This window comes from Erinaceus europaeus, chromosome 10 (genome assembly GCF_950295315.1).
Source record: "Erinaceus europaeus chromosome 10, mEriEur2.1, whole genome shotgun sequence".
NCBI lineage: Eukaryota > Metazoa > Chordata > Mammalia > Eulipotyphla > Erinaceidae > Erinaceus > Erinaceus europaeus.
The window spans coordinates 56,079,329-56,150,860 of NC_080171.1; the positions used below are offsets into that span (position 1 = coordinate 56,079,329).

At 41.1% G+C, this 71,532-nt stretch overlaps 7 protein-coding genes across 7 annotated transcripts; all 7 read left to right on the plus strand.

Moving 5' to 3' along the window:
* The first annotated feature begins 1,851 nt into the window (after window positions 1-1,851).
* LOC132540740 (interferon omega-1-like) lies at window positions 1,852-2,433 on the plus strand. Its single transcript, XM_060198941.1, has one exon. It carries the CDS (start codon window positions 1,852-1,854, stop codon window positions 2,431-2,433), a length of 582 nt encoding a protein of 193 aa, XP_060054924.1.
* A 10,530-nt stretch (window positions 2,434-12,963) lies between these two features.
* On the plus strand, window positions 12,964-13,545 carry LOC132540741 (interferon omega-1-like). The gene has a single exon (XM_060198942.1). The coding sequence runs from the start codon at window positions 12,964-12,966 to the stop codon at window positions 13,543-13,545; it is 582 nt and encodes a 193-aa protein (XP_060054925.1).
* Window positions 13,546-24,055: 10,510 nt separating this feature from the next.
* On the plus strand, window positions 24,056-24,637 carry LOC132540742 (interferon omega-1-like). Its single transcript, XM_060198943.1, has one exon. The coding sequence runs from the start codon at window positions 24,056-24,058 to the stop codon at window positions 24,635-24,637; it is 582 nt and encodes a 193-aa protein (XP_060054926.1).
* Window positions 24,638-35,145: 10,508 nt separating this feature from the next.
* LOC132540743 (interferon omega-1-like) lies at window positions 35,146-35,727 on the plus strand. Its single transcript, XM_060198946.1, has one exon. The coding sequence runs from the start codon at window positions 35,146-35,148 to the stop codon at window positions 35,725-35,727; it is 582 nt and encodes a 193-aa protein (XP_060054929.1).
* A 10,525-nt stretch (window positions 35,728-46,252) lies between these two features.
* LOC132540744 (interferon omega-1-like) lies at window positions 46,253-46,834 on the plus strand. The gene has a single exon (XM_060198947.1). It carries the CDS (start codon window positions 46,253-46,255, stop codon window positions 46,832-46,834), a length of 582 nt encoding a protein of 193 aa, XP_060054930.1.
* A 10,504-nt stretch (window positions 46,835-57,338) lies between these two features.
* On the plus strand, window positions 57,339-57,920 carry LOC132540745 (interferon omega-1-like). Its single transcript, XM_060198948.1, has one exon. The coding sequence runs from the start codon at window positions 57,339-57,341 to the stop codon at window positions 57,918-57,920; it is 582 nt and encodes a 193-aa protein (XP_060054931.1).
* A 10,522-nt stretch (window positions 57,921-68,442) lies between these two features.
* Window positions 68,443-69,024, plus strand: LOC132540746 (interferon omega-1-like). Its single transcript, XM_060198949.1, has one exon. It carries the CDS (start codon window positions 68,443-68,445, stop codon window positions 69,022-69,024), a length of 582 nt encoding a protein of 193 aa, XP_060054932.1.
* The last annotated feature ends 2,508 nt before the right edge of the window (window positions 69,025-71,532 follow it).

Below are 71,532 nucleotides of genomic sequence, written 5' to 3' on the forward strand. Positions count from 1 at the left end.
CCCCGGTTCCATGGCTGCCTGTTCTTAGCAACATCGCCCCGCCAGATATTTGTCAGGATGCAGCATCATCTAAGATCATTTCCCACATCTACGGTCGACTAGACCGGCCAATATTCGCGGATATCTTCGCCCACCCTGTCCAACGCTTGACGTCTCGTCACCCAATCTGGTCCCCTATGCCTACACTGAACTTCTCTGTTCCAGTCTCTTGGAAACAGAGTTGGCAGTCAGCTGAGGTAAAGAACAAACATCTCATCACAGACCCCTGCAAGCGTCAACCTGGCTTTGACCTAGCACGTTATGATTGGGCCATACTCAATCGCTATTGAACAGGCCATGGCCGGTGCGCTGCTATGTTCCATAGCTGGGGAGCCAGAGACGACCCGAACTGCCCCTGCGGCTACAGACAGACTATGACCCACATAGTCAACGACTGCCACCTCTCCAGATTCAAAGGAGATCTCGAAAATTTACATCAGGCTCAACCTGACGCTGTTGACTGGCTACGGAAGAAGGGCAAATGCTAGAAGAAGAAGCTGGACTCCTGTCCTGGTTCATGTCTCCAATATTTCTTCCTGTTGGTTTAACCATTTTATATATTATGTTATGAATTCCCTCTCTCAGTACTTTTCCAATTACTGATCACACTTGCCTGGATTGACTTGTGGCTAAGTAAGGTAATTAAAGGGTTCTCTGTGGTGGAAGTGAACAGTTGTTCCAATATTATTTTAATCCCTGGTTTGGAGCTCAGTAGCTTACAAGCCTCTTTTGTGCTTTTTCTTCCCTGTAGGCTATGGGAGCCTGAGGGCTTTTAGACTCTAAGTAGGCATCTTAGCTTAATCACTGACTCCTGGCCAAGAGAAAAAGCAGGGTGTGTCAGAGATAATCCAGAGGTTATGCAGAGGGACTGTCACAGCCCCAGCACTATGCCACCGAGGGATAGGTCTTTTCCTAAGTTTCCTGGTTAGATCTGTGTCCCCTGGTGTCCCTAACTGCCGCTGCTCCGGATTCAGAGGGCAGTAGCAATGGAGACTCAGAGCTGCACTTGGTGAGTCTCAGGGGAGTCCTCTCCTCCCTTCAGCAGTCCCCTTGTTGGTGGAACAAAATGGAGGTGGTGTCTCTGATAAACTGCCAGACTGTTACAGGCCACTTCATCTCTCCCTAGGCTCCTCTCTTTCCACCAGCCACACGTGTTTGCACTCACTGATGACTTGGTGGGATCCTGAAGTCCTTCTAGTCCTTTCTTGTTTCAGTCCCAGGTGGTCACCTTCGGTATTCCTACTTGATGCTGACGCGGAGAGGAGAGGAGAGGAGAGGAGAGCAGAGGAGAGGGGAGGAGGGGAGAGGAGAGGAGAGGAGAGGAGAGGAGAGGAGAGGAGAGGAGAGGAGAGAAACAGATCTCCGGAGTTCTGATATCCTTAACCAAATGTAGAAGACCATAGGACTGAGGGGCCTGCCAACCAATTTAAAAAAAAAACACAAAAAAACGGGTCAAAATGGAGCTCAGATTATGGTGTAAACTATGTCCTTAGTAAGACATCAAACGGAAACGATAAAAAGTGTTGGAAAAAGACATTTTCTGGCTGGCAACCTGAAGCTCCTGGGAAAATAAACTGTATTATGAATGTAAGACTACTTTAGATGGAGGATGTCTTCTTAGTCAATATGCGGGACACGTGAATGTAAACAAAAACAGGGAAGTCGACGAATAGAAAGATGCTTTGAGAAGTGAACATCCATGTTCCCTCCCTATTTAAGGCCAGGCTTGGGAGCTTGTCTTCAGAGCACCTAGGATCCCAGGTTCACCCAGTCGCTCATCTCTGCCAGACCAGCAGCACCCTCCTTTTGCCAATGGCCCTCCTGCTGTGTCTCCTGATGACCCTGGTGGTGCTCATCTGTTGCCCCAGTGGCTCTCTGGGCTGTGAGCTACCCCAGAGCCATGTCCTGGACAGCATGCAAAACATGAGGCTTCTGGGCCAAATGAGGAGACTCTCCCCTCTTTCCTGCCTGAAGGACAGGAGAGACTTCAGATTCCCCTGGCAGCAGGTGGATGGCAGCCAGTTGCAGAAGGTCCGGGTCATGTCTGTGCAACATGAGATGGTGCAGCAGGCCTTCCACCTCCTCCTGTCAGAGCGCGCCTCTGCTGCCTGGGACAAGACCCTCCTGGACCACGTGCGCACAGGGCTGCACCAGCAGCTGGAACACCTGGACTCCTGCTTGGTACAGCTGGGGACACAGGAGGACTCTGCCCAGAGCTATGGGAGCGCTTCCCTGCAGATGAAGAGGTACTTCCAGAGAATTCGTCTCTACCTGAAAGAGAAGAAGGACAGTGCGTGTGCCTGGGAGGTCGTCAGAGTGGAAATCATGAGATCCCTCACTCTGTCCACAACCTTGCTAGCAAGAGTCAAGGAAGAAGAGTTGGGGTCGCCATGAAGTGAATCTCATGCACTAGCTGCCATTTTGGATACGTGTCTCTGGCCATTCCAAACATTCTTGTTTCTGCTAGAGTCACAGGGTTTACTGAATTTAATTAGCAAATAGTTTCTCTGTGGTAGTAAGCAAGGATATGTTCCTAAGAGATGACTGCCATGATGATTTATTTATTCCTTTATTCCTTTATTAAATTTCCTTTCCTTGAATATTTCTATCAGATATATATTTGGAAACTATATATGCAATTACATGTTCAATATTATGGCATACTCTATGGAAATTTACAAAATGTGGTTATCTTTCTCTCTGTATTATTAAATTTGCACCTGGTTTGACTAAATTCTTGCCAAGAAGACTTTTTGTATGTGCCTGTTGTAAATTGCACCCTCGTTCTTCTTTCTTAAGCAATGTGAGCAAATGGATGGCGATGTTGCTTTATTCATTTATTCCATATAGATTATAAGTATAGTCTGAGAGTATAGATGACAATTTGTAGGACAGATACTTTGTATCAGTAATGTGCCAGGTACGATTTCCAGCACCACCATTAATAGCTACAATTGAGAGGTACTCTGGCATAAGGGCAAAAAAAAAAAAAAAAGAAAAAAAAAGTCAAATCTCTTCCTCAGTGTCAAATGTTGTAGTTATCGAGTCATACAAGTGAAGAAAGGAAATCCATTTTCTGCTGTGTTGAAACTCAGTCTTAGACAAAAAAGGAGGTACAAACACAGTCAGTACAAATGTGTATCTAATCCAGCTGTTTGAAACCCTACAAAATGAAGAACAGAAAAATGATGTTCTTAAGTCTTTTCTAAGCCACTGGGAAGTATTTCAGGGTAGAAGTCTTATTAGATTGTGGGTACACGGTTTTAATTTATAATGTATAAAAATGCCATAGGAGCCACCTTGAAGTGAATCTCACCTATCAGTCTTGCACACCGCAGTGGTCATTTCAAATGCCTCTTAATTCAATTGTAGCACAGAATTTAGTGAATGAACACCTAATATATCATCACTAATATTCATCAAGAATGTGTTAAAGGATGCAATTCTATAATAATACTCAGTCTTTTGACAATAGCTGTCCTGATGTTATGTATTTTACTGAATGATATAATACAAATATTTTCTATGAGATATTTTTTTCACATTAAAATTCAGAAATATTTTTACCTTGCTTTAAAAGCAATTATATTGCTTTCAAGGAGAACTTGAATTTTAAGGATTTGTTACAACTAAATCCTTATTTTTCCCATGGAAATCTTGGTGAGAATCCTATTTGTCTTGTTTAGTGGGACATGTTCATCACTTGGTCACTCACCTCTGTGGAAGTGACAGGAGTTTTGGAGTGTGGAAAATGGTCAGTCCTTCCATCAGAGGTTCAAGTCATTTGTATTCAGTCAGCAAAGAATGGTGAGTCCAAATACTGAAGAGAATGTAGTGAGGACTGCTGAAACATAGAACTGATTGAACCAGGCACTCCATCCCCTGTACTAGTCTTACATTATGACACTGTTTCACTCTGTCTCAAGCATCTTTACTTCCTCCACCTTACTGTCCTGTCACACAGATGCTTCTGGTCTCCTGGTTTCTAGGTCCAACGAGTTTCTATTAGGAATGGAAAGTCAGACAGAGAGGAAACTTAAATGGCAGTTGCAAGTTTCTTTGTAATATTTATTTATTTATTCCCTTTTGTTGCCCTTCTTTTTTTCTATTGTTGTAGTTATTATTGATATCGTTGTTGTTGGATAGAACAGAGAGAAAGGAAAGAGGAGGAGAAGACAGAGAGGGGGAGAGAAAGACAGATACCTGTAGACCTGCATGACTGCTTGTCAAGTGAGCCCCCTGAGGGTGGGGAGCCTGGGGCTTGAAGCAGGATCTTTCTGCTGGTCCTTGTGCTTTGAGCCACCTGCGCTTAACCTGCTGCACTGCTACTGGACTCTCCACTGCAAGTTTCTTAAAACCACTATAGGCATTGTAGATAAGACTGTTCTGAGAAACATTTCTGGGACCCAAGAGCATGCGCTGTTACAATGATGACATGGGGGAGTCTGGCGATAGTGCAGCTGCTTAAGCACTCATGGCACAAAGCTCTATGAAGGTCGAAATGATACCGGTTCGAGAACCCCTGGATATCCGTTCCAGGGGAGACACTACACAGGCAGTAAAGCAGGTCTACAGGTGTCTCTCTTTCCTTCCCCATTTCTGTCTTCCCGTCCTCTCTCCATTTCTCTCTTTCCTAACAACGAAATCATCAATAACAAGAGAAAGTATAATGAATAACAAGTGCAACAAAGAGGAAAATAAATCAATATTGAATAATGATGAAATAGACTTTGAAAGGAAAAGGAAACAGTGGGACTCACTTTCCTACAGTAAACACCTTGACATGTGGGTCTTATGCCCACTGCTGGTCAGCTGTGAAAAGGACTGAGAGCAAAAGTAAGTTCTAGTCAAATCTTGCTGATTTCTAGAACCTCTGACAGAGCCTAGAGGGTCTCCACCCCCACCCCTTTTTGTCTGTGACAAAAATGGATGCAGTACTTTACACAACACTCTTCTTTAGCTTACACTATTACAAAAAAAAAAAAAAAAAAAACCCAACAATTTTATGACTTCAAGCAAGGTAACACTCTGTGGGTAACAGGCAGCTACTTAGAGAAAAGGATTAAAATGCATTTTTTGCTCCATCCTATTCCTAATCATATCCTAACCTTTGATTACCTATCTTACAGGGCAGATGTGAAATAACTGCATATGGATGAGCATTGGTGTTTTCTTTAATGCATATTTCACAGAATGTGGTGTTCAGCCTCATTTGTAAACAAGTGTCTAGCTTCACAATACATTGCAAATATCAGATCCTGTCTTAGTATAACTGAGAAATATGCTCATAATCATAGTAAATGGTGATACTGTCAGGCTATCAAGTAGGCGAATAGCTCAGATCTACTTTGAGGAGTGTTAGAGCCCCATACCTATGGACTTCTAATTTTTGACCAAGGGGTCAAACTGGTCAACAGAGAAAGAAGTATCTCTTCAACAAATGGTGTTGGGAAAACTGAGTGGAAACATGTAGAAGGATGAAACTGAACCACTGTATCTCACCACTCATAAAAGTAAACTTCTGGGAGTTGGGTGGTAGTGCAGCGGGCTAAGCGTACATGGTTCAAAATCAAGGACAGGCATAAGGATCCCGGTTCCAGCCCATGGCTCCCCAGCGGCAGGGGAGTCGCTTCACAGGCAGTGAAGCAGGACTGCAGGTGCCTCTTGGTCTCTTCATATTTGGTTGTCTCTATCCAATAAGTAAAGATAATAAAAAGAGAACTAAAGAGAAAAAACCCTACAGATAATGGCTGTAAGAATGGAAGGGATCCAAAGGTTAAATATGGTTAAAATGTCATTTCTTTTCAGAATAACTGGTACCCTGATAATAGTCACACCAAAACTCTCAGTCAGGGACTATTTTTTTGATTTGACAAAATGATTCTAAACTTTTTTTTTTTTTTTTAAGAATAACGCCCACCTTGTAAATAGTCAACAAATACAGAAAAGGAAGAATAAAATGAATGATGTTTAATATTTAGTTCCAGAACTCATTCAAAAACTACAGTAGCCAAGGGCAATAGTGTTTGGGTTATGCATAAAGACCTTTACATCTAAACAACAAAGGAGGTTTGAGTTCAATTCTCAGCACTGCACAATTACCATGACTCTGCAAACACACACACACACACACACACACACACACCACACACACACACACACACACACACACACACACACACACCACACACACAGACACACACCCTCCCATAGAGAATAAAACTACAGTAATCAAGAAAACATGTTATGAGTGAAAAAGTAGAATCACAGATAAAAGACATGGTATTGAGAGCTCAAAAATAGAGTACAGGCAACACAGTGAAAAATTTATTCTTAACAAAGTGTCCTGCGGGGCCAGGTGTTGGAGCATTATATAAAGCAGATTAACTGGGGAAAAAAACAAACCCTTGTTCCACATCTGCAAGGGAGATGGCTTAACTAGCAATGAAGCAGTGTTGTGTCTGTCTCTTTCTCTCTCCCCATTTCTATCTTCCATTCCCTCTCAATTTCTCTGTTTTTATCAAATAAATAAAATATTTTAACAAATTATAATAAAACATCATGCAGGATTATGAGTATACCCATTTAATGAAAATAACAAAAACAAAAAAACCCTAGAAGAAGAGAGTTTTATAGTTGTCACAAATTTAACTGAAAATACTTCATAGATTTAGATGGACAATTATAAAAGTTTCTTACGGTGCTCTCCTGCGGTGTTGGGGCTTGAATCAGGGCCCCATGAATGAAAGGCAAGCGAGCCTCCTTTCTCACATCTATCAAAGAGAATGGAAATATATCTAGAGTGTAGAGTTGCAGTAATACATTTTAAAGCCGTGAAATCTTCCCCAAGATGGTATGTAATATGTATGGCAAGGGCTAAATATGGAAACTGTTCTGTTAAAAGAATACATCAGGGGCTGGATGGTGGCGCACCTGGTTGAGCGCACATTACAATGAGCAAGAAGCCAGAATGGAGTTTCCGCTCCCTACTTGTAGGGGTAAAGCTTTGGTAGTGGTGAAGCAGTGCTGCAGGTGTCTCTCCCTTTCTATCCCTGGCTCTCTTGCTCTCTGTCACCTCCTTTCCTCTTGACTTCTCGTGGTTCCTATCTAATAAACTAATAAAGATATAAAATCTTTTTCAAAGAAGAAAACCTCAGAATCGAATAGTGGGCATGGGAGACTGCATAAGGGTTATCAAAAAATATTCTCATGCCTGAGACTCAGAATTTTTAGGTCCGACTACTAGCACCATCTTAAATCAGAGCTGAACAATTATCTGGTAAAAACAAACATTTAGAAATAACAAAGTAAACTCTAGATAATTATTTTCAATCTTCTCTTATTAGTAATTGAATGTTCCATTAAAAATAAGTTACTACCTTAAAAATAGAATCTTGGAAAAAGCAATCTCCCTGGAAAAGATATAAAAAACAATAATGTAGTTAAGTACATACACATTGTAAACAACAGAAGAGAGGGTCACTTAACTGCTCGTGGTTAGTAGACATATCTGCAAGAGAGATGACATAATTAGGCAAAAACTGAAAATATACACTATTTATTTACAGAGTTTGATACTGACACACCTCTTCTTCCTTTCTGTATTTCTAGATGCATTGCTTTACTCTCATATCACAAAATCTCTTCATCCAGTGGTGAAATCCCCAGCACATTTCCATTCACTTCTTCTACCTATTCAGACAACTGATTCCTGCGTCCTTGTGCATTCTGTCAATTTTCTCTTAGGAACACAAAATCATTAACTGGAAGCAAGTTGAGTGAAACTTCTTCCTTCCTTCCTTCCTTCCTTCCTTCCTTCCTTCCTTCCTTCCTTCCTTCCTTCCTTCCTTCCTTCCTTCCTTCCTTCCTCCTTTTTTAGAAACTCCACTATTAGGACCACCTCCCTCCCCAAATTTTTCTCTAGAGAAGGGAAAGACCTAGTTGCAGTGGCTGAATGATCCCTGGAGTAAAAGGAGACTGACTGGAAAGCAGAACTGAATCTGGGGCTATAAAAGAATCTACAGAGGAGGAGTGCCCCCTACTGGTTACAAGGATCAAGATCTCCATCCACTAAGGACCAGTTTTCTGCCTTGAAACAAAAAAAACCTTTGTTTTATTAGTTTACAGTGTTGTTTTGGGACACGTTTGCTGTTAAGGAACTCAACACAAGATAAGACTATTGTTATTGTAGTATTCCCAGATGTTATCTACCTTTCCTTTGTCTTTCACCGTGAAATTCTCCATATGTCAAGAAATGGGTCCTGGTATTATAATTTTAATGGTTCATGGAGTGCATTTTTATAAAGAAGTTTGTTGTTGTTGTTGTTGTTTTTCAGTGGATAGGACTGAAGACATAGCATCACTGTCAGTACTGCAACAGACTTTCTTGCTTGAGGCATCTTAGATCTGAGATCAATCCCCCGCACCATAAGTCAGCTGTTCATGCTCTGATAAACCAGAAACAACAATACCTCCAAAACAAAAGTTTTTCATGAAAATTTTATCAGTTTACAGTTATTGTTTTCTTATGTGGGAAATGTTGACATTTTATTTAACCTGTGACCATCTCTACTATTAACTGTGACCATCTCTACTATTAACCTGTGATCATCTCTACTATTAACTCACCTTTCTGGTTGTTACAGTCTGTATTATTTTCCTTTTTTAAATATGGAATCACTTCTTTGTCTTTTAAATCTTTACTCCTCATCTGACTCTTCAGGAGACATTCTTGAAGACTTTATCATGGGGGGAGGGGTAAACAGAGCATTGTGTTTACATGAGAAGGTTTTCATGTCTGAGGCTCCAAGATTCCAGGTACAATCCCCAACTAAAGATATGTAGCCAAACTTTATTTGTAGAGAAAATAATATTTTCATCAATTTCATTATATTTTTGCAGTGCTGGATCCACATTCACATATGCCCATTGCTTCGAGGACAAGTATTTTTTTCACTTTTCAAATCTCGTGTTCAGTGAGAGACAGAGAGGAAGAAATATCATGTTTACACCAGTCCTGGAATTTCCACTAGTACTGTGGAAATTTCTCCTTCATGGTGCTGGGATTCCAAGCAAGGGCTTTGTGCATGGCAAAATGCCTGTCCTTGTGGTGAATTCTCTCCAAGCCCTTACTGTTGACTTTAATGATGCATTTCTCTCACTGTAATATAGCATATGGTTTTGAACCAAAGGATGAGACTGGACAAATAAAAGCAATGGTATAAGGCTATATTTGGATTTGGAAACCACAAAAAGCAAAACTTAGTAAGAAGAGTGCTAACTGAATAAACAACAGAAGTGTACTGATTTCTCTTATATAACATCTATTGGGAGATGTTATTGTTAAGCATCAAAAGAAATAAATAATACTAAATGTAAAATAATGGAAATATCAATCCTGAACTGGAAAAATAAAAATTATTTGGTTTTATGTCACATGATCACAATTGGTTTCTCCCTCTGTCTACTAAGATAAAATACATGTTTGCTGTTAGAAGCTAGAGGTTGGTGGTATTTACCTGAGGACCCGGGTCAGGACAGGTGTCACCACACAATGTTGAACAAGAATTCCCCACACAAACACTCTGGAGGCAAGTGAAGGTTGTTTGGATTGGTTGGCAATAAGTCCTTCTATAGTAGAGGACTCCTAAAGGTCTCAAGATTTGGTGAGCTTGCTTGGAGGGAGTGAGCACAGGAGAGTTGGGCTTGAGCACACTTTCATGTCTATGGAACAGCATTACTAGACTTCATCTCTCCATTGTGAGTGAAGGTGGTGGTGTTGGAAAACCCTTTTTTTTTTTTCTATTAGTTTTGGCACCCATCCATACTTCAGAGGAGAACAAGGAATCCTGATGAGGATTTTGTCAAAGTCTGAGAAGATTTCTAAATCTCCAGAGAGGAAAATACAAACAATTAAATAAAAAATAGGAAGGAGACAGCAAGAGCAAGACAAGACAGGTTGTATGTTTCTTATCCTGTGGTGCTAGTGAAAAGAAGTATACAAATATCCATGAATATGATCTGGTAGAATAAGAATCTTCGGAGATGCTCAACCACTAATAATCATCAGCCTCTGCTATGAGTCGTATATTAAATAAAGTCAATCCTTGGTTCTAGAGAATTTAATTGCCTCTGGAGTTCTGATATCCTTTCTTCATCCTTGTTCCTTTCCATTGCAAATATGATGTGTCTTGGTGTCTTTCAGTCTGGGTTAATTCTGTTTGGAACCCTCTGGGCTTCTTGAATCTTTCTGTCTTTGATGTTGTCTAGACTAGAGAAGTTTTCAGCTATTATGGCCTGAAGACTCTTTCTTCCTCTCCCTCTCCTTTTCCTCTGGTAAGCCAAAAATGCGTATATTGATTCTTCTGAAGTCATCCCATAGGTCTCTGTTGTTGTTTTCAGTATCTCATAATCTCTTTCTGAGGTCCCTCACTTTTTTTTTAGTTGTGTCAGTTCTCGATCTTACTAATTCTGTCTTCAGCCTCACTGATTCCATTTTCTCTCCCCTCTACTTTTTTCTGGACTTCACCTATTTTGTTACCCTGTTTTAATTATTGTTTTCTCTTGTTCAGCTAATTGTGTTCTTAGCTCAGCTATTTCAGCATTCAGTTCTCTAGGAACTTTCGGGTTATAAATGTTTTCTTCCAGAGTCTCTTTTGCTGTGCCTGTATTTCTGATGACAATCCTTCCAAACTCTTTACTCACTCCTGTGATCATTTCCTTAGCTAGTGATTGGATATTGACCTCATTCTGTTGTGCTTCAACCTGTGGGGTGTTTTTAGCTGGACTCCTTGATCGCACTCTGTCATTTCATGAACATCTCAAAAAAAACTGCAGCAAAGGTGGGCGCGAGGAATAACATCATTGCAAGACTGGCCAGCTCCTCATGGGGCGCGAGCGCTTCCTCACTACGATCATCATCTCTGGCATTATGCTATTCCACTGCAGAATACTGTGTCCCAGTATGGTTCCGTAGCCCCCATGTCCACTTGATCGATTCAAAATTATATTCCTCCATGAGGATAATTTCTGGAACCATCCGTTCCACCCCGGTTCCATGGCTGCCTGTTCTTAGCAACATCGCCCCGCCAGATATTTGTCAGGATGCAGCATCATCTAAGATCATTTCCCACATCTACAGTCGACTAGACCGCCCAATATTCGCGGATATCTTCGTCCACCCTGTCCAACGCTTGACGTCTCGTCACCCAATCTGGTCCCCTATGCCTACACTGAACTTCTCTGTTGCAGTCTCTTGGAAACAGAGTTGGCAGTCAGCTGAGGTAAAGAACAAACATCTCATCACAGACCCCTGCAAGCGTCAACCTGGCTTTGACCTAGCACGTTATGATTGGGCCCTACTCAATCGCTATTGAACAGGCCATGGCCGGTGCGCTGCTATGTTCCATAGCTGGGGAGCCAGAGACGACCCGAACTGCCCCTGCGGCTACAGACAGACTATGACCCACATAGTCAACGACTGCCACCTCTCCAGATTTAAAGGAGATCTCGAAAATTTACATCAGGCTCAACCTGTCGCTGTTGACTGGCTACGGAAGAAGGGCAAATGCTAGAAGAAGAAGCTGGACTCCTGTCCTGGTTCATGTCTCCAATATTTCTTCCTGTTGGTTTAAACATTTTATATATTATGTTATGAATTCCCTCTCTCAGTACTTTTCCAATTACTGATCACACTTGCCTGGATTGACTTGTGGCTAAGTAAGGTAATTAAAGGGTTCTCTGTGGTGGAAGTGAACAGTTGTTCCAATATTATTTTAATCCCTGGTTTGGAGCTCAGTAGTTTACAAGCCTCTTTTGTGCTTTTTCTTCCCTGTAGGCTATGGGAGCCTGAGGGCTTTTAGACTCTAAGTAGGCATCTTAGCTTAATCACTGACTCCTGGCCAAGAGAAAAAGCAGGGTGTGTCAGAGATAATCCAGAGGTTATGCAGAGGGACTGTCACAGCCCCAGCACTATGCCACCGAGGGATAGGTCTTTTCCTAAGTTTCCTGGTTAGATCTGTGTCCCCTGGTGTCCCTAACTGCCGCTGCTCCGGATTCAGAGGGCAGTAGCAATGGAGACTCAGAGCTGCACTTGGTGAGTCTCAGGGGAGTCCTCTCCTCCCTTCAGCAGTCCCCTTGTTGGTGGAACAAAATGGAGGTGGTGTCTCTGATAAACTGCCAGACTGTTACAGGCCACTTCATCTCTCCCTAGGCTCCTCTCTTTCCACCAGCCACACGTGTTTGCACTCACTGATGACTTGGTGGGATCCTGAAGTCCGTCTAGTCCTTTCTTGTTTCAGTCCCAGGTGGTCACCTTCGGTATTCCTACTTGATGCTGACGGGGAGAGGAGAGGAGAGGAGAGGAGAGGAGAGGAGAGGAGAGGAGAGGAGAGGAGGGGAGAGGAGAGGAGAGGAGAGGAGAGGAGAGGAGAGGAGAGGAGAGGAGAGGAGAGGAGAGAAGAGAAACAGATCTCCGGAGTTCTGATATCCTTAACCAAATGTAGAAGACCATAGGACTGAGGGGCCTGCCAACCAATTTAAAAAAAAAAAACACAAAAAAACGGGTCAAAATGGAGCTCAGATTATGGTGTAAACTATGTTCTTAGTAAGACATCAAACGGAAACGATAAAAAGTGTTGGAAAAAGACATTTTCTGGCTGGCAACCTGAAGCTCCTGGGAAAATAAACTGTATTATGAATGTAAGACTACTTTAGATGGAGGATGTCTTCTTAGTCAATATGCGGGACACGTGAATGTAAACAAAAACAGGGAAGTCGACGAATAGAAAGATGCTTTGAGAAGTGAACATCCATGTTCCCTCCCTATTTAAGGCCAGGCTTGGGAGCTTGTCTTCAGAGCACCTAGGATCCCAGGTTCACCCAGTCGCTCATCTCTGCCAGACCAGCAGCACCCTCCTTTTGCCAATGGCCCTCCTGCTGTGTCTCCTGATGACCCTGGTGGTGCTCATCTGTTGCCCCAGTGGCTCTCTGGGCTGTGAGCTGCCCCAGAGCCATGTCCTGGACAGCATGCAAAACATGAGGCTTCTGGGCCAAATGAGGAGACTCTCCCCTCTTTCCTGCCTGAAGGACAGGAGAGACTTCAGATTCCCCTGGCAGCAGGTGGATGGCAGCCAGTTGCAGAAGGTCCGGGTCATGTCTGTGCAACATGAGATGGTGCAGCAGGCCTTCCACCTCCTCCTGTCAGAGCGCGCCTCTGCTGCCTGGGACAAGACCCTCCTGGACCACGTGCGCACAGGGCTGCACCAGCAGCTGGAACACCTGGACTCCTGCTTGGTACAGCTGGGGACACAGGAGGACTCTGCCCAGAGCTATGGGAGCGCTTCCCTGCAGATGAAGAGGTACTTCCAGAGAATTCGTCTCTACCTGAAAGAGAAGAAGGACAGTGCGTGTGCCTGGGAGGTCGTCAGAGTGGAAATCATGAGATCCCTCACTCTGTCCACAACCTTGCTAGCAAGAGTCAAGGAAGAAGAGTTGGGGTCGCCATGAAGTGAATCTCATGCACTAGCTGCCATTTTGGATACGTGTCTCTGGCCATTCCAAACATTCTTGTTTCTGCTAGAGTCACAGGGTTTACTGAATTTAATTAGCAAATAGTTTCTCTGTGGTAGTAAGCAAGGATATGTTCCTAAGAGATGACTGCCATGATGATTTATTTATTCCTTTATTCCTTTATTAAATTTCCTTTCCTTGAATATTTCTATCAGATATATATTTGGAAACTATATATGCAATTACATGTTCAATATTATGGCATACTCTATTGAAATTTACAAAATGTGGTTATCTTTCTCTCTGTATTATTAAATTTGCGCCTGGTTTGACTAAATTCTTGCCAAGAAGACTTTTTGTATGTGCCTGTTGTAAATTGCACCCTCGTTCTTCTTTCTTAAGCAATGTGAGCAAATGGATGGCGATGTTGCTTTATTCATTTATTCCATATAGATTATAAGTATAGTCTGAGAGTATAGATGACAATTTGTAGGACAGATACTTTGTATCAGTAATGTGCCAGGTACGATTTCCAGCACCACCATTAATAGCTACAATTGAGAGGTACTCTGGCATAAGGGCAAAAAAAAAAAAAAAAGAAAAAAAAAGTCAAATCTCTTCCTCAGTGTCAAATGTTGTAGTTATCGAGTCATACAAGTGAAGAAAGGAAATCCATTTTCTGCTGTGTTGAAACTCAGTCTTAGACAAAAAAGGAGGTACAAACACAGTACAAATGTGTATCAGTACAAATGTGTATCTAATCCAGCTGTTTGAAACCCTACAAAATGAAGAACAGAAAAATGATGTTCTCAAGTCTTTTCTAAGCCACTGGGAAGTATTTCAGGGTAGAAGTCTTATTAGATTGTGGGTACACGGTTTTAATTTATAATGTATAAAAATGCCATAGGAGCCACCTTGAAGTGAATCTCACCTATCAGTCTTGCACACCGCAGTGGTCATTTCAAATGCCTCTTAATTCAATTGTAGCACAGAATTTAGTGAATGAACACCTAATATATCATCACTAATATTCATCAAGAATGTGTTAAAGGATGCAATTCTATAATAATACTCAGTCTTTTGACAATAGCTGTCCTGATGTTATGTATTTTACTGAATGATATAATACAAATATTTTCTATGAGATATTTTTTTCACATTAAAATTCAGAAATATTTTTACCTTGCTTTAAAAGCAATTATATTGCTTTCAAGGAGAACTTGAATTTTAAGGATTTGTTACAACTAAATCCTTATTTTTCCCATGGAAATCTTGGTGAGAATCCTATTTGTCTTGTTTAGTGGGACATGTTCATCACTTGGTCACTCACCTCTGTGGAAGTGACAGGAGTTTTGGAGTGTGGAAAATGGTCAGTCCTTCCATCAGAGGTTCAAGTCATTTGTATTCAGTCAGCAAAGAATGGTGAGTCCAAATACTGAAGAGAATGTAGTGAGGACTGCTGAAACATAGAACTGATTGAACCAGGCACTCCATCCCCTGTACTAGTCTTACATTATGACACTGTTTCACTCTGTCTCAAGCATCTTTACTTCCTCCACCTTACTGTCCTGTCACACAGATGCTTCTGGTCTCCTGGTTTCTAGGTCCAACGAGTTTCTATTAGGAATGGAAAGTCAGACAGAGAGGAAACTTAAATGGCAGTTGCAAGTTTCTTTGTAATATTTATTTATTTATTCCCTTTTGTTGCCCTTCTTTTTTTCTATTGTTGTAGTTATTATTGATATCGTTGTTGTTGGATAGAACAGAGAGAAAGGAAAGAGGAGGAGAAGACAGAGAGGGGGAGAGAAAGACAGATACCTGTAGACCTGCATGACTGCTTGTCAAGTGAGCCCCCTGAGGGTGGGGAGCCTGGGGCTTGAAGCAGGATCTTTCTGCTGGTCCTTGTGCTTTGAGCCACCTGCGCTTAACCTGCTGCACTGCTACTGGACTCTCCACTGCAAGTTTCTTAAAACCACTATAGGCATTGTAGATAAGACTGTTCTGAGAAACATTTCTGGGACCCAAGAGCATGCGCTGTTACAATGATGACATGGGGGAGTCTGGCGATAGTGCAGCTGCTTAAGCACTCATGGCACAAAGCTCTATGAAGGTCGAAATGATACCGGTTCGAGAACCCCTGGATATCCGTTCCAGGGGAGACACTACACAGGCAGTAAAGCAGGTCTACAGGTGTCTCTCTTTCCTTCCCCATTTCTGTCTTCCCGTCCTCTCTCCATTTCTCTCTTTCCTAACAACGAAATCATCAATAACAAGAGAAAGTATAATGAATAACAAGTGCAACAAAGAGGAAAATAAATCAATATTGAATAATGATGAAATAGACTTTGAAAGGAAAAGGAAACAGTGGGACTCACTTTCCTACAGTAAACACCTTGACATGTGGGTCTTATGCCCACTGCTGGTCAGCTGTGAAAAGGACTGAGAGCAAAAGTAAGTTCTAGTCAAATCTTGCTGATTTCTAGAACCTCTGACAGAGCCTAGAGGGTCTCCACCCCCACCCCTTTTTGTCTGTGACAAAAATGGATGCAGTACTTTACACAACACTCTTCTTTAGCTTACACTATTACAAAAAAAAAAAAAAAAAAACCCAACAATTTTATGACTTCAAGCAAGGTAACACTCTGTGGGTAACAGGCAGCTACTTAGAGAAAAGGATTAAAATGCATTTTTTGCTCCATCCTATTCCTAATCATATCCTAACCTTTGATTACCTATCTTACAGGGCAGATGTGAAATAACTGCATATGGATGAGCATTGGTGTTTTCTTTAATGCATATTTCACAGAATGTGGTGTTCAGCCTCATTTGTAAACAAGTGTCTAGCTTCACAATACATTGCAAATATCAGATCCTGTCTTAGTATAACTGAGAAATATGCTCATAATCATAGTAAATGGTGATACTGTCAGGCTATCAAGTAGGCGAATAGCTCAGATCTACTTTGAGGAGTGTTAGAGCCCCATACCTATGGACTTCTAATTTTTGACCAAGGGGTCAAACTGGTCAACAGAGAAAGAAGTATCTCTTCAACAAATGGTGTTGGGAAAACTGAGTGGAAACATGTAGAAGGATGAAACTGAACCACTGTATCTCACCACTCATAAAAGTAAACTTCTGGGAGTTGGGTGGTAGTGCAGCGGGCTAAGCGTACATGGTTCAAAATCAAGGACAGGCATAAGGATCCCGGTTCCAGCCCATGGCTCCCCAGCGGCAGGGGAGTCGCTTCACAGGCAGTGAAGCAGGACTGCAGGTGCCTCTTGGTCTCTTCATATTTGGTTGTCTCTATCCAATAAGTAAAGATAATAAAAAGAGAACTAAAGAGAAAAAACCCTACAGATAATGGCTGTAAGAATGGAAGGGATCCAAAGGTTAAATATGGTTAAAATGTCATTTCTTTTCAGAATAACTGGTACCCTGATAATAGTCACACCAAAACTCTCAGTCAGGGACTATTTTTTTGATTTGACAAAATGATTCTAAACTTTTTTTTTTTTTTTTAAGAATAACGCCCACCTTGTAAATAGTCAACAAATACAGAAAAGGAAGAATAAAATGAATGATGTTTAATATTTAGTTCCAGAACTCATTCAAAAACTACAGTAGCCAAGGGCAATAGTGTTTGGGTTATGCATAAAGACCTTTACATCTAAACAACAAAGGAGGTTTGAGTTCAATTCTCAGCACTGCACAATTACCATGACTCTGCAAACACACACACACACACACACACACACACACCACACACACACACACACACACACACACACACACACACACCACACACACAGACACACACCCTCCCATAGAGAATAAAACTACAGTAATCAAGAAAACATGTTATGAGTGAAAAAGTAGAATCACAGATAAAAGACATGGTATTGAGAGCTCAAAAATAGAGTACAGGCAACACAGTGAAAAATTTATTCTTAACAAAGTGTCCTGCGGGGCCAGGTGTTGGAGCATTATATAAAGCAGATTAACTGGGGAAAAAAACAAACCCTTGTTCCACATCTGCAAGGGAGATGGCTTAACTAGCAATGAAGCAGTGTTGTGTCTGTCTCTTTCTCTCTCCCCATTTCTATCTTCCATTCCCTCTCAATTTCTCTGTTTTTATCAAATAAATAAAATATTTTAACAAATTATAATAAAACATCATGCAGGATTATGAGTATACCCATTTAATGAAAATAACAAAAACAAAAAAACCCTAGAAGAAGAGAGTTTTATAGTTGTCACAAATTTAACTGAAAATACTTCATAGATTTAGATGGACAATTATAAAAGTTTCTTACGGTGCTCTCCTGCGGTGTTGGGGCTTGAATCAGGGCCCCATGAATGAAAGGCAAGCGAGCCTCCTTTCTCACATCTATCAAAGAGAATGGAAATATATCTAGAGTGTAGAGTTGCAGTAATACATTTTAAAGCCGTGAAATCTTCCCCAAGATGGTATGTAATATGTATGGCAAGGGCTAAATATGGAAACTGTTCTGTTAAAAGAATACATCAGGGGCTGGATGGTGGCGCACCTGGTTGAGCGCACATTACAATGAGCAAGAAGCCAGAATGGAGTTTCCGCTCCCTACTTGTAGGGGTAAAGCTTTGGTAGTGGTGAAGCAGTGCTGCAGGTGTCTCTCCCTTTCTATCCCTGGCTCTCTTGCTCTCTGTCACCTCCTTTCCTCTTGACTTCTCGTGGTTCCTATCTAATAAACTAATAAAGATATAAAATCTTTTTCAAAGAAGAAAACCTCAGAATCGAATAGTGGGCATGGGAGACTGCATAAGGGTTATCAAAAAATATTCTCATGCCTGAGACTCAGAATTTTTAGGTCCGACTACTAGCACCATCTTAAATCAGAGCTGAACAATTATCTGGTAAAAACAAACATTTAGAAATAACAAAGTAAACTCTAGATAATTATTTTCAATCTTCTCTTATTAGTAATTGAATGTTCCATTAAAAATAAGTTACTACCTTAAAAATAGAATCTTGGAAAAAGCAATCTCCCTGGAAAAGATATAAAAAACAATAATGTAGTTAAGTACATACACATTGTAAACAACAGAAGAGAGGGTCACTTAACTGCTCGTGGTTAGTAGACATATCTGCAAGAGAGATGACATAATTAGGCAAAAACTGAAAATATACACTATTTATTTACAGAGTTTGATACTGACACACCTCTTCTTCCTTTCTGTATTTCTAGATGCATTGCTTTACTCTCATATCACAAAATCTCTTCATCCAGTGGTGAAATCCCCAGCACATTTCCATTCACTTCTTCTACCTATTCAGACAACTGATTCCTGCGTCCTTGTGCATTCTGTCAATTTTCTCTTAGGAACACAAAATCATTAACTGGAAGCAAGTTGAGTGAAACTTCTTCCTTCCTTCCTTCCTTCCTTCCTTCCTTCCTTCCTTCCTTCCTTCCTTCCTTCCTTCCTTCCTTCCTCCTTTTTTTTTAGAAACTCCACTATTAGGACCACCTCCCTCCCCAAATTTTTCTCTAGAGAAGGGAAAGACCTAGTTGCAGTGGCTGAATGATCCCTGGAGTAAAAGGAGACTGACTGGAAAGCAGAACTGAATCTGGGGCTATAAAAGAATCTACAGAGGAGGAGTGCCCCCTACTGGTTACAAGGATCAAGATCTCCATCCACTAAGGACCAGTTTTCTGCCTTGAAACAAAAAAAACCTTTGTTTTATTAGTTTACAGTGTTGTTTTGGGACACGTTTGCTGTTAAGGAACTCAACACAAGATAAGACTATTGTTATTGTAGTATTCCCAGATGTTATCTACCTTTCCTTTGTCTTTCACCGTGAAATTCTCCATATGTCAAGAAATGGGTCCTGGTATTATAATTTTAATGGTTCATGGAGTGCATTTTTATAAAGAAGTTTGTTGTTGTTGTTGTTGTTTTTCAGTGGATAGGACTGAAGACATAGCATCACTGTCAGTACTGCAACAGACTTTCTTGCTTGAGGCATCTTAGATCTGAGATCAATCCCCCGCACCATAAGTCAGCTGTTCATGCTCTGATAAACCAGAAACAACAATACCTCCAAAACAAAAGTTTTTCATGAAAATTTTATCAGTTTACAGTTATTGTTTTCTTATGTGGGAAATGTTGACATTTTATTTAACCTGTGACCATCTCTACTATTAACTGTGACCATCTCTACTATTAACCTGTGATCATCTCTACTATTAACTCACCTTTCTGGTTGTTACAGTCTGTATTATTTTCCTTTTTTAAATATGGAATCACTTCTTTGTCTTTTAAATCTTTACTCCTCATCTGACTCTTCAGGAGACATTCTTGAAGACTTTATCATGGGGGGAGGGGTAAACAGAGCATTGTGTTTACATGAGAAGGTTTTCATGTCTGAGGCTCCAAGATTCCAGGTACAATCCCCAACTAAAGATATGTAGCCAAACTTTATTTGTAGAGAAAATAATATTTTCATCAATTTCATTATATTTTTGCAGTGCTGGATCCACATTCACATATGCCCATTGCTTCGAGGACAAGTATTTTTTTCACTTTTCAAATCTCGTGTTCAGTGAGAGACAGAGAGGAAGAAATATCATGTTTACACCAGTCCTGGAATTTCCACTAGTACTGTGGAAATTTCTCCTTCATGGTGCTGGGATTCCAAGCAAGGGCTTTGTGCATGGCAAAATGCCTGTCCTTGTGGTGAATTCTCTCTAAGCCCTTACTGTTGACTTTAATGATGCATTTCTCTCACTGTAATATAGCATATGGTTTTGAACCAAAGGATGAGACTGGACAAATAAAAGCAATGGTATAAGGCTATATTTGGATTTGGAAACCACAAAAAGCAAAACTTAGTAAGAAGAGTGCTAACTGAATAAACAACAGAAGTGTACTGATTTCTCTTATATAACATCTATTGGGAGATGTTATTGTTAAGCATCAAAAGAAATAAATAATACTAAATGTAAAATAATGGAAATATCAATCCTGAACTGGAAAAATAAAAATTATTTGGTTTTATGTCACATGATCACAATTGGTTTCTCCCTCTGTCTACTAAGATAAAATACATGTTTGCTGTTAGAAGCTAGAGGTTGGTGGTATTTACCTGAGGACCCGGGTCAGGACAGGTGTCACCACACAATGTTGAACAAGAATTCCCCACACAAACACTCTGGAGGCAAGTGAAGGTTGTTTGGATTGGTTGGCAATAAGTCCTTCTATAGTAGAGGACTCCTAAAGGTCTCAAGATTTGGTGAGCTTGCTTGGAGGGAGTGAGCACAGGAGAGCTGGGCTTGAGCACACTTTCATGTCTAAGGAACAGCATTACTAGACTTCATCTCTCCATTGTGAGTGAAGGTGGTGGTGTTGGAAAACCCTTTTTTTTTTTTCTATTAGTTTTGGCACCCATCCATACTTCAGAGGAGAACAAGGAATCCTGATGAGGATTTTGTCAAAGTCTGAGAAGATTTCTAAATCTCCAGAGAGGAAAATACAAACAATTAAATAAAAAATAGGAAGGAGACAGCAAGAGCAAGACAAGACAGGTTGTATGTTTCTTATCCTGTGGTGCTAGTGAAAAGAAGTATACAAATATCCATGAATATGATCTGGTAGAATAAGAATCTTCGGAGATGCTCAACCACTAATAATCATCAGCCTCTGCTATGAGTCGTATATTAAATAAAGTCAATCCTTGGTTCTAGAGAATTTAATTGCCTCTGGAGTTCTGATATCCTTTCTTCATCCTTGTTCCTTTCCATTGCAAATATGATGTGTCTTGGTGTCTTTCAGTCTGGGTTAATTCTGTTTGGAACCCTCTGGGCTTCTTGAATCTTTCTGTCTTTGATGTTGTCTAGACTAGAGAAGTTTTCAGCTATTATGGCCTGAAGACTCTTTCTTCCTCTCCCTCTCCTTTTCCTCTGGTAAGCCAAAAATGCGTATATTGATTCTTCTGAAGTCATCCCATAGGTCTCTGTTGTTGTTTTCAGTATCTCATAATCTCTTTCTGAGGTCCCTCACTTTTTTTTTAGTTGTGTCAGTTCTCGATCTTACTAATTCTGTCTTCAGCCTCACTGATTCCATTTTCTCTCCCCTCTACTTTTTTCTGGAGTTCACCTATTTTGTTACCCTGTTTTAATTATTGTTTTCTCTTGTTCAGCTAATTGTGTTCTTAGCTCATCTATTTCAGGATTCAGTTCTCTAGGAACTTTCAGGTTATAAATGTTTTCTTCCAGAGTCTCTTTTGCTGTGCCTGTATTTCTGATGACAATCCTTCCAAACTCTTTACTCACTCCTGTGATCATTTCCTTAGCTAGTGATTGGATATTGACCTCATTCTGTTGTGCTTCAACCTGTGGGGTGTTTTTAGCTGGACTCTTTGATCGCACTCTGTCATTTCATGAACATCTCAAAAAAACTGCAGCAAAGGTGGGCGCGAGGAATAACATCATTGCAAGACTGGCCAGCTCCTCATGGGGCGCGAGCGCTTCCTCACTACGATCATCATCTCTGGCATTATGCTATTCCACTGCAGAATACTGTGTCCCAGTATGGTTCCGTAGCCCCCATGTCCACTTGATCGATTCAAAATTATATTCCTCCATGAGGATAATTTCTGGAACCATCCGTTCCACCCCGGTTCCATGGCTGCCTGTTCTTAGCAACATCGCCCCGCCAGATATTTGTCAGGATGCAGCATCATCTAAGATCATTTCCCACATCTACGGTCGACTAGACCGGCCAATATTCGCGGATATCTTCGCCCACCCTGTCCAACGCTTGACGTCTCGTCACCCAATCTGGTCCCCTATGCCTACACTGAACTTCTCTGTTCCAGTCTCTTGGAAACAGAGTTGGCAGTCAGCTGAGGTAAAGAACAAACATCTCATCACAGACCCCTGCAAGCGTCAACCTGGCTTTGACCTAGCATGTTATGATTGGGCCCTACTCAATCGCTATTGAACAGGCCATGGCCAGTGCGCCGCTATGTTCCATCGCTGGGGAACCAGAGACGACCCGAAATGCCCCTGCGGCTACAGACAGACTATGACCCACATAGTCAACGACTGCCACCTCTCCAGATTCAAAGGAGAGCTCAAAAATTTACATCAGGCTCAACCTGATGCTGTTGACTGGCTACAGAAGAAGGGCAAATGCGAGAAGAAGAAGCTGGACTCCTGTCCTGGTTCATGTCTCCAATATTTCTTCCTGTTGGTTTAACCATTTTATATATTATGTTATGAATTCCCTCTCTCAGTACTTTTCCAATTACTGATCACACTTGCCTGGATTGACTTGTGTCTAAGTAAGGTAATTAAAGGGTTCTCTGTGGTGGAAGTGAACAGTTGTTCCAATATTATTTTAATCCCTGGTTTGGAGCTCAGTAGTTTACAAGCCTCTTTTGTGCTTTTTCTTCCCTGTAGGCTATGGGAGCCTGAGGGCTTTTAGACTCTAAGTAGGCATCTTAGCTTAATCACTGACTCCTGGCCAAGAGAAAAAGCAGGGTGTGTCAGAGATAATCCAGAGGTTATGCAGAGGGACTGTCACAGCCCCAGCACTATGCCACAGAGGGATAGGTCTTTTCCTAAGTTTCCTGGTTAGATCTGTGTCCCCTGGTGTCCCTAACTGCCGCTGCTCCGGATTCAGAGGGCAGTAGCAATGGAGACTCAGAGCTGCACTTGGTGAGTCTCAGGGGAGTCCTCTCCTCCCTTCAGCAGTCCCCTTGTTGGTGGAACAAAATGGAGGTGGTGTCTCTGATAAACTGCCAGACTGTTACAGGCCACTTCATCTCTCCCTAGGCTCCTCTCTTTCCACCAGCCACACGTGTTTGCACTCACTGATGACTTGGTGGGATCCTGAAGTCCTTCTAGTCCTTTCTTGTTTCAGTCCCAGGTGGTCACCTTCGGTATTCCTACTTGATGCTGACGGGGAGAGGAGAGGAGAGGAGAGGAGAGGAGAGCAGAGGAGAGGAGAGGAGGGGAGAGGAGAGGAGAGGAGAGGAGAGGAGACGAGAGGAGAGGAGAGGAGAGAAACAGATCTCCGGAGTTCTGATATCCTTAACCAAATGTAGAAGACCATAGGACTGAGGGGCCTGCCAACCAATTTAAAAAAAAAAACACAAAAAAACGGGTCAAAATGGAGCTCAGATTATGGTGTAAACTATGTCCTTAGTAAGACATCAAACGGAAACGATAAAAAGTGTTGGAAAAAGACATTTTCTGGCTGGCAACCTGAAGCTCCTGGGAAAATAAACTGTATTATGAATGTAAGACTACTTTAGATGGAGGATGTCTTCTTAGTCAATATGCGGGACACGTGAATGTAAACAAAAACAGGGAAGTCGACGAATAGAAAGATGCTTTGAGAAGTGAACATCCATGTTCCCTCCCTATTTAAGGCCAGGCTTGGGAGCTTGTCTTCAGAGCACCTAGGATCCCAGGTTCACCCAGTCGCTCATCTCTGCCAGACCAGCAGCACCCTCCTTTTGCCAATGGCCCTCCTGCTGTGTCTCCTGATGACCCTGGTGGTGCTCATCTGTTGCCCCAGTGGCTCTCTGGGCTGTGAGCTACCCCAGAGCCATGTCCTGGACAGCATGCAAAACATGAGGCTTCTGGGCCAAATGAGGAGACTCTCCCCTCTTTCCTGCCTGAAGGACAGGAGAGACTTCAGATTCCCCTGGCAGCAGGTGGATGGCAGCCAGTTGCAGAAGGTCCGGGTCATGTCTGTGCAACATGAGATGGTGCAGCAGGCCTTCCACCTCCTCCTGTCAGAGCGCGCCTCTGCTGCCTGGGACAAGACCCTCCTGGACCACGTGCGCACAGGGCTGCACCAGCAGCTGGAACACCTGGACTCCTGCTTGGTACAGCTGGGGACACAGGAGGACTCTGCCCAGAGCTATGGGAGCGCTTCCCTGCAGATGAAGAGGTACTTCCAGAGAATTCGTCTCTACCTGAAAGAGAAGAAGGACAGTGCGTGTGCCTGGGAGGTCGTCAGAGTGGAAATCATGAGATCCCTCACTCTGTCCACAACCTTGCTAGCAAGAGTCAAGGAAGAAGAGTTGGGGTCGCCATGAAGTGAATCTCATGCACTAGCTGCCATTTTGGATACGTGTCTCTGGCCATTCCAAACATTCTTGTTTCTGCTAGAGTCACAGGGTTTACTGAATTTAATTAGCAAATAGTTTCTCTGTGGTAGTAAGCAAGGATATGTTCCTAAGAGATGACTGCCATGATGATTTATTTATTCCTTTATTCCTTTATTAAATTTCCTTTCCTTGAATATTTCTATCAGATATATATTTGGAAACTATATATGCAATTACATGTTCAATATTATGGCATACTCTATTGAAATTTACAAAATGTGGTTATCTTTCTCTCTGTATTATTAAATTTGCGCCTGGTTTGACTAAATTCTTGCCAAGAAGACTTTTTGTATGTGCCTGTTGTAAATTGCACCCTCGTTCTTCTTTCTTAAGCAATGTGAGCAAATGGATGGCGATGTTGCTTTATTCATTTATTCCATATAGATTATAAGTATAGTCTGAGAGTATAGATGACAATTTGTAGGACAGATACTTTGTATCAGTAATGTGCCAGGTACGATTTCCAGCACCACCATTAATAGCTACAATTGAGAGGTACTCTGGCATAAGGGCAAAAAAAAAAAAAAAAGAAAAAAAAAGTCAAATCTCTTCCTCAGTGTCAAATGTTGTAGTTATCGAGTCATACAAGTGAAGAAAGGAAATCCATTTTCTGCTGTGTTGAAACTCAGTCTTAGACAAAAAAGGAGGTACAAACACAGTCAGTACAAATGTGTATCTAATCCAGCTGTTTGAAACCCTACAAAATGAAGAACAGAAAAATGATGTTCTTAAGTCTTTTCTAAGCCACTGGGAAGTATTTCAGGGTAGAAGTCTTATTAGATTGTGGGTACACGGTTTTAATTTATAATGTATAAAAATGCCATAGGAGCCACCTTGAAGTGAATCTCACCTATCAGTCTTGCACACCGCAGTGGTCATTTCAAATGCCTCTTAATTCAATTGTAGCACAGAATTTAGTGAATGAACACCTAATATATCATCACTAATATTCATCAAGAATGTGTTAAAGGATGCAATTCTATAATAATACTCAGTCTTTTGACAATAGCTGTCCTGATGTTATGTATTTTACTGAATGATATAATACAAATATTTTCTATGAGATATTTTTTTCACATTAAAATTCAGAAATATTTTTACCTTGCTTTAAAAGCAATTATATTGCTTTCAAGGAGAACTTGAATTTTAAGGATTTGTTACAACTAAATCCTTATTTTTCCCATGGAAATCTTGGTGAGAATCCTATTTGTCTTGTTTAGTGGGACATGTTCATCACTTGGTCACTCACCTCTGTGGAAGTGACAGGAGTTTTGGAGTGTGGAAAATGGTCAGTCCTTCCATCAGAGGTTCAAGTCATTTGTATTCAGTCAGCAAAGAATGGTGAGTCCAAATACTGAAGAGAATGTAGTGAGGACTGCTGAAACATAGAACTGATTGAACCAGGCACTCCATCCCCTGTACTAGTCTTACATTATGACACTGTTTCACTCTGTCTCAAGCATCTTTACTTCCTCCACCTTACTGTCCTGTCACACAGATGCTTCTGGTCTCCTGGTTTCTAGGTCCAACGAGTTTCTATTAGGAATGGAAAGTCAGACAGAGAGGAAACTTAAATGGCAGTTGCAAGTTTCTTTGTAATATTTATTTATTTATTCCCTTTTGTTGCCCTTCTTTTTTTCTATTGTTGTAGTTATTATTGATATCGTTGTTGTTGGATAGAACAGAGAGAAAGGAAAGAGGAGGAGAAGACAGAGAGGGGGAGAGAAAGACAGATACCTGTAGACCTGCATGACTGCTTGTCAAGTGAGCCCCCTGAGGGTGGGGAGCCTGGGGCTTGAAGCAGGATCTTTCTGCTGGTCCTTGTGCTTTGAGCCACCTGCGCTTAACCTGCTGCACTGCTACTGGACTCTCCACTGCAAGTTTCTTAAAACCACTATAGGCATTGTAGATAAGACTGTTCTGAGAAACATTTCTGGGACCCAAGAGCATGCGCTGTTACAATGATGACATGGGGGAGTCTGGCGATAGTGCAGCTGCTTAAGCACTCATGGCACAAAGCTCTATGAAGGTCGAAATGATACCGGTTCGAGAACCCCTGGATATCCGTTCCAGGGGAGACACTACACAGGCAGTAAAGCAGGTCTACAGGTGTCTCTCTTTCCTTCCCCATTTCTGTCTTCCCGTCCTCTCTCCATTTCTCTCTTTCCTAACAACGAAATCATCAATAACAAGAGAAAGTATAATGAATAACAAGTGCAACAAAGAGGAAAATAAATCAATATTGAATAATGATGAAATAGACTTTGAAAGGAAAAGGAAACAGTGGGACTCACTTTCCTACAGGAAACACCTTGACATGTGGGTCTTATGCCCACTGCTGGTCAGCTGTGAAAAGGACTGAGAGCAAAAGTAAGTTCTAGTCAAATCTTGCTGATTTCTAGAACCTCTGACAGAGCCTAGAGGGTCTCCACCCCCACCCCTTTTTGTCTGTGACAAAAATGGATGCAGTACTTTACACAACACTCTTCTTTAGCTTACACTATTACAAAAAAAAAAAAAAAAAAACCCAACAATTTTATGACTTCAAGCAAGGTAACACTCTGTGGGTAACAGGCAGCTACTTAGAGAAAAGGATTAAAATGCATTTTTTGCTCCATCCTATTCCTAATCATATCCTAACCTTTGATTACCTATCTTACAGGGCAGATGTGAAATAACTGCATATGGATGAGCATTGGTGTTTTCTTTAATGCATATTTCACAGAATGTGGTGTTCAGCCTCATTTGTAAACAAGTGTCTAGCTTCACAATACATTGCAAATATCAGATCCTGTCTTAGTATAACTGAGAAATATGCTCATAATCATAGTAAATGGTGATACTGTCAGGCTATCAAGTAGGCGAATAGCTCAGATCTACTTTGAGGAGTGTTAGAGCCCCATACCTATGGACTTCTAATTTTTGACCAAGGGGTCAAACTGGTCAACAGAGAAAGAAGTATCTCTTCAACAAATGGTGTTGGGAAAACTGAGTGGAAACATGTAGAAGGATGAAACTGAACCACTGTATCTCACCACTCATAAAAGTAAACTTCTGGGAGTTGGGTGGTAGTGCAGCGGGCTAAGCGTACATGGTTCAAAATCAAGGACAGGCATAAGGATCCCGGTTCCAGCCCATGGCTCCCCAGCGGCAGGGGAGTCGCTTCACAGGCAGTGAAGCAGGACTGCAGGTGCCTCTTGGTCTCTTCATATTTGGTTGTCTCTATCCAATAAGTAAAGATAATAAAAAGAGAACTAAAGAGAAAAAACCCTACAGATAATGGCTGTAAGAATGGAAGGGATCCAAAGGTTAAATATGGTTAAAATGTCATTTCTTTTCAGAATAACTGGTACCCTGATAATAGTCACACCAAAACTCTCAGTCAGGGACTATTTTTTTGATTTGACAAAATGATTCTAAACTTTTTTTTTTTTTTTTAAGAATAACGCCCACCTTGTAAATAGTCAACAAATACAGAAAAGGAAGAATAAAATGAATGATGTTTAATATTTAGTTCCAGAACTCATTCAAAAACTACAGTAGCCAAGGGCAATAGTGTTTGGGTTATGCATAAAGACCTTTACATCTAAACAACAAAGGAGGTTTGAGTTCAATTCTCAGCACTGCACAATTACCATGACTCTGCAAACACACACACACACACACACACACACACACCACACACACACACACACACACACACACACACACACACACCACACACACAGACACACACCCTCCCATAGAGAATAAAACTACAGTAATCAAGAAAACATGTTATGAGTGAAAAAGTAGAATCACAGATAAAAGACATGGTATTGAGAGCTCAAAAATAGAGTACAGGCAACACAGTGAAAAATTTATTCTTAACAAAGTGTCCTGCGGGGCCAGGTGTTGGAGCATTATATAAAGCAGATTAACTGGGGAAAAAAACAAACCCTTGTTCCACATCTGCAAGGGAGATGGCTTAACTAGCAATGAAGCAGTGTTGTGTCTGTCTCTTTCTCTCTCCCCATTTCTATCTTCCATTCCCTCTCAATTTCTCTGTTTTTATCAAATAAATAAAATATTTTAACAAATTATAATAAAACATCATGCAGGATTATGAGTATACCCATTTAATGAAAATAACAAAAACAAAAAAACCCTAGAAGAAGAGAGTTTTATAGTTGTCACAAATTTAACTGAAAATACTTCATAGATTTAGATGGACAATTATAAAAGTTTCTTACGGTGCTCTCCTGCGGTGTTGGGGCTTGAATCAGGGCCCCATGAATGAAAGGCAAGCGAGCCTCCTTTCTCACATCTATCAAAGAGAATGGAAATATATCTAGAGTGTAGAGTTGCAGTAATACATTTTAAAGCCGTGAAATCTTCCCCAAGATGGTATGTAATATGTATGGCAAGGGCTAAATATGGAAACTGTTCTGTTAAAAGAATACATCAGGGGCTGGATGGTGGCGCACCTGGTTGAGCGCACATTACAATGAGCAAGAAGCCAGAATGGAGTTTCCGCTCCCTACTTGTAGGGGTAAAGCTTTGGTAGTGGTGAAGCAGTGCTGCAGGTGTCTCTCCCTTTCTATCCCTGGCTCTCTTGCTCTCTGTCACCTCCTTTCCTCTTGACTTCTCGTGGTTCCTATCTAATAAACTAATAAAGATATAAAATCTTTTTCAAAGAAGAAAACCTCAGAATCGAATAGTGGGCATGGGAGACTGCATAAGGGTTATCAAAAAATATTCTCATGCCTGAGACTCAGAATTTTTAGGTCCGACTACTAGCACCATCTTAAATCAGAGCTGAACAATTATCTGGTAAAAACAAACATTTAGAAATAACAAAGTAAACTCTAGATAATTATTTTCAATCTTCTCTTATTAGTAATTGAATGTTCCATTAAAAATAAGTTACTACCTTAAAAATAGAATCTTGGAAAAAGCAATCTCCCTGGAAAAGATATAAAAAACAATAATGTAGTTAAGTACATACACATTGTAAACAACAGAAGAGAGGGTCACTTAACTGCTCGTGGTTAGTAGACATATCTGCAAGAGAGATGACATAATTAGGCAAAAACTGAAAATATACACTATTTATTTACAGAGTTTGATACTGACACACCTCTTCTTCCTTTCTGTATTTCTAGATGCATTGCTTTACTCTCATATCACAAAATCTCTTCATCCAGTGGTGAAATCCCCAGCACATTTCCATTCACTTCTTCTACCTATTCAGACAACTGATTCCTGCGTCCTTGTGCATTCTGTCAATTTTCTCTTAGGAACACAAAATCATTAACTGGAAGCAAGTTGAGTGAAACTTCTTCCTTCCTTCCTTCCTTCCTTCCTTCCTTCCTTCCTTCCTTCCTTCCTTCCTTCCTCCTTTTTTTTTAGAAACTCCACTATTAGGACCACCTCCCTCCCCAAATTTTTCTCTAGAGAAGGGAAAGACCTAGTTGCAGTGGCTGAATGATCCCTGGAGTAAAAGGAGACTGACTGGAAAGCAGAACTGAATCTGGGGCTATAAAAGAATCTACAGAGGAGGAGTGCCCCCTACTGGTTACAAGGATCAAGATCTCCATCCACTAAGGACCAGTTTTCTGCCTTGAAACAAAAAAAACCTTTGTTTTATTAGTTTACAGTGTTGTTTTGGGACACGTTTGCTGTTAAGGAACTCAACACAAGATAAGACTATTGTTATTGTAGTATTCCCAGATGTTATCTACCTTTCCTTTGTCTTTCACCGTGAAATTCTCCATATGTCAAGAAATGGGTCCTGGTATTATAATTTTAATGGTTCATGGAGTGCATTTTTATAAAGAAGTTTGTTGTTGTTGTTGTTGTTTTTCAGTGGATAGGACTGAAGACATAGCATCACTGTCAGTACTGCAACAGACTTTCTTGCTTGAGGCATCTTAGATCTGAGATCAATCCCCCGCACCATAAGTCAGCTGTTCATGCTCTGATAAACCAGAAACAACAATACCTCCAAAACAAAAGTTTTTCATGAAAATTTTATCAGTTTACAGTTATTGTTTTCTTATGTGGGAAATGTTGACATTTTATTTAACCTGTGACCATCTCTACTATTAACTGTGACCATCTCTACTATTAACCTGTGATCATCTCTACTATTAACTCACCTTTCTGGTTGTTACAGTCTGTATTATTTTCCTTTTTTAAATATGGAATCACTTCTTTGTCTTTTAAATCTTTACTCCTCATCTGACTCTTCAGGAGACATTCTTGAAGACTTTATCATGGGGGGAGGGGTAAACAGAGCATTGTGTTTACATGAGAAGGTTTTCATGTCTGAGGCTCCAAGATTCCAGGTACAATCCCCAACTAAAGTTATGTATCCAAACTTTATTTGTAGAGAAAATAATATTTTCATCAATTTCATTATATTTTTGCAGTGCTGGATCCACATTCACATATGCCCATTGCTTCGAGGACAAGTATTTTTTTCACTTTTCAAATCTCATGTTCAGTGAGAGACAGAGAGGAAGAAATATCATGTTTACACCAGTCCTGGAATTTCCACTAGTACTGTGGAAATTTCTCCTTCATGGTGCTGGGATTCCAAGCAAGGGCTTTGTGCATGGCAAAATGCCTGTCCTTGTGGTGAATTCTCTCCAAGCCCTTACTGTTGACTTTAATGATGCATTTCTCTCACTGTAATATAGCATATGGTTTTGAACCAAAGGATGAGACTGGACAAATAAAAGCAATGGTATAAGGCTATATTTGGATTTGGAAACCACAAAAAGCAAAACTTAGTAAGAAGAGTGCTAACTGAATAAACAACAGAAGTGTACTGATTTCTCTTATATAACATCTATTGGGAGATGTTATTGTTAAGCATCAAAAGAAATAAATAATACTAAATGTAAAATAATGGAAATATCAATCCTGAACTGGAAAAATAAAAATTATTTGGTTTTATGTCACATGATCACAATTGGTTTCTCCCTCTGTCTACTAAGATAAAATACATGTTTGCTGTTAGAAGCTAGAGGTTGGTGGTATTTACCTGAGGACCCGGGTCAGGACAGGTGTCACCACACAATGTTGAACAAGAATTCCCCACACAAACACTCTGGAGGCAAGTGAAGGTTGTTTGGATTGGTTGGCAATAAGTCCTTCTATAGTAGAGGACTCCTAAAGGTCTCAAGATTTGGTGAGCTTGCTTGGAGGGAGTGAGCACAGGAGAGCTGGGCTTGAGCACACTTTCATGTCTAAGGAACAGCATTACTAGACTTCATCTCTCCATTGTGAGTGAAGGTGGTGGTGTTGGAAAACCCTTTTTTTTTTTTCTATTAGTTTTGGCACCCATCCATACTTCAGAGGAGAACAAGGAATCCTGATGAGGATTTTGTCAAAGTCTGAGAAGATTTCTAAATCTCCAGAGAGGAAAATACAAACAATTAAATAAAAAATAGGAAGGAGACAGCAAGAGCAAGACAAGACAGGTTGTATGTTTCTTATCCTGTGGTGCTAGTGAAAAGAAGTATACAAATATCCATGAATATGATCTGGTAGAATAAGAATCTTCGGAGATGCTCAACCACTAATAATCATCAGCCTCTGCTATGAGTCGTATATTAAATAAAGTCAATCCTTGGTTCTAGAGAATTTAATTGCCTCTGGAGTTCTGATATCCTTTCTTCATCCTTGTTCCTTTCCATTGCAAATATGATGTGTCTTGGTGTCTTTCAGTCTGGGTTAATTCTGTTTGGAACCCTCTGGGCTTCTTGAATCTTTCTGTCTTTGATGTTGTCTAGACTAGAGAAGTTTTCAGCTATTATGGCCTGAAGACTCTTTCTTCCTCTCCCTCTCCTTTTCCTCTGGTAAGCCAAAAATGCGTATATTGATTCTTCTGAAGTCATCCCATAGGTCTCTGTTGTTGTTTTCAGTATCTCATAATCTCTTTCTGAGGTCCCTCACTTTTTTTTTAGTTGTGTCAGTTCTCGATCTTACTAATTCTGTCTTCAGCCTCACTGATTCCATTTTCTCTCCCCTCTACTTTTTTCTGGAGTTCACCTATTTTGTTACCCTGTTTTAATTATTGTTTTCTCTTGTTCAGCTAATTGTGTTCTTAGCTCAGCTATTTCAGCATTCAGTTCTCTAGGAACTTTCGGGTTATAAATGTTTTCTTCCAGAGTCTCTTTTGCTGTGCCTGTATTTCTGATGACAATCCTTCCAAACTCTTTACTCACTCCTGTGATCATTTCCTTAGCTAGTGATTGGATATTGACCTCATTCTGTTGTGCTTCAACCTGTGGGGTGTTTTTAGCTGGACTCCTTGATCGCACTCTGTCATTTCATGAACATCTCAAAAAAAACTGCAGCAAAGGTGGGCGCGAGGAATAACATCATTGCAAGACTGGCCAGCTCCTCATGGGGCGCGAGCGCTTCCTCACTACGATCATCATCTCTGGCATTATGCTATTCCACTGCAGAATACTGTGTCCCAGTATGGTTCCGTAGCCCCCATGTCCACTTGATCGATTCAAAATTATATTCCTCCATGAGGATAATTTCTGGAACCATCCGTTCCACCCCGGTTCCATGGCTGCCTGTTCTTAGCAACATCGCCCCGCCAGATATTTGTCAGGATGCAGCATCATCTAAGATCATTTCCCACATCTACGGTCGACTAGACCGGCCAATATTCGCGGATATCTTCGTCCACCCTGTCCAACGCTTGACGTCTCATCACCCAATCTGGTCCCCTATGCCTACACTGAACTTCTCTGTTCCAGTCTCTTGGAAACAGAGTTGGCAGTCAGCTGAGGTAAAGAACAAACATCTCATCACAGACCCCTGCAAGCGTCAACCTGGCTTTGACCTAGCACGTTATGATTGGGCCCTACTCAATCGCTATTGAACAGGCCATGGCCGGTGCGCTGCTATGTTCCATAGCTGGGGAGCCAGAGACGACCCGAACTGCCCCTGCGGCTACAGACAGACTATGACCCACATAGTCAACGACTGCCACCTCTCCAGATTCAAAGGAGATCTCGAAAATTTACATCAGGCTCAACCTGTCGCTGTTGACTGGCTACGGAAGAAGGGCAAATGCTAGAAGAAGAAGCTGGACTCCTGTCCTGGTTCATGTCTCCAATATTTCTTCCTGTTGGTTTAACCATTTTATATATTATGTTATGAATTCCCTCTCTCAGTACTTTTCCAATTACTGATCACACTTTCCTGGATTGACTTGTGGCTAAGTAAGGTAATTAAAGGGTTCTCTGTGGTGGAAGTGAACAGTTGTTCCAATATTATTTTAATCCCTGGTTTGGAGCTCAGTAGTTTATAAGCCTCTTTTGTGCTTTTTCTTCCCTGTAGGCTATGGGAGCCTGAGGGCTTTTAGACTCTAAGTAGGCATCTTAGCTTAATCACTGACTCCTGGCCAAGAGAAAAAGCAGGGTGTGTCAGAGATAATCCAGAGGTTATGCAGAGGGACTGTCACAGCCCCAGCACTATGCCACCGAGGGATAGGTCTTTTCCTAAGTTTCCTGGTTAGATCTGTGTCCCCTGGTGTCCCTAACTGCCGCTGCTCCGGATTCAGAGGGCAGTAGCAATGGAGACTCAGAGCTGCACTTGGTGAGTCTCAGGGGAGTCCTCTCCTCCCTTCAGCAGTCCCCTTGTTGGTGGAACAAAATGGAGGTGGTGTCTCTGATAAACTGCCAGACTGTTACAGGCCACTTCATCTCTCCCTAGGCTCCACTCTTTCCACCAGCCACACGTGTTTGCACTCACTGATGACTTGGTGGGATCCTGAAGTCCTTCTAGTCCTTTCTTGTTTCAGTCCCAGGTGGTCACCTTCGGTATTCCTACTTGATGCTGACGGGGAGAGGAGAGGAAAGGAGAGGAGAGGAGAGCAGAGGAGAGGAGAGGAGGGGAGAGGAGAGGAGAGGAGAGGAGAGGAGAGGAGAGGAGAGGAGAGGAGAGGAGAGGAGAGGAGAGGAGAGAAACAGATCTCCGGAGTTCTGATATCCTTAACCAAATGTAGAAGACCATAGGACTGAGGGGCCTGCCAACCAATTTAAAAAAAAAAACACAAAAAAAACGGGTCAAAATGGAGCTCAGATTATGGTGTAAACTATGTCCTTAGTAAGACATCAAACGGAAACGATAAAAAGTGTTGGAAAAAGACATTTTCTGGCTGGCAACCTGAAGCTCCTGGGAAAATAAACTGTATTATGAATGTAAGACTACTTTAGATAGAGGATGTCTTCTTAGTCAATATGCGGGACACGTGAATGTAAACAAAAACAGGGAAGTCGACGAATAGAAAGACGCTTTGAGAAGTGAACATCCATGTTCCCTCCCTATTTAAGGCCAGGCTTGGGAGCTTGTCTTCAGAGCACCTAGGATCCCAGGTTCACCCAGTCGCTCATCTCTGCCAGACCAGCAGCACCCTCCTTTTGCCAATGGCCCTCCTGCTGTGTCTCCTGATGACCCTGGTGGTGCTCATCTGTTGCCCCAGTGGCTCTCTGGGCTGTGAGCTACCCCAGAGCCATGTCCTGGACAGCATGCAAAACATGAGGCTTCTGGGCCAAATGAGGAGACTCTCCCCTCTTTCCTGCCTGAAGGACAGGAGAGACTTCAGATTCCCCTGGCAGCAGGTGGATGGCAGCCAGTTGCAGAAGGTCCGGGTCATGTCTGTGCAACATGAGATGGTGCAGCAGGCCTTCCACCTCCTCCTGTCAGAGCGCGCCTCTGCTGCCTGGGACAAGACCCTCCTGGACCACGTGCGCACAGGGCTGCACCAGCAGCTGGAACACCTGGACTCCTGCTTGGTACAGCTGGGGACACAGGAGGACTCTGCCCAGAGCTATGGGAGCGCTTCCCTGCAGATGAAGAGGTACTTCCAGAGAATTCGTCTCTACCTGAAAGAGAAGAAGGACAGTGCGTGTGCCTGGGAGGTCGTCAGAGTGGAAATCATGAGATCCCTCACTCTGTCCACAACCTTGCTAGCAAGAGTCAAGGAAGAAGAGTTGGGGTCGCCATGAAGTGAATCTCATGCACTAGCTGCCATTTTGGATACGTGTCTCTGGCCATTCCAAACATTCTTGTTTCTGTTAGAGTCACAGGGTTTACTGAATTTAATTAGCAAATAGTTTCTCTGTGGTAGTAAGCAAGGATATGTTCCTAAGAGATGACTGCCATGATGATTTATTTATTCCTTTATTAAATTTCCTTTCCTTGAATATTTCTATCAGATATATATTTGGAAACTATATATGCAATTACATGTTCAATATTATGGCATACTCTATGGAAATTTACAAAATGTGGTTATCTTTCTCTCTGTATTATTAAATTTGCACCTGGTTTGACTAAATTCTTGCCAAGAAGACTTTTTGTATGTGCCTGTTGTAAATTGCACCCTCGTTCTTCTTTCTTAAGCAATGTGAGCAAATGGATGGCGATGTTGCTTCATTCATTTATTCCATATAGATTATAAGTATAGTCTGAGAGTATAGATGACAATTTGTAGGACAGATACTTTGTATCAGTAATGTGCCAGGTACGATTTCCAGCACCACCATTAATAGCTACAATTGAGAGGTACTCTGGCATAAGGGCAAAAAAAAAAAAAAAAGAAAAAAAAAGTCAAATCTCTTCCTCAGTGTCAAATGTTGTAGTTATCGAGTCATACAAGTGAAGAAAGGAAATCCATTTTCTGCTGTGTTGAAACTCAGTCTTAGACAAAAAAGAAGGTACAAACACAGTACAAATGTGTATCAGTACAAATGTGTATCTAATCCAGCTGTTTGAAACCCTACAAAAGGAAGAACAGAAAAATGATGTTCTCAAGTCTTTTCTAAGCCACTGGGAAGTATTTCAGGGTAGAAGTCTTATTAGATTGTGGGTACACGGTTTTAATTTATAATGTATAAAAATGCCATAGGAGCCACCTTGAAGTGAATCTCACCTATCAGTCTTGCACACCGCAGTGGTCATTTCAAATGCCTCTTAATTCAATTGTAGCACAGAATTTAGTGAATGAACACCTAATATATCATCACTAATATTCATCAAGAATGTGTTAAAGGATGCAATTCTATAATAATACTCAGTCTTTTGACAATAGCTGTCCTGATGTTATGTATTTTACTGAATGATATAATACAAATATTTTCTATGAGATATTTTTTTCACATTAAAATTCAGAAATATTTTTACCTTGCTTTAAAAGCAATTATATTGCTTTCAAGGAGAACTTGAATTTTAAGGATTTGTTACAACTAAATCCTTATTTTTCCCATGGAAATCTTGGTGAGAATCCTATTTGTCTTGTTTAGTGGGACATGTTCATCACTTGGTCACTCACCTCTGTGGAAGTGACAGGAGTTTTGGAGTGTGGAAAATGGTCAGTCCTTCCATCAGAGGTTCAAGTCATTTGTATTCAGTCAGCAAAGAATGGTGAGTCCAAATACTGAAGAGAATGTAGTGAGGACTGCTGAAACATAGAACTGATTGAACCAGGCACTCCATCCCCTGTACTAGTCTTACATTATGACACTGTTTCACTCTGTCTCAAGCATCTTTACTTCCTCCACCTTACTGTCCTGTCACACAGATGCTTCTGGTCTCCTGGTTTCTAGGTCCAACGAGTTTCTATTAGGAATGGAAAGTCAGACAGAGAGGAAACTTAAATGGCAGTTGCAAGTTTCTTTGTAATATTTATTTATTTATTCCCTTTTGTTGTCCTTCTTTTTTTCTATTGTTGTAGTTATTATTGATATCGTTGTTGTTGGATAGAACAGAGAGAAAGGAAAGAGGAGGAGAAGACAGAGAGGGGGAGAGAAAGACAGATACCTGTAGACCTGCATGACTGCTTGTCAAGTGAGCCCCCTGAGGGTGGGGAGCCTGGGGCTTGAAGCAGGATCTTTCTGCTGGTCCTTGTGCTTTGAGCCACCTGCGCTTAACCTGCTGCACTGCTACTGGACTCTCCACTGCAAGTTTCTTAAAACCACTATAGGCATTGTAGATAAGACTGTTCTGAGAAACATTTCTGGGACCCAAGAGCATGCGCTGTTACAATGATGACATGGGGGAGTCTGGCGATAGTGCAGCTGCTTAAGCACTCACGGCACAAAGCTCTATGAAGGTCGAAATGATACCGGTTCGAGAACCCCTGGATATCCGTTCCAGGGGAGACACTACACAGGCGGTAAAGCAGGTCTACAGGTGTCTCTCTTTCCTTCCCCATTTCTGTCTTCCCGTCCTCTCTCCATTTCTCTCTTTCCTAACAACGAAATCATCAATAACAAGAGAAAGTATAATGAATAACAAGTGCAACAAAGAGGAAAATAAATCAATATTGAATAATGATGAAATAGACTTTGAAAGGAAAAGGAAACAGTGGGACTCACTTTCCTACAGGAAACACCTCGACATGTGGGTCTTATGCCCACTGCTGGTCAGCTGTGAAAAGGACTGAGAGCAAAAGTAAGTTCTAGTCAAATCTTGCTGATTTCTAGAACCTCTGACAGAGCCTAGAGGGTCTCCACCCCCACCCCTTTTTGTCTGTGACAAAAATGGATGCAGTACTTTACACAACACTCTTCTTTAGCTTACACTATTACAAAAAAAAAAAAAAAAACCCAACAATTTTATGACTTCAAGCAAGGTATCACTCTGTGGGTAACAGGCAGCTACTTAGAGAAAAGGATTAAAATGCATTTTTTGCTCCATCCTATTCCTAATCATATCCTAACCTTTGATTACCTACCTTACAGGGCAGATGTGAAATAACTGCATATGGATGAGCATTGGTGTTTTCTTTAATGCATATTTCACAGAATGTGGTGTTCAGCCTCATTTGTAAACAAGTGTCTAGCTTCACAATACATTGCAAATATCAGATCCTGTCTTAGTATAACTGAGAAATATGCTCATAATCATAGTAAATGGTGATACTGTCAGGCTATCAAGTAGGCGAATAGCTCAGATCTACTTTGAGGAGTGTTAGAGCCCCATACCTATGGACATCTAATTTTTGACCAAGGGGTCAAACTGGTCAACAGAGAAAGAAGTATCTCTTCAACAAATGGTGTTGGGAAAACTGAGTGGAAACATGTAGAAGGATGAAACTGAACCATTGTATCTCACCACTCATAAAAGTAAACTTCAGGGAGTTGGGTGGTAGTGCAGCGGGCTAAGCGTACATGGTTCAAAATCAAAGACAGGCATAAGGATCCCGGTTCCAGCCCATGGCTCCCCAGCGGCAGGGGAGTCGCTTCACAGGCAGTGAAGCAGGACTGCAGGTGCCTCTTGGTCTCTTCATATTTGGTTGTCTCTATCCAATAAGTAAAGATAATAAAAAGAGAACTAAAGAGAAAAAACCCTACAGATAATGGCTGTAAGAATGGAAGGGATCCAAAGGTTAAATATGGTTAAAATGTCATTTCTTTTCAGAATAACTGGTACCCTGATAACAGTCACACCAAAACTCTCAGTCAGGGACTATTTTTTTGATTTGACAAAATGATTCTAAACTTTTTTTTTTTTTTTTAAGAATAACGCCTACCTTGTAAATAGTCAACAAATACAGAAAAGGAAGAATAAAATGAATGATGTTTAATATTTAGTTCCAGAACTCATTCAAAAACTACAGTAGCCAAGGGCAATAGTGTTTGGGTTATGCATAAAGACCTTTACATCTAAACAACAAAGGAGGTTTGAGTTCAATTCTCAGCACTGCATAATTACCATGACTCTGCAAACACACACACACATACACACACACACACACACACACACACACACACACCACACACACACACACACACACACACACCACACACACAGACACACACCCTCCCATAGAGAATAAAACTACAGTAATCAAGAAAGCATGTTATGAGTGAAAAAGTAGAATCACAGATAAAAGACATGGTATTGAGAGCTCAAAAATAGAGTACAGGCAACACAGTGAAAAATTTATTCTTAACAAAGTGTCCTGCGGGGCCAGGTGTTGGAGCATTATATAAAGCAGATTAACTGGGGAAAAAAACAAACCCTTGTTCCACATCTGCAAGGGAGATGGCTTAACTAGCAATGAAGCAGTGTTGTGTCTGTCTCTTTCTCTCTCCCCATTTCTATCTTCCATTCCCTCTCAATTTCTCTGTTTTTATCAAATAAATAAAATATTTTAACAAATTATAATAAAACATCATGCAGGATTATGAGTATACCCATTTAATGAAAATAACAAAAACAAAAAAACCCTAGAAGAAGAGAGTTTTATAGTTGTCACAAATTTAACTGAAAATACTTCATAGATTTAGATGGACAATTATAAAAGTTTCTTACGGTGCTCTCCTGCGGTGTTGGGGCTTGAATCAGGGCCCCATGAATGAAAGGCAAGCGAGCCTCCTTTCTCACATCTATCAAAGAGAATGGAAATATATCTAGAGTGTAGAGTTGCAGTAATACATTTTAAAGCCGTGAAATCTTCCCCAAGATGGTATGTAATATGTATGGCAAGGGCTAAATATGGAAACTGTTCTGTTAAAAGAATACATCAGGGGCTGGATGGTGGCGCACCTGGTTGAGCGCACATTACAATGAGCAAGAAGCCAGAATGGAGTTTCCGCTCCCTACTTGTAGGGGTAAAGCTTTGGTAGTGGTGAAGCAGTGTTGCAGGTGTCTCTCCCTTTCTATCCCTGGCTCTCTTGCTCTCTGTCACCTCCTTTCCTCTTGACTTCTCGTGGTTCCTATCTAATAAACTAATAAAGATATAAAATCTTTTTCAAAGAAGAAAACCTCAGAATCGAATAGTGGGCATGGGAGACTGCATAAGGGTTATCAAAAAATATTCTCATGCCTGAGACTCAGAATTTTTAGGTCCGACTACTAGCACCATCTTAAATCAGAGCTGAACAATTATCTGGTAAAAACAAACATTTAGAAATAACAAAGTAAACTCTAGATAATTATTTTCAATCTTCTCTTATTAGTAATTGAATGTTCAATTAAAAATAAGCTACTACCTTAAAAATAGAATCTTGGAAAAAGCAATCTCCCTGGAAAAGATATAAAAAACAATAATGTAGTTAAGTACATACACATTGTAAACAACAGAAGAGAGGGTCACTTAACTGCTCGTGGTTAGTAGACATATCTGCAAGAGAGATGACATAATTAGGCAAAAACTGAAAATATACACTATTTATTTACAGAGTTTGATACTGACACACCTCTTCTTCCTTTCTGTATTTCTAGATGCATTGCTTTACTCTCATATCACAAAATCTCTTCATCCAGTGGTGAAATCCCCAGCACATTTCCATTCACTTCTTCTACCTATTCAGACAACTGATTCCTGCGTCCTTGTGCATTCTGTCAATTTTCTCTTAGGAACACAAAATCATTAACTGGAAGCAAGTTGAGTGAAACTTCTTCCTTCCTTCCTTCCTTCCTTCCTTCCTTCCTTCCTTCCTTCCTTCCTTCCTTCCTTCCTTCCTTCCTTCCTCCTTTTTTTTTAGAAACTCCACTATTAGGACCACCTCCCTCCCCAAATTTTTCTCTAGAGAAGGGAAAGACCTAGTTGCAGTGGCTGAATGATCCCTGGAGTAAAAGGAGACTGACTGGAAAGCAGAACTGAATCTGGGGCTATAAAAGAATCTACAGAGGAGGAGTGCCCCCTACTGGTTACAAGGATCAAGATCTCCATCCACTAAGGACCAGTTTTCTGCCTTGAAACAAAAAAAACCTTTGTTTTATTAGTTTACAGTGTTGTTTTGGGACACGTTTGCTGTTAAGGAACTCAACACAAGATAAGACTATTGTTATTGTAGTATTCCCAGATGTTATCTACCTTTCCTTTGTCTTTCACCGTGAAATTCTCCATATGTCAAGAAATGGGTCCTGGTATTATAATTTTAATGGTTCATGGAGTGCATTTTTATAAAGAAGTTTGTTGTTGTTGTTGTTGTTTTTCAGTGGATAGGACTGAAGACATAGCATCACTGTCAGTACTGCAACAGACTTTCTTGCTTGAGGCATCTTAGATCTGAGATCAATCCCCTGCACCGTAAGTCAGCTGTTCATGCTCTGATAAACCAGAAACAACAATACCTCCAAAACAAAAGTTTTTCATGAAAATTTTAACAGTTTACAGTTATTGTTTTCTTATGTGGGAAATGTTGACATTTTATTTAACCTGTGACCATCTCTACTATTAACTGTGACCATCTCTACTATTAACCTGTGATCATCTCTACTATTAACTCACCTTTCTGGTTGTTACAGTCTGTATTATTTTCCTTTTTTAAATATGGAATCACTTCTTTGTCTTTTAAATCTTTACTCCTCATCTGACTCTTCAGGAGACATTCTTGAAGACTTTATCATGGGGGGAGGGGTAAACAGAGCATTGTGTTTACATGTAAGAAGGTTTTCATGTCTGAGGCTCCAAGATTCCAGGTACAATCCCCAACTAAAGTTATGTATCCAAACTTTATTTGTAGAGAAAATAATATTTTCATCAATTTCATTATATTTTTGCAGTGCTGGATCCACATTCACATATGCCCATTGCTTCCAGGACAAGTATTTTTTTTCACTTTTCAAATCTCATGTTCAGTGAGAGACAGAGAGGAAGAAACATCATGTTTACACCAGTCCTGGAATTTCCACTAGTACTGTGGAAATTTCTCCTTCATGGTGCTGGGATTCCAAGCAAGGGCTTTGTGCATGGCAAAATGCCTGTCCTTGTGGTGAATTCTCTCCAAGCCCTTACTGTTGACTTTAATGATGCATTTCTCTCACTGTAATATAGCATATGGTTTTGAACCAAAGGATGAGACTGGACAAATAAAAGCAATGGTATAAGGCTATATTTGGATTTGGAAACCACAAAAAGCAAAACTTAGTAAGAAGAGTGCTAACTGAATAAACAACAGAAGTGTACTGATTTCTCTTATATAACATCTATTGGGAGATGTTATTGTTAAGCATCAAAAGAAATAAATAATACTAAATGTAAAATAATGGAAATATCAATCCTGAACTGGAAAAATAAAAATTATTTGGTTTTATGTCACATGATCACAATTGGTTTCTCCCTCTGTCTACTAAGATAAAATACATGTTTGCTGTTAGAAGCTAGAGGTTGGTGGTATTTACCTGAGGACCCGGGTCAGGACAGGTGTCACCACACAATGTTGAACAAGAATTCCCCACACAAACACTCTGGAGGCAAGTGAAGGTTGTTTGGATTGGTTGGCAATAAGTCCTTCTATAGTAGAGGACTCCTAAAGGTCTCAAGATTTGGTGAGCTTGCTTGGAGGGAGTGAGCACAGGAGAGTTGGGCTTGAGCACACTTTCATGTCTAAGGAACAGCATTACTAGACTTCATCTCTCCATTGTGAGTGAAGGTGGTGGTGTTGGAAAACCCTTTTTTTTTTTTCTATTAGTTTTGGCACCCATCCATACTTCAGAGGAGAACAAGGAATCCTGATGAGGATTTTGTCAAAGTCTGAGAAGATTTCTAAATCTCCAGAGAGGAAAATACAAACAATTAAATAAAAAATAGGAAGGAGACAGCAAGAGCAAGACAAGACAGGTTGTATGTTTCTTATCCTGTGGTGCTAGTGAAAAGAAGTATACAAATATCCATGAATATGATCTGGTAGAATAAGAATCTTCGGAGATGCTCAACCACTAATAATCATCAGCCTCTGCTATGAGTCGTATATTAAATAAAGTCAATCCTTGGTTCTAGAGAATTTAATTGCCTCTGGAGTTCTGATATCCTTTCTTCATCCTTGTTCCTTTCCATTGCAAATATGATGTGTCTTGGTGTCTTTCAGTCTGGGTTAATTCTGTTTGGAACCCTCTGGGCTTCTTGAATCTTTCTGTCTTTGATGTTGTCTAGACTAGAGAAGTTTTCAGCTATTATGGCCTGAAGACTCTTTCTTCCTCTCCCTCTCCTTTTCCTCTGGTAAGCCAAAAATGCGTATATTGATTCTTCTGAAGTCATCCCATAGGTCTCTGTTGTTGTTTTCAGTATCTCATAATCTCTTTCTGAGGTCCCTCACTTTTTTTTTAGTTGTGTCAGTTCTCGATCTTACTAATTCTGTCTTCAGCCTCACTGATTCCATTTTCTCTCCCCTCTACTTTTTTCTGGAGTTCACCTATTTTGTTACCCTGTTTTAATTATTGTTTTCTCTTGTTCAGCTAATTGTGTTCTTAGCTCAGCTATTTCAGCATTCAGTTCTCTAGGAACTTTCGGGTTATAAATGTTTTCTTCCAGAGTCTCTTTTGCTGTGCCTGTATTTCTGATGACAATCCTTCCAAACTCTTTACTCACTCCTGTGATCATTTCCTTAGCTAGTGATTGGATATTGACCTCATTCTGTTGTGCTTCAACCTGTGGGGTGTTTTTAGCTGGACTCCTTGATCGCACTCTGTCATTTCATGAACATCTCAAAAAAACTGCAGCAAAGGTGGGCGCGAGGAATAACATCATTGCAAGACTGGCCAGCTCCTCATGGGGTGCGAGCGCTTCCTCACTACGATCATCATCTCTGGCATTATGCTATTCCACTGCAGAATACTGTGTCCCAGTATGGTTCCGTAGCCCCCATGTCCACTTGATCGATTCAAAATTATATTCCTCCATGAGGATAATTTCTGGAACCATCCGTTCCACCCCGGTTCCATGGCTGCCTGTTCTTAGCATCATCGCCCCGCCAGATATTTGTCAGGATGCAGCATCATCTAAGATCATTTCCTACATCTACGGTCGACTAGACCGGCCAATAGTCGCGGATATCTTCGCCCACCCTCTCCAACGCTTGACGTCTCATCACCCAATCTGGTCCCCTATGCCTACACTGAACTTCTCTGTTCCAGTCTCTTGGAAACAGAGTTGGCAGTCAGCTGAGGTAAAGAACAAACATCTCATCACAGACCCCTGCAAGCGTCAACCTGGCTTTGACCTAGCACGTTATGATTGGGCCCTACTCAATCGCTATTGAACAGGCCATGGCCGGTGTGCTGCTATGTTCCATAGCTGGGGAGCCAGAGACGACCCGAACTGCCCCTGCGGCTACAGACAGACTATGACCCACATAGTCAACGACTGCCACCTCTCCAGATTCAAAGGAGATCTCGAAAATTTACATCAGGCTCAACCTGACGCTGTTGACTGGCTACGGAAGAAGGGCAAATGCTAGAAGAAGAAGCTGGACTCCTGTCCTGGTTCATGTCTCCAATATTTCTTCCTGTTGGTTTAACCATTTTATATATTATGTTATGAATTCCCTCTCTCAGTACTTTTCCAATTACTGATCACACTTGCCTGGATTGACTTGTGTCTAAGTAAGGTAATTAAAGGGTTCTCTGTGGTGGAAGTGAACAGTTGTTCCAATATTATTTTAATCCCTGGTTTGGAGCTCAGTAGTTTACAAGCCTCTTTTGTGCTTTTTCTTCCCTGTAGGCTATGGGAGCCTGAGGGCTTTTAGACTCTAAGTAGGCATCTTAGCTTAATCACTGACTCCTGGCCAAGAGAAAAAGCAGGGTGTGTCAGAGATAATCCAGAGGTTATGCAGAGGGACTGTCACAGCCCCAGCACTATGCCACCGAGGGATAGGTCTTTTCCTAAGTTTCCTGGTTAGATCTGTGTCCCCTGGTGTCCCTAACTGCCGCTGCTCCGGATTCAGAGGGCAGTAGCAATGGAGACTCAGAGCTGCACTTGGTGAGTCTCAGGGGAGTCCTCTCCTCCCTTCAGCAGTCCCCTTGTTGGTGGAACAAAATGGAGGTGGTGTCTCTGATAAACTGCCAGACTGTTACAGGCCACTTCATCTCTCCCTAGGCTCCTCTCTTTCCACCAGCCACATGTGTTTGCACTCACTGATGACTTGGTGGGATCCTGAAGTCCTTCTAGTCCTTTCTTGTTTCAGTCCCAGGTGGTCACCTTCGGTATTCATACTTGATGCTGACGGGGAGAGGAGAGGAAAGGAGAGGAGAGGAGAGCAGAGGAGAGGAGAGGAGAGGAGAGCAGAGGAGAGGAGAGGAGGGGAGAGGAGAGGAGAGGAGAGGAGAGGAGAGGAGAGAAACAGATCTCCGGAGTTCTGATATCCTTAACCAAATGTAGAAGACCATAGGACTGAGGGGCCTGCCAACCAATTTAAAAAAAAAAAAACACAAAAAAACGGGTCAAAATGGAGCTCAGATTACGGTGTAAACTATGTCCTTAGTAAGACATCAAACGGAAACGATAAAAAGTGTTGGAAAAAGACATTTTCTGGCTGGCAACCTGAAGCTCCTGGGAAAATAAACTGTATTATGAATGTAAGACTACTTTAGATAGAGGATGTCTTCTTAGTCAATATGCGGGACACGTGAATGTAAACAAAAACAGGGAAGTCGACGAATAGAAAGACGCTTTGAGAAGTGAACATCCATGTTCCCTCCCTATTTAAGGCCAGGCTTGGGAGCTTGTCTTCAGAGCACCTAGGATCCCAGGTTCACCCAGTCGCTCATCTCTGCCAGACCAGCAGCACCCTCCGTTTGCAAATGGCCCTCCTGCTGTGTCTCCTGATGACCCTGGTGGTGCTCATCTGTTGCCCCAGTGGCTCTCTGGGCTGTGAGCTACCCCAGAGCCATGTCCTGGACAGCATGCAAAACATGAGGCTTCTGGGCCAAATGAGGAGACTCTCCCCTCTTTCCTGCCTGAAGGACAGGAGAGACTTCAGATTCCCCTGGCAGCAGGTGGATGGCAGCCAGTTGCAGAAGGTCCGGGTCATGTCTGTGCAACATGAGATGGTGCAGCAGGCCTTCCACCTCCTCCTGTCAGAGCGCGCCTCTGCTGCCTGGGACAAGACCCTCCTGGACCACGTGCGCACAGGGCTGCACCAGCAGCTGGAACACCTGGACTCCTGCTTGGTACAGCTGGGGACACAGGAGGACTCTGCCCAGAGCTATGGGAGCGCTTCCCTGCAGATGAAGAGGTACTTCCAGAGAATTCGTCTCTACCTGAAAGAGAAGAAGGACAGTGCGTGTGCCTGGGAGGTCGTCAGAGTGGAAATCATGAGATCCCTCACTCTGTCCACAACCTTGCTAGCAAGAGTCAAGGAAGAAGAGTTGGGGTCGCCATGAAGTGAATCTCATGCACTAGCTGCCATTTTGGATACGTGTCTCTGGCCATTCCAAACATTCTTGTTTCTGCTAGAGTCACAGGGTTTACTGAATTTAATTAGCAAATAGTTTCTCTGTGGTAGTAAGCAAGGATATGTTCCTAAGAGATGACTGCCATGATGATTTATTTATTCCTTTATTCCTTTATTAAATTTCCTTTCCTTGAATATTTCTATCAGATATATATTTGGAAACTATATATGCAATTACATGTTCAATATTATGGCATACTCTATGGAAATTTACAAAATGTGGTTATCTTTCTCTCTGTATTATTAAATTTGCGCCTGGTTTGACTAAATTCTTGCCAAGAAGACCTTTTGTATGTGCCTGTTGTAAATTGCACCCTCGTTCTTCTTTCTTAAGCAGTGTGAGTAAATGGATGGCAATGTTGCTTTATTCATTTATTCCATATAGATTATAAGTATAGTCTGAGAGTATAGATGACAATTTGTAGGACAGATACTTTGTATCAGTAATGTGCCAGGTACGATTTCCAGCACCACCATTAATAGCTACAATTGAGAGGTACTCTGGCATAAGGGCAAAAAAAAAAAAAAAGAAAAAAAAAGTCAAATCTCTTCCTCAGTGTCAAATGTTGTAGTTATCGAGTCATACAAGTGAAGAAAGGAAATCCATTTTCTGCTGTGTTGAAACTCAGTCTTAGACAAAAGGAGGTACAAACACAGTCAGTACAAATGTGTATCTAATCCAGCTGTTTGAAACCCTACAAAATGAAGAACAGAAAAACGATGTTCTTAAGTCTTTTCTAAGCCACTGGGAAGTATTTCAGGGTAGAAGTCTTATTAGATTGTGGGTACACGGTTTTAATTTATAATGTATAAAAATGCCATAGGAGCCACCTTGAAGTGAATCTCACCTATCAGTCTTGCACACCGCAGTGGTCATTTCAAATGCCTCTTAATTCAATTGTAGCACAGAATTTAGTGAATGAACACCTAATATATCATCACTAATATTCATCAAGAATGTGTTAAAGGATGCAATTCTATAATAATACTCAGTCTTTTGACAATAGCTGTCCTGATGTTATGTATTTTACTGAATGATACAATACAAATATTTTCTATGAGATATTTTTTTCACATTAAAATTCAGAAATATTTTTACCTTGCTTTAAAAGCAATTATATTGCTTTCAAGGAGAACTTGAATTTTAAGGATTTGTTACAACTAAATCCTTATTTTTCCCATGGAAATCTTGGTGAGAATCCTATTTGTCTTGTTTAGTGGGACATGTTCATCACTTGGTCACTCACCTCTGTGGAAGTGACAGGAGTTTTGGAGTGTGGAAAATGGTCAGTCCTTCCATCAGAGGTTCAAGTCATTTGTATTCAGTCAGCAAAGAATGGTGAGTCCAAATACTGAAGAGAATGTAGTGAGGACTGCTGAAACATAGAACTGATTGAACCAGGCACTCCATCCCCTGTACTAGTCTTACATTATGACACTGTTTCACTCTGTCTCAAGCATCTTTACTTCCTCCACCTTACTGTCCTGTCACACAGATGCTTCTGGTCTCCTGGTTTCTAGGTCCAACGAGTTTCTATTAGGAATGGAAAGTCAGACAGAGAGGAAACTTAAATGGCAGTTGCAAGTTTCTTTGTAATATTTATTTATTTATTCCCTTTTGTTGCCCTTCTTTTTTTCTATTGTTGTAGTTATTATTGATATCGTTGTTGTTGGATAGAACAGAGAGAAAGGAAAGAGGAGGAGAAGACAGAGAGGGGGAGAGAAAGACAGATACCTGTAGACCTGCATGACTGCTTGTCAAGTGAGCCCCCTGAGGGTGGGGAGCCTGGGGCTTGAAGCAGGATCTTTCTGCTGGTCCTTGTGCTTTGAGCCACCTGCGCTTAACCTGCTGCACTGCTACTGGACTCTCCACTGCAAGTTTCTTAAAACCACTATAGGCATTGTAGATAAGACTGTTCTGAGAAACATTTCTGGGACCCAAGAGCATGCGCTGTTACAATGATGACATGGGGGAGTCTGGCGATAGTGCAGCTGCTTAAGCACTCATGGCACAAAGCTCTATGAAGGTCGGAATGATACCGGTTCGAGAACCCCTGGATATCCGTTCCAGGGGAGACACTACACAGGCGGTAAAGCAGGTCTACAGGTGTCTCTCTTTCCTTCCCCATTTCTGTCTTCCCGTCCTCTCTCCATTTCTCTCTTTCCTAACAACGAAATCATCAATAACAAGAGAAAGTATAATGAATAACAAGTGCAACAAAGAGGAAAATAAATCAATATTGAATAATGATGAAATAGACTTTGAAAGGAAAAGGAAACAGTGGGACTCACTTTCCTACAGGAAACACCTCGACATGTGGGTCTTATGCCCACTGCTGGTCAGCTGTGAAAAGGACTGAGAGCAAAAGTAAGTTCTAGTCAAATCTTGCTGATTTCTAGAACCTCTGACAGAGCCTAGAGGGTCTCCACCCCCACCCCTTTTTGTCTGTGACAAAAATGGATGCAGTACTTTACACAACACTCTTCTTTAGCTTACACTATTACAAAAAAAAAAACAAAAAAACCCCAACAATTTTATGACTTCAAGCAAGGTATCACTCTGTGGGTAACAGGCAGCTACTTAGAGAAAAGGATTAAAATGCATTTTTTGCTCCATCCTATTCCTAATCATATCCTAACCTTTGATTACCTACCTTACAGGGCAGATGTGAAATAACTGCATATGGATGAGCATTGGTGTTTTCTTTAATGCATATTTCACAGAATGTGGTGTTCAGCCTCATTTGTAAACAAGTGTCTAGCTTCACAATACATTGCAAATATCAGATCCTGTCTTAGTATAACTGAGAAATATGCTCATAATCATAGTAAATGGTGATACTGTCAGGCTATCAAGTAGGCGAATAGCTCAGATCTACTTTGAGGAGTGTTAGAGCCCCATACCTATGGACATCTAATTTTTGACCAAGGGGTCAAACTGGTCAACAGAGAAAGAAGTATCTCTTCAACAAATGGTGTTGGGAAAACTGAGTGGAAACATGTAGAAGGATGAAACTGAACCATTGTATCTCACCACTCATAAAAGTAAACTTCAGGGAGTTGGGTGGTAGTGCAGCGGGCTAAGCGTACATGGTTCAAAATCAAAGACAGGCATAAGGATCCCGGTTCCAGCCCATGGCTCCCCAGCGGCAGGGGAGTCGCTTCACAGGCAGTGAAGCAGGACTGCAGGTGCCTCTTGGTCTCTTCATATTTGGTTGTCTCTATCCAATAAGTAAAGATAATAAAAAGAGAACTAAAGAGAAAAAACCCTACAGATAATGGCTGTAAGAATGGAAGGGATCCAAAGGTTAAATATGGTTAAAATGTCATTTCTTTTCAGAATAACTGGTACCCTGATAACAGTCACACCAAAACTCTCAGTCAGGGACTATTTTTTTGATTTGACAAAATGATTCTAAACTTTTTTTTTTTTTTTTTTAAGAATAACGCCTACCTTGTAAATAGTCAACAAATACAGAAAAGGAAGAATAAAATGAATGATGTTTAATATTTAGTTCCAGAACTCATTCAAAAACTACAGTAGCCAAGGGCAATAGTGTTTGGGTTATGCATAAAGACCTTTACATCTAAACAACAAAGGAGGTTTGAGTTCAATTCTCAGCACTGCATAATTACCATGACTCTGCAAACACACACACACATACACACACACACACACACACACACACACACACCACACACACACACACACACACACACACACACACACACACCACACACACAGACACACACCCTCCCATAGAGAATAAAACTACAGTAATCAAGAAAGCATGTTATGAGTGAAAAAGTAGAATCACAGATAAAAGACATGGTATTGAGAGCTCAAAAATAGAGTACAGGCAACACAGTGAAAAATTTATTCTTAACAAAGTGTCCTGCGGGGCCAGGTGTTGGAGCATTATATAAAGCAGATTAACTGGGGAAAAAAACAAACCCTTGTTCCACATCTGCAAGGGAGATGGCTTAACTAGCAATGAAGCAGTGTTGTGTCTGTCTCTTTCTCTCTCCCCATTTCTATCTTCCATTCCCTCTCAATTTCTCTGTTTTTATCAAATAAATAAAATATTTTAACAAATTATAATAAAACATCATGCAGGATTATGAGTATACCCATTTAATGAAAATAACAAAAACAAAAAAACCCTAGAAGAAGAGAGTTTTATAGTTGTCACAAATTTAACTGAAAATACTTCATAGATTTAGATGGACAATTATAAAAGTTTCTTACGGTGCTCTCCTGCGGTGTTGGGGCTTGAATCAGGGCCCCATGAATGAAAGGCAAGCGAGCCTCCTTTCTCACATCTATCAAAGAGAATGGAAATATATCTAGAGTGTAGAGTTGCAGTAATACATTTTAAAGCCGTGAAATCTTCCCCAAGATGGTATGTAATATGTATGGCAAGGGCTAAATATGGAAACTGTTCTGTTAAAAGAATACATCAGGGGCTGGATGGTGGCGCACCTGGTTGAGCGCACATTACAATGAGCAAGAAGCCAGAATGGAGTTTCCGCTCCCTACTTGTAGGGGTAAAGCTTTGGTAGTGGTGAAGCAGTGCTGCAGGTGTCTCTCCCTTTCTATCCCTGGCTCTCTTGCTCTCTGTCACCTCCTTTCCTCTTGACTTCTCGTGGTTCCTATCTAATAAACTAATAAAGATATAAAATCTTTTTCAAAGAAGAAAACCTCAGAATCGAATAGTGGGCATGGGAGACTGCATAAGGGTTATCAAAAAATATTCTCATGCCTGAGACTCAGAATTTTTAGGTCCGACTACTAGCACCATCTTAAATCAGAGCTGAACAATTATCTGGTAAAAACAAACATTTAGAAATAACAAAGTAAACTCTAGATAATTATTTTCAATCTTCTCTTATTAGTAATTGAATGTTCAATTAAAAATAAGCTACTACCTTAAAAATAGAATCTTGGAAAAAGCAATCTCCCTGGAAAAGATATAAAAAACAATAATGTAGTTAAGTACATACACATTGTAAACAACAGAAGAGAGGGTCACTTAACTGCTCGTGGTTAGTAGACATATCTGCAAGAGAGATGACATAATTAGGCAAAAACTGAAAATATACACTATTTATTTACAGAGTTTGATACTGACACACCTCTTCTTCCTTTCTGTATTTCTAGATGCATTGCTTTACTCTCATATCACAAAATCTCTTCATCCAGTGGTGAAATCCCCAGCACATTTCCATTCACTTCTTCTACCTATTCAGACAACTGATTCCTGCGTCCTTGTGCATTCTGTCAATTTTCTCTTAGGAACACAAAATCATTAACTGGAAGCAAGTTGAGTGAAACTTCTTCCTTCCTTCCTTCCTTCCTTCCTTCCTTCCTTCCTTCCTTCCTTCCTTCCTTCCTTCCTTCCTTCCTTCCTCCTTTTTTTTTAGAAACTCCACTATTAGGACCACCTCCCTCCCCAAATTTTTCTCTAGAGAAGGGAAAGACCTAGTTGCAGTGGCTGAATGATCCCTGGAGTAAAAGGAGACTGACTGGAAAGCAGAACTGAATCTGGGGCTATAAAAGAATCTACAGAGGAGGAGTGCCCCCTACTGGTTACAAGGATCAAGATCTCCATCCACTAAGGACCAGTTTTCTGCCTTGAAACAAAAAAAACCTTTGTTTTATTAGTTTACAGTGTTGTTTTGGGACACGTTTGCTGTTAAGGAACTCAACACAAGATAAGACTATTGTTATTGTAGTATTCCCAGAGATGTTATCTCCATATGTCAAGAAATGGGTCCTGGTATTATAATTTTAATGGTTCATGGAGTGCATTTTTATAAAGAAGTTTGTTGTTGTTGTTGTTGTTTTTCAGTGGATAGGACTGAAGACATAGCATCACTGTCAGTACTGCAACAGACTTTCTTGCTTGAGGCATCTTAGATCTGAGATCAATCCCCTGCACCGTAAGTCAGCTGTTCATGCTCTGATAAACCAGAAACAACAATACCTCCAAAACAAAAGTTTTTCATGAAAATTTTAACAGTTTACAGTTATTGTTTTCTTATGTGGGAAATGTTGACATTTTATTTAACCTGTGACCATCTCTACTATTAACTGTGACCATCTCTACTATTAACCTGTGATCATCTCTACTATTAACTCACCTTTCTGGTTGTTACAGTCTGTATTATTTTCCTTTTTTAAATATGGAATCACTTCTTTGTCTTTTAAATCTTTACTCCTCATCTGACTCTTCAGGAGACATTCTTGAAGACTTTATCATGGGGGGAGGGGTAAACAGAGCATTGTGTTTACATGTAAGAAGGTTTTCATGTCTGAGGCTCCAAGATTCCAGGTACAATCCCCAACTAAAGTTATGTATCCAAACTTTATTTGTAGAGAAAATAATATTTTCATCAATTTCATTATATTTTTGCAGTGCTGGATCCACATTCACATATGCCCATTGCTTCCAGGACAAGTATTTTTTTTCACTTTTCAAATCTCATGTTCAGTGAGAGACAGAGAGGAAGAAACATCATGTTTACACCAGTCCTGGAATTTCCACTAGTACTGTGGAAATTTCTCCTTCATGGTGCTGGGATTCCAAGCAAGGGCTTTGTGCATGGCAAAATGCCTGTCCTTGTGGTGAATTCTCTCCAAGCCCTTACTGTTGACTTTAATGATGCATTTCTCTCACTGTAATATAGCATATGGTTTTGAACCAAAGGATGAGACTGGACAAATAAAAGCAATGGTATAAGGCTATATTTGGATTTGGAAACCACAAAAAGCAAAACTTAGTAAGAAGAGTGCTAACTGAATAAACAACAGAAGTGTACTGATTTCTCTTATATAACATCTATTGGGAGATGTTATTGTTAAGCATCAAAAGAAATAAATAATACTAAATGTAAAATAATGGAAATATCAATCCTGAACTGGAAAAATAAAAATTATTTGGTTTTATGTCACATGATCACAATTGGTTTCTCCCTCTGTCTACTAAGATAAAATACATGTTTGCTGTTAGAAGCTAGAGGTTGGTGGTATTTACCTGAGGACCCGGGTCAGGACAGGTGTCACCACACAATGTTGAACAAGAATTCCCCACACAAACACTCTGGAGGCAAGTGAAGGTTGTTTGGATTGGTTGGCAATAAGTCCTTCTATAGTAGAGGACTCCTAAAGGTCTCAAGATTTGGTGAGCTTGCTTGGAGGGAGTGAGCACAGGAGAGTTGGGCTTGAGCACACTTTCATGTCTAAGGAACAGCATTACTAGACTTCATCTCTCCATTGTGAGTGAAGGTGGTGGTGTTGGAAAACCCTTTTTTTTTTTTCTATTAGTTTTGGCACCCATCCATACTTCAGAGGAGAACAAGGAATCCTGATGAGGATTTTGTCAAAGTCTGAGAAGATTTCTAAATCTCCAGAGAGGAAAATACAAACAATTAAATAAAAAATAGGAAGGAGACAGCAAGAGCAAGACAAGACAGGTTGTATGTTTCTTATCCTGTGGTGCTAGTGAAAAGAAGTATACAAATATCCATGAATATGATCTGGTAGAATAAGAATCTTCGGAGATGCTCAACCACTAATAATCATCAGCCTCTGCTATGAGTCGTATATTAAATAAAGTCAATCCTTGGTTCTAGAGAATTTAATTGCCTCTGGAGTTCTGATATCCTTTCTTCATCCTTGTTCCTTTCCATTGCAAATTTGATGTGTCTTGGTGTCTTTCAGTCTGGGTTAATTCTGTTTGGAACCCTCAGGGCTTCTTGAATCTTTCTGTCTTTGATGTTGTCTAGACTAGAGAAGTTTTCAGCTATTATGGCCTGAAGACTCTTTCTTCCTCTCCCTCTCCTTTTCCTCTGGTAAGCCAAAAATGCGTATATTGATTCTTCTGAAGTCATCCCATAGGTCTCTGTTGTTGTTTTCAGTATCTCATAATCTCTTTCTGAGGTCCCTCACTTTTTTTTTAGTTGTGTCAGTTCTCGATCTTACTAATTCTGTCTTCAGCCTCACTGATTCCATTTTCTCTCCCCTCTACTTTTTTCTGGAGTTCACCTATTTTGTTACCCTGTTTTAATTATTGTTTTCTCTTGTTCAGCTAATTGTGTTCTTAGCTCAGCTATTTCAGCATTCAGTTCTCTAGGAACTTTCGGGTTATAAATGTTTTCTTCCAGAGTCTCTTTTGCTGTGCCTGTATTTCTGATGACAATCCTTCCAAACTCTTTACTCACTCCTGTGATCATTTCCTTAGCTAGTGATTGGATATTGACCTCATTCTGTTGTGCTTCAACCTGTGGGGTGTTTTTAGCTGGACTCCTTGATCGCACTCTGTCATTTCATGAACATCTCAAAAAAACTGCAGCAAAGGTGGGCGCGAGGAATAACATCATTGCAAGACTGGCCAGCTCCTCATGGGGTGCGAGCGCTTCCTCACTACGATCATCATCTCTGGCATTATGCTATTCCACTGCAGAATACTGTGTCCCAGTATGGTTCCGTAGCCCCCATGTCCACTTGATCGATTCAAAATTATATTCCTCCATGAGGATAATTTCTGGAACCATCCGTTCCACCCCGGTTCCATGGCTGCCTGTTCTTAGCATCATCGCCCCGCCAGATATTTGTCAGGATGCAGCATCATCTAAGATCATTTCCTACATCTACGGTCGACTAGACCGGCCAATAGTCGCGGATATCTTCGCCCACCCTCTCCAACGCTTGACGTCTCATCACCCAATCTGGTCCCCTATGCCTACACTGAACTTCTCTGTTCCAGTCTCTTGGAAACAGAGTTGGCAGTCAGCTGAGGTAAAGAACAAACATCTCATCACAGACCCCTGCAAGCGTCAACCTGGCTTTGACCTAGCACGTTATGATTGGGCCCTACTCAATCGCTATTGAACAGGCCATGGCCGGTGTGCTGCTATGTTCCATAGCTGGGGAGCCAGAGACGACCCGAACTGCCCCTGCGGCTACAGACAGACTATGACCCACATAGTCAACGACTGCCACCTCTCCAGATTCAAAGGAGATCTCGAAAATTTACATCAGGCTCAACCTGACGCTGTTGACTGGCTACGGAAGAAGGGCAAATGCTAGAAGAAGAAGCTGGACTCCTGTCCTGGTTCATGTCTCCAATATTTCTTCCTGTTGGTTTAACCATTTTATATATTATGTTATGAATTCCCTCTCTCAGTACTTTTCCAATTACTGATCACACTTGCCTGGATTGACTTGTGTCTAAGTAAGGTAATTAAAGGGTTCTCTGTGGTGGAAGTGAACAGTTGTTCCAATATTATTTTAATCCCTGGTTTGGAGCTCAGTAGTTTACAAGCCTCTTTTGTGCTTTTTCTTCCCTGTAGGCTATGGGAGCCTGAGGGCTTTTAGACTCTAAGTAGGCATCTTAGCTTAATCACTGACTCCTGGCCAAGAGAAAAAGCAGGGTGTGTCAGAGATAATCCAGAGGTTATGCAGAGGGACTGTCACAGCCCCAGCACTATGCCACCGAGGGATAGGTCTTTTCCTAAGTTTCCTGGTTAGATCTGTGTCCCCTGGTGTCCCTAACTGCCGCTGCTCCGGATTCAGAGGGCAGTAGCAATGGAGACTCAGAGCTGCACTTGGTGAGTCTCAGGGGAGTCCTCTCCTCCCTTCAGCAGTCCCCTTGTTGGTGGAACAAAATGGAGGTGGTGTCTCTGATAAACTGCCAGACTGTTACAGGCCACTTCATCTCTCCCTAGGCTCCTCTCTTTCCACCAGCCACATGTGTTTGCACTCACTGATGACTTGGTGGGATCCTGAAGTCCTTCTAGTCCTTTCTTGTTTCAGTCCCAGGTGGTCACCTTCGGTATTCATACTTGATGCTGACGGGGAGAGGAGAGGAAAGGAGAGGAGAGGAGAGCAGAGGAGAGGAGAGGAGGGGAGAGGAGAGGAGAGGAGAGGAGAGGAGAGGAGAGGAGAGGAGAGGAGAGGAGAGGAGAGAAACAGATCTCTGGAGTTCTGATATCCTTAACCAAATGTAGAAGACCATAGGACTGAGGGGCCTGCCAACCAATTTAAAAAAAAAAAAACACAAAAAAACGGGTCAAAATGGAGCTCAGATTACGGTGTAAACTATGTCCTTAGTAAGACATCAAACGGAAACGATAAAAAGTGTTGGAAAAAGACATTTTCTGGCTGGCAACCTGAAGCTCCTGGGAAAATAAACTGTATTATGAATGTAAGACTACTTTAGATAGAGGATGTCTTCTTAGTCAATATGCGGGACACGTGAATGTAAACAAAAACAGGGAAGTCGACGAATAGAAAGACGCTTTGAGAAGTGAACATCCATGTTCCCTCCCTATTTAAGGCCAGGCTTGGGAGCTTGTCTTCAGAGCACCTAGGATCCCAGGTTCACCCAGTCGCTCATCTCTGCCAGACCAGCAGCACCCTCCGTTTGCAAATGGCCCTCCTGCTGTGTCTCCTGATGACCCTGGTGGTGCTCATCTGTTGCCCCAGTGGCTCTCTGGGCTGTGAGCTACCCCAGAGCCATGTCCTGGACAGCATGCAAAACATGAGGCTTCTGGGCCAAATGAGGAGACTCTCCCCTCTTTCCTGCCTGAAGGACAGGAGAGACTTCAGATTCCCCTGGCAGCAGGTGGATGGCAGCCAGTTGCAGAAGGTCCGGGTCATGTCTGTGCAACATGAGATGGTGCAGCAGGCCTTCCACCTCCTCCTGTCAGAGCGCGCCTCTGCTGCCTGGGACAAGACCCTCCTGGACCACGTGCGCACAGGGCTGCACCAGCAGCTGGAACACCTGGACTCCTGCTTGGTACAGCTGGGGACACAGGAGGACTCTGCCCAGAGCTATGGGAGCGCTTCCCTGCAGATGAAGAGGTACTTCCAGAGAATTCGTCTCTACCTGAAAGAGAAGAAGGACAGTGCGTGTGCCTGGGAGGTCGTCAGAGTGGAAATCATGAGATCCCTCACTCTGTCCACAACCTTGCTAGCAAGAGTCAAGGAAGAAGAGTTGGGGTCGCCATGAAGTGAATCTCATGCACTAGCTGCCATTTTGGATACGTGTCTCTGGCCATTCCAAACATTCTTGTTTCTGCTAGAGTCACAGGGTTTACTGAATTTAATTAGCAAATAGTTTCTCTGTGGTAGTAAGCAAGGATATGTTCCTAAGAGATGACTGCCATGATGATTTATTTATTCCTTTATTCCTTTATTAAATTTCCTTTCCTTGAATATTTCTATCAGATATATATTTGGAAACTATATATGCAATTACATGTTCAATATTATGGCATACTCTATGGAAATTTACAAAATGTGGTTATCTTTCTCTCTGTATTATTAAATTTGCGCCTGGTTTGACTAAATTCTTGCCAAGAAGACCTTTTGTATGTGCCTGTTGTAAATTGCACCCTCGTTCTTCTTTCTTAAGCAGTGTGAGTAAATGGATGGCAATGTTGCTTTATTCATTTATTCCATATAGATTATAAGTATAGTCTGAGAGTATAGATGACAATTTGTAGGACAGATACTTTGTATCAGTAATGTGCCAGGTACGATTTCCAGCACCACCATTAATAGCTACAATTGAGAGGTACTCTGGCATAAGGGCAAAAAAAAAAAAAAAGAAAAAAAAAGTCAAATCTCTTCCTCAGTGTCAAATGTTGTAGTTATCGAGTCATACAAGTGAAGAAAGGAAATCCATTTTCTGCTGTGTTGAAACTCAGTCTTAGACAAAAGGAGGTACAAACACAGTCAGTACAAATGTGTATCTAATCCAGCTGTTTGAAACCCTACAAAATGAAGAACAGAAAAACGATGTTCTTAAGTCTTTTCTAAGCCACTGGGAAGTATTTCAGGGTAGAAGTCTTATTAGATTGTGGGTACACGGTTTTAATTTATAATGTATAAAAATGCCATAGGAGCCACCTTGAAGTGAATCTCACCTATCAGTCTTGCACACCGCAGTGGTCATTTCAAATGCCTCTTAATTCAATTGTAGCACAGAATTTAGTGAATGAACACCTAATATATCATCACTAATATTCATCAAGAATGTGTTAAAGGATGCAATTCTATAATAATACTCAGTCTTTTGACAATAGCTGTCCTGATGTTATGTATTTTACTGAATGATACAATACAAATATTTTCTATGAGATATTTTTTTCACATTAAAATTCAGAAATATTTTTACCTTGCTTTAAAAGCAATTATATTGCTTTCAAGGAGAACTTGAATTTTAAGGATTTGTTACAACTAAATCCTTATTTTTCCCATGGAAATCTTGGTGAGAATCCTATTTGTCTTGTTTAGTGGGACATGTTCATCACTTGGTCACTCACCTCTGTGGAAGTGACAGGAGTTTTGGAGTGTGGAAAATGGTCAGTCCTTCCATCAGAGGTTCAAGTCATTTGTATTCAGTCAGCAAAGAATGGTGAGTCCAAATACTGAAGAGAATGTAGTGAGGACTGCTGAAACATAGAACTGATTGAACCAGGCACTCCATCCCCTGTACTAGTCTTACATTATGACACTGTTTCACTCTGTCTCAAGCATCTTTACTTCCTCCACCTTACTGTCCTGTCACACAGATGCTTCTGGTCTCCTGGTTTCTAGGTCCAACGAGTTTCTATTAGGAATGGAAAGTCAGACAGAGAGGAAACTTAAATGGCAGTTGCAAGTTTCTTTGTAATATTTATTTATTTATTCCCTTTTGTTGCCCTTCTTTTTTTCTATTGTTGTAGTTATTATTGATATCGTTGTTGTTGGATAGAACAGAGAGAAAGGAAAGAGGAGGAGAAGACAGAGAGGGGGAGAGAAAGACAGATACCTGTAGACCTGCATGACTGCTTGTCAAGTGAGCCCCCTGAGGGTGGGGAGCCTGGGGCTTGAAGCAGGATCTTTCTGCTGGTCCTTGTGCTTTGAGCCACCTGCGCTTAACCTGCTGCACTGCTACTGGACTCTCCACTGCAAGTTTCTTAAAACCACTATAGGCATTGTAGATAAGACTGTTCTGAGAAACATTTCTGGGACCCAAGAGCATGCGCTGTTACAATGATGACATGGGGGAGTCTGGCGATAGTGCAGCTGCTTAAGCACTCATGGCACAAAGCTCTATGAAGGTCGGAATGATACCGGTTCGAGAACCCCTGGATATCCGTTCCAGGGGAGACACTACACAGGCGGTAAAGCAGGTCTACAGGTGTCTCTCTTTCCTTCCCCATTTCTGTCTTCCCGTCCTCTCTCCATTTCTCTCTTTCCTAACAACGAAATCATCAATAACAAGAGAAAGTATAATGAATAACAAGTGCAACAAAGAGGAAAATAAATCAATATTGAATAATGATGAAATAGACTTTGAAAGGAAAAGGAAACAGTGGGACTCACTTTCCTACAGGAAACACCTCGACATGTGGGTCTTATGCCCACTGCTGGTCAGCTGTGAAAAGGACTGAGAGCAAAAGTAAGTTCTAGTCAAATCTTGCTGATTTCTAGAACCTCTGACAGAGCCTAGAGGGTCTCCACCCCCACCCCTTTTTGTCTGTGACAAAAATGGATGCAGTACTTTACACAACACTCTTCTTTAGCTTACACTATTACAAAAAAAAAAACAAAAAAACCCCAACAATTTTATGACTTCAAGCAAGGTATCACTCTGTGGGTAACAGGCAGCTACTTAGAGAAAAGGATTAAAATGCATTTTTTGCTCCATCCTATTCCTAATCATATCCTAACCTTTGATTACCTACCTTACAGGGCAGATGTGAAATAACTGCATATGGATGAGCATTGGTGTTTTCTTTAATGCATATTTCACAGAATGTGGTGTTCAGCCTCATTTGTAAACAAGTGTCTAGCTTCACAATACATTGCAAATATCAGATCCTGTCTTAGTATAACTGAGAAATATGCTCATAATCATAGTAAATGGTGATACTGTCAGGCTATCAAGTAGGCGAATAGCTCAGATCTACTTTGAGGAGTGTTAGAGCCCCATACCTATGGACATCTAATTTTTGACCAAGGGGTCAAACTGGTCAACAGAGAAAGAAGTATCTCTTCAACAAATGGTGTTGGGAAAACTGAGTGGAAACATGTAGAAGGATGAAACTGAACCATTGTATCTCACCACTCATAAAAGTAAACTTCAGGGAGTTGGGTGGTAGTGCAGCGGGCTAAGCGTACATGGTTCAAAATCAAAGACAGGCATAAGGATCCCGGTTCCAGCCCATGGCTCCCCAGCGGCAGGGGAGTCGCTTCACAGGCAGTGAAGCAGGACTGCAGGTGCCTCTTGGTCTCTTCATATTTGGTTGTCTCTATCCAATAAGTAAAGATAATAAAAAGAGAACTAAAGAGAAAAAACCCTACAGATAATGGCTGTAAGAATGGAAGGGATCCAAAGGTTAAATATGGTTAAAATGTCATTTCTTTTCAGAATAACTGGTACCCTGATAACAGTCACACCAAAACTCTCAGTCAGGGACTATTTTTTTGATTTGACAAAATGATTCTAAACTTTTTTTTTTTTTTTTTTAAGAATAACGCCTACCTTGTAAATAGTCAACAAATACAGAAAAGGAAGAATAAAATGAATGATGTTTAATATTTAGTTCCAGAACTCATTCAAAAACTACAGTAGCCAAGGGCAATAGTGTTTGGGTTATGCATAAAGACCTTTACATCTAAACAACAAAGGAGGTTTGAGTTCAATTCTCAGCACTGCATAATTACCATGACTCTGCAAACACACACACACATACACACACACACACACACACACACCACACACACACACACACACACACACACCACACACACAGACACACACCCTCCCATAGAGAATAAAACTACAGTAATCAAGAAAGCATGTTATGAGTGAAAAAGTAGAATCACAGATAAAAGACATGGTATTGAGAGCTCAAAAATAGAGTACAGGCAACACAGTGAAAAATTTATTCTTAACAAAGTGTCCTGCGGGGCCAGGTGTTGGAGCATTATATAAAGCAGATTAACTGGGGAAAAAAACAAACCCTTGTTCCACATCTGCAAGGGAGATGGCTTAACTAGCAATGAAGCAGTGTTGTGTCTGTCTCTTTCTCTCTCCCCATTTCTATCTTCCATTCCCTCTCAATTTCTCTGTTTTTATCAAATAAATAAAATATTTTAACAAATTATAATAAAACATCATGCAGGATTATGAGTATACCCATTTAATGAAAATAACAAAAACAAAAAAACCCTAGAAGAAGAGAGTTTTATAGTTGTCACAAATTTAACTGAAAATACTTCATAGATTTAGATGGACAATTATAAAAGTTTCTTACGGTGCTCTCCTGCGGTGTTGGGGCTTGAATCAGGGCCCCATGAATGAAAGGCAAGCGAGCCTCCTTTCTCACATCTATCAAAGAGAATGGAAATATATCTAGAGTGTAGAGTTGCAGTAATACATTTTAAAGCCGTGAAATCTTCCCCAAGATGGTATGTAATATGTATGGCAAGGGCTAAATATGGAAACTGTTCTGTTAAAAGAATACATCAGGGGCTGGATGGTGGCGCACCTGGTTGAGCGCACATTACAATGAGCAAGAAGCCAGAATGGAGTTTCCGCTCCCTACTTGTAGGGGTAAAGCTTTGGTAGTGGTGAAGCAGTGCTGCAGGTGTCTCTCCCTTTCTATCCCTGGCTCTCTTGCTCTCTGTCACCTCCTTTCCTCTTGACTTCTCGTGGTTCCTATCTAATAAACTAATAAAGATATAAAATCTTTTTCAAAGAAGAAAACCTCAGAATCGAATAGTGGGCATGGGAGACTGCATAAGGGTTATCAAAAAATATTCTCATGCCTGAGACTCAGAATTTTTAGGTCCGACTACTAGCACCATCTTAAATCAGAGCTGAACAATTATCTGGTAAAAACAAACATTTAGAAATAACAAAGTAAACTCTAGATAATTATTTTCAATCTTCTCTTATTAGTAATTGAATGTTCAATTAAAAATAAGCTACTACCTTAAAAATAGAATCTTGGAAAAAGCAATCTCCCTGGAAAAGATATAAAAAACAATAATGTAGTTAAGTACATACACATTGTAAACAACAGAAGAGAGGGTCACTTAACTGCTCGTGGTTAGTAGACATATCTGCAAGAGAGATGACATAATTAGGCAAAAACTGAAAATATACACTATTTATTTACAGAGTTTGATACTGACACACCTCTTCTTCCTTTCTGTATTTCTAGATGCATTGCTTTACTCTCATATCACAAAATCTCTTCATCCAGTGGTGAAATCCCCAGCACATTTCCATTCACTTCTTCTACCTATTCAGACAACTGATTCCTGCGTCCTTGTGCATTCTGTCAATTTTCTCTTAGGAACACAAAATCATTAACTGGAAGCAAGTTGAGTGAAACTTCTTCCTTCCTTCCTTCCTTCCTTCCTTCCTTCCTTCCTTCCTTCCTTCCTTCCTTCCTTCCTTCCTTCCTTCCTTCCTCCTTTTTTTTTAGAAACTCCACTATTAGGACCACCTCCCTCCCCAAATTTTTCTCTAGAGAAGGGAAAGACCTAGTTGCAGTGGCTGAATGATCCCTGGAGTAAAAGGAGACTGACTGGAAAGCAGAACTGAATCTGGGGCTATAAAAGAATCTACAGAGGAGGAGTGCCCCCTACTGGTTACAAGGATCAAGATCTCCATCCACTAAGGACCAGTTTTCTGCCTTGAAACAAAAAAAACCTTTGTTTTATTAGTTTACAGTGTTGTTTTGGGACACGTTTGCTGTTAAGGAACTCAACACAAGATAAGACTATTGTTATTGTAGTATTCCCAGATGTTATCTACCTTTCCTTTGTCTTTCACCGTGAAATTCTCCATATGTCAAGAAATGGGTCCTGGTATTATAATTTTAATGGTTCATGGAGTGCATTTTTATAAAGAAGTTTGTTGTTGTTGTTGTTGTTTTTCAGTGGATAGGACTGAAGACATAGCATCACTGTCAGTACTGCAACAGACTTTCTTGCTTGAGGCATCTTAGATCTGAGATCAATCCCCTGCACCGTAAGTCAGCTGTTCATGCTCTGATAAACCAGAAACAACAATACCTCCAAAACAAAAGTTTTTCATGAAAATTTTAACAGTTTACAGTTATTGTTTTCTTATGTGGGAAATGTTGACATTTTATTTAACCTGTGACCATCTCTACTATTAACTGTGACCATCTCTACTATTAACCTGTGATCATCTCTACTATTAACTCACCTTTCTGGTTGTTACAGTCTGTATTATTTTCCTTTTTTAAATATGGAATCACTTCTTTGTCTTTTAAATCTTTACTCCTCATCTGACTCTTCAGGAGACATTCTTGAAGACTTTATCATGGGGGGAGGGGTAAACAGAGCATTGTGTTTACATGTAAGAAGGTTTTCATGTCTGAGGCTCCAAGATTCCAGGTACAATCCCCAACTAAAGTTATGTATCCAAACTTTATTTGTAGAGAAAATAATATTTTCATCAATTTCATTATATTTTTGCAGTGCTGGATCCACATTCACATATGCCCATTGCTTCCAGGACAAGTATTTTTTTTCACTTTTCAAATCTCATGTTCAGTGAGAGACAGAGAGGAAGAAACATCATGTTTACACCAGTCCTGGAATTTCCACTAGTACTGTGGAAATTTCTCCTTCATGGTGCTGGGATTCCAAGCAAGGGCTTTGTGCATGGCAAAATGCCTGTCCTTGTGGTGAATTCTCTCCAAGCCCTTACTGTTGACTTTAATGATGCATTTCTCTCACTGTAATATAGCATATGGTTTTGAACCAAAGGATGAGACTGGACAAATAAAAGCAATGGTATAAGGCTATATTTGGATTTGGAAACCACAAAAAGCAAAACTTAGTAAGAAGAGTGCTAACTGAATAAACAACAGAAGTGTACTGATTTCTCTTATATAACATCTATTGGGAGATGTTATTGTTAAGCATCAAAAGAAATAAATAATACTAAATGTAAAATAATGGAAATATCAATCCTGAACTGGAAAAATAAAAATTATTTGGTTTTATGTCACATGATCACAATTGGTTTCTCCCTCTGTCTACTAAGATAAAATACATGTTTGCTGTTAGAAGCTAGAGGTTGGTGGTATTTACCTGAGGACCCGGGTCAGGACAGGTGTCACCACACAATGTTGAACAAGAATTCCCCACACAAACACTCTGGAGGCAAGTGAAGGTTGTTTGGATTGGTTGGCAATAAGTCCTTCTATAGTAGAGGACTCCTAAAGGTCTCAAGATTTGGTGAGCTTGCTTGGAGGGAGTGAGCACAGGAGAGTTGGGCTTGAGCACACTTTCATGTCTAAGGAACAGCATTACTAGACTTCATCTCTCCATTGTGAGTGAAGGTGGTGGTGTTGGAAAACCCTTTTTTTTTTTTCTATTAGTTTTGGCACCCATCCATACTTCAGAGGAGAACAAGGAATCCTGATGAGGATTTTGTCAAAGTCTGAGAAGATTTCTAAATCTCCAGAGAGGAAAATACAAACAATTAAATAAAAAATAGGAAGGAGACAGCAAGAGCAAGACAAGACAGGTTGTATGTTTCTTATCCTGTGGTGCTAGTGAAAAGAAGTATACAAATATCCATGAATATGATCTGGTAGAATAAGAATCTTCGGAGATGCTCAACCACTAATAATCATCAGCCTCTGCTATGAGTCGTATATTAAATAAAGTCAATCCTTGGTTCTAGAGAATTTAATTGCCTCTGGAGTTCTGATATCCTTTCTTCATCCTTGTTCCTTTCCATTGCAAATTTGATGTGTCTTGGTGTCTTTCAGTCTGGGTTAATTCTGTTTGGAACCCTCAGGGCTTCTTGAATCTTTCTGTCTTTGATGTTGTCTAGACTAGAGAAGTTTTCAGCTATTATGGCCTGAAGACTCTTTCTTCCTCTCCCTCTCCTTTTCCTCTGGTAAGCCAAAAATGCGTATATTGATTCTTCTGAAGTCATCCCATAGGTCTCTGTTGTTGTTTTCAGTATCTCATAATCTCTTTCTGAGGTCCCTCACTTTTTTTTTAGTTGTGTCAGTTCTCGATCTTACTAATTCTGTCTTCAGCCTCACTGATTCCATTTTCTCTCCCCTCTACTTTTTTCTGGAGTTCACCTATTTTGTTACCCTGTTTTAATTATTGTTTTCCCTTGTTCAGCTAATTGTGTTCTTAGCTCAGCTATTTCAGCATTCAGTTCTCTAGGAACTTTCGGGTTATAAATGTTTTCTTCCAGAGTCTCTTTTGCTGTGCCTGTATTTCTGATGACAATCCTTCCAAACTCTTTACTCACTCCTGTGATCATTTCCTTAGCTAGTGATTGGATATTGACCTCATTCTGTTGTGCTTCAACCTGTGGGGTGTTTTTAGCTGGACTCCTTGATCGCACTCTGTCATTTCATGAACATCTCAAAAAAACTGCAGCAAAGGTGGGCGCGAGGAATAACATCATTGCAAGACTGGCCAGCTCCTCATGGGGCGCGAGCGCTTCCTCACTACGATCATCATCTCTGGCATTATGCTATTCCACTGCAGAATACTGTGTCCCAGTATGGTTCCGTAGCCCCCATGTCCACTTGATTGATTCAAAATTATATTCCTCCATGAGGATAATTTCTGGAACCATCCGTTCCACCCCGGTTCCATGGCTGCCTGTTCTTAGCAACATCGCCCCGCCAGATATTTGTCAGGATGCAGCATCATCTAAGATCATTTCCCACATCTACGGTCGACTAGACCGCCCAATATTCGCGGATATCTTCGTCCACCCTGTCCAACGCTTGACGTCTCGTCACCCAATCTGGTCCCCTATGCCTACACTGAACTTCTCTGTTCCAGTCTCTTGGAAACAGAGTTGGCAGTCAGCTGAGGTAAAGAACAAACATCTCATCACAGACCCCTGCAAGCGTCAACCTGGCTTTGACCTAGCACGTTATGATTGGGCCCTACTCAATCGCTATTGAACAGGCCATGGCCGGTGCGCTGCTATGTTCCATAGCTGGGGAGCCAGAGACGACCCGAACTGCCCCTGCGGCTACAGACAGACTATGACCCACATAGTCAACGACTGCCACCTCTCCAGATTCAAAGGAGATCTCGAAAATTTACATCAGGCTCAACCTGACGCTGTTGACTGGCTACGGAAGAAGGGCAAATGCTAGAAGAAGAAGCTGGACTCCTGTCCTGGTTCATGTCTCCAATATTTCTCCCTGTTGGTTTAACCATTTTATATATTATGTTATGAATTCCCTCTCTCAGTACTTTTCCAATTACTGATCACACTTGCCTGGATTGACTTGTGTCTAAGTAAGGTAATTAAAGGGTTCTCTGTGGTGGAAGTGAACAGTTGTTCCAATATTATTTTAATCCCTGGTTTGGAGCTCAGTAGTTTACAAGCCTCTTTTGTGCTTTTTCTTCCCTGTAGGCTATGGGAGCCTGAGGGCTTTTAGACTCTAAGTAGGCATCTTAGCTTAATCACTGACTCCTGGCCAAGAGAAAAAGCAGGGTGTGTCAGAGATAATCCAGAGGTTATGCAGAGGGACTGTCACAGCCCCAGCACTATGCCACCGAGGGATAGGTCTTTTCCTAAGTTTCCTGGTTAGATCTGTGTCCCCTGGTGTCCCTAACTGCCGCTGCTCCGGATTCAGAGGGCAGTAGCAATGGAGACTCAGAGCTGCACTTGGTGAGTCTCAGGGGAGTCCTCTCCTCCCTTCAGCAGTCCCCTTGTTGGTGGAACAAAATGGAGGTGGTGTCTCTGATAAACTGCCAGACTGTTACAGGCCACTTCATCTCTCCCTAGGCTCCTCTCTTTCCACCAGCCACACGTGTTTGCACTCACTGATGGCTTGGTGGGATCCTGAAGTCCGTCTAGTCCTTTCTTGTTTCAGTCCCAGGTATCACCTTCGGTATTCCTACTTGATGCTGACGGGGAGAGGAGAGGAGAGGAGAGGAGAGGAGAGGAGAGGAGAGGAGAGGAGGGGAGAGGAGAGGAGAGGAGAGGAGAGGAGAGGAGAGGAGAGGAGAGGAGAGGAGAGGAGAGGAGAGAAACAGATCTCCGGAGTTCTGATATCCTTAACCAAATGTAGAAGACCATAGGACTGAGGGGCCTGCCAACCAATTTAAAAAAAAAAAACACACAAAAAAACGGGTCAAAATGGAGCTCAGATTATGGTGTAAACTATGTCCTTAGTAAGACATCAAACGGAAACGATAAAAAGTGTTGGAAAAAGACATTTTCTGGCTGGCAACCTGAAGCTCCTGGGAAAATAAACTGTATTATGAATGTAAGACTACTTTAGATGGAGGATGTCTTCTTAGTCAATATGCGGGACACGTGAATGTAAACAAAATCAGGGAAGTCGATGAATAGAAAGATGCTTTGAGAAGTGAACATCCATGTTCCCTCCCTATTTAAGGCCAGGCTTGGGAGCTTGTCTTCAGAGCACCTAGGATCCCAGGTTCACCCAGTCGCTCATCTCTGCCAGACCAGCAGCACCCTCCTTTTGCCAATGGCCCTCCTGCTGTGTCTCCTGATGACCCTGGTGGTGCTCATCTGTTGCCCCAGTGGCTCTCTGGGCTGTGAGTTGCCCCAGAGCCATGTCCTGGACAGCATGCAAAACATGAGGCTTCTGGGCCAAATGAGGAGACTCTCCCCTCTTTCCTGCCTGAAGGACAGGAGAGACTTCAGATTCCCCTGGCAGCAGGTGGATGGCAGCCAGTTGCAGAAGGTCCGGGTCATGTCTGTGCAACATGAGATGGTGCAGCAGGCCTTCCACCTCCTCCTGTCAGAGCGCGCCTCTGCTGCCTGGGACAAGACCCTCCTGGACCACGTGCGCACAGGGCTGCACCAGCAGCTGGAACACCTGGACTCCTGCTTGGTACAGCTGGGGACACAGGAGGACTCTGCCCAGAGCTATGGGAGCGCTTCCCTGCAGATGAAGAGGTACTTCCAGAGAATTCGTCTCTACCTGAAAGAGAAGAAGGACAGTGCGTGTGCCTGGGAGGTCGTCAGAGTGGAAATCATGAGATCCCTCACTCTGTCCACAACCTTACTAGCAAGAGTCAAGGAAGAAGAGTTGGGGTCGCCATGAAGTGAATCTCATGCACTAGCTGCCATTTTGGATATGTGTCTCTGGCCATTCCAAACATTCTTGTTTCTGTTAGAGTCACAGGGTTTACTGAATTTAATTAGCAAATAGTTTCTCTGTGGTAGTAAGCAAGGATATGTTCCTAAGAGATGACTGCCATGATGATTTATTTATTCCTTTATTAAATTTCCTTTCCTTGAATATTTCTATCAGATATATATTTGGAAACTATATATGCAATTACATGTTCAATATTATGGCATACTCTATGGAAATTTAAAAATGTGGTTATCTTTCTCTCTGTATTATTAAATTTGCACCTGGTTTGACTAAATTCTTGCCAAGAAGACTTTTTGTATGTGCCTGTTGTAAATTGCACCCTCGTTCTTCTTTCTTAAGCAATGTGAGCAAATGGATGGCGATGTTGCTTCATTCATTTATTCCATATAGATTATAAGTATAATCTGAGAGTATAGATGACAATTTGTAGGACAGATACTTTGTATCAGTAATGTGCCAGGTACGATTTCCAGCACCACCATTAATAGCTACAATTGAGAGGTACTCTGGCATAAGGGCAAAAAAAAAAAAAAAAAGAAAAAAAAAGTCAAATCTCTTCCTCAGTGTCAAATGTTGTAGTTATCGAGTCATACAAGTGAAGAAAGGAAATCCATTTTCTGCTGTGTTGAAACTCAGTCTTAGACAAAAAAGAAGGTACAAACACAGTACAAATGTGTATCAGTACAAATGTGTATCTAATCCAGCTGTTTGAAACCCTACAAAAGGAAGAACAGAAAAATGATGTTCTCAAGTCTTTTCTAAGCCACTGGGAAGTATTTCAGGGTAGAAGTCTTATTAGATTGTGGGTACACGGTTTTAATTTATAATGTATAAAAATGCCATAGGAGCCACCTTGAAGTGAATCTCACCTATCAGTCTTGCACACCGCAGTGGTCATTTCAAATGCCTCTTAATTCAATTGTAGCACAGAATTTAGTGAATGAACACCTAATATATCATCACTAATATTCATCAAGAATGTGTTAAAGGATGCAATTCTATAATAATACTCAGTCTTTTGACAATAGCTGTCCTGATGTTATGTATTTTACTGAATGATATAATACAAATATTTTCTATGAGATATTTTTTTCACATTAAAATTCAGAAATATTTTTACCTTGCTTTAAAAGCAATTATATTGCTTTCAAGGAGAACTTGAATTTTAAGGATTTGTTACAACTAAATCCTTATTTTTCCCATGGAAATCTTGGTGAGAATCCTATTTGTCTTGTTTAGTGGGACATGTTCATCACTTGGTCACTCACCTCTGTGGAAGTGACAGGAGTTTTGGAGTGTGGAAAATGGTCAGTCCTTCCATCAGAGGTTCAAGTCATTTGTATTCAGTCAGCAAAGAATGGTGAGTCCAAATACTGAAGAGAATGTAGTGAGGACTGCTGAAACATAGAACTGATTGAACCAGGCACTCCATCCCCTGTACTAGTCTTACATTATGACACTGTTTCACTCTGTCTCAAGCATCTTTACTTCCTCCACCTTACTGTCCTGTCACACAGATGCTTCTGGTCTCCTGGTTTCTAGGTCCAACGAGTTTCTATTAGGAATGGAAAGTCAGACAGAGAGGAAACTTAAATGGCAGTTGCAAGTTTCTTTGTAATATTTATTTATTTATTCCCTTTTGTTGCCCTTCTTTTTTTCTATTGTTGTAGTTATTATTGATATCGTTGTTGTTGGATAGAACAGAGAGAAAGGAAAGAGGAGGAGAAGACAGAGAGGGGGAGAGAAAGACAGATACCTGTAGACCTGCATGACTGCTTGTCAAGTGAGCCCCCTGAGGGTGGGGAGCCTGGGGCTTGAAGCAGGATCTTTCTGCTGGTCCTTGTGCTTTGAGCCACCTGCGCTTAACCTGCTGCACTGCTACTGGACTCTCCACTGCAAGTTTCTTAAAACCACTATAGGCATTGTAGATAAGACTGTTCTGAGAAACATTTCTGGGACCCAAGAGCATGCGCTGTTACAATGATGACATGGGGGAGTCTGGCGATAGTGCAGCTGCTTAAGCACTCATGGCACAAAGCTCTATGAAGGTCGGAATGATACCGGTTCGAGAACCCCTGGATATCCGTTCCAGGGGAGACACTACACAGGCGGTAAAGCAGGTCTACAGGTGTCTCTCTTTCCTTCCCCATTTCTGTCTTCCCGTCCTCTCTCCATTTCTCTCTTTCCTAACAACGAAATCATCAATAACAAGAGAAAGTATAATGAATAACAAGTGCAACAAAGAGGAAAATAAATCAATATTGAATAATGATGAAATAGACTTTGAAAGGAAAAGGAAACAGTGGGACTCACTTTCCTACAGGAAACACCTCGACATGTGGGTCTTATGCCCACTGCTGGTCAGCTGTGAAAAGGACTGAGAGCAAAAGTAAGTTCTAGTCAAATCTTGCTGATTTCTAGAACCTCTGACAGAGCCTAGAGGGTCTCCAC

What these genes read in the sequence shown, in the direction of transcription:
- LOC132540740 (XM_060198941.1), top strand. Translation starts at nt 1,852, where the DNA reads ATGGCCCTCCTGCTGTGTCTCCTGATGACCCTGGTGGTGCTCATCTGT.
- LOC132540741 (XM_060198942.1), top strand. Translation starts at nt 12,964, where the DNA reads ATGGCCCTCCTGCTGTGTCTCCTGATGACCCTGGTGGTGCTCATCTGT.
- LOC132540742 (XM_060198943.1), top strand. Translation starts at nt 24,056, where the DNA reads ATGGCCCTCCTGCTGTGTCTCCTGATGACCCTGGTGGTGCTCATCTGT.
- LOC132540743 (XM_060198946.1), top strand. Translation starts at nt 35,146, where the DNA reads ATGGCCCTCCTGCTGTGTCTCCTGATGACCCTGGTGGTGCTCATCTGT.
- LOC132540744 (XM_060198947.1), top strand. Translation starts at nt 46,253, where the DNA reads ATGGCCCTCCTGCTGTGTCTCCTGATGACCCTGGTGGTGCTCATCTGT.
- LOC132540745 (XM_060198948.1), top strand. Translation starts at nt 57,339, where the DNA reads ATGGCCCTCCTGCTGTGTCTCCTGATGACCCTGGTGGTGCTCATCTGT.
- LOC132540746 (XM_060198949.1), top strand. Translation starts at nt 68,443, where the DNA reads ATGGCCCTCCTGCTGTGTCTCCTGATGACCCTGGTGGTGCTCATCTGT.